The 70,578-nt window shown below is 36.4% G+C and overlaps 6 protein-coding genes across 14 annotated transcripts; 3 read left to right on the top strand and 3 right to left on the bottom strand.

Annotated features, from left to right (window-relative positions):
• The first annotated feature begins 11,370 nt into the window (after positions 1-11,370).
• LOC137030284 (acetylcholinesterase-like) lies at positions 11,371-15,792 on the top strand. Of its 3 annotated transcripts, none has more exons than XM_067400501.1 (4): positions 11,371-12,567; positions 13,143-13,335; positions 13,482-13,666; positions 14,522-15,792. In XM_067400501.1, exons 1-4 carry the CDS (start codon positions 11,529-11,531, stop codon positions 14,641-14,643), a joined length of 1,539 nt encoding a protein of 512 aa, XP_067256602.1. In that variant the 5' UTR covers positions 11,371-11,528; the 3' UTR covers positions 14,644-15,792. The 3 variants fall into 3 exon arrangements, with proteins under 3 accessions (XP_067256602.1, XP_067256601.1, XP_067256600.1); XM_067400500.1 differs by having other exon boundaries at positions 11,371-12,844; positions 13,141-13,335; XM_067400499.1 differs by having other exon boundaries at positions 11,371-12,939.
• An 8,846-nt stretch (positions 15,793-24,638) lies between these two features.
• Positions 24,639-28,759, top strand: zgc:92664 (uncharacterized protein LOC436695 homolog). The gene is made up of 5 exons (XM_067400493.1): positions 24,639-24,869; positions 25,060-25,154; positions 27,037-27,257; positions 28,006-28,110; positions 28,270-28,759. The coding sequence occupies exons 1-5, from the start codon at positions 24,849-24,851 to the stop codon at positions 28,332-28,334; spliced, it is 507 nt and encodes a 168-aa protein (XP_067256594.1). The 5' UTR covers positions 24,639-24,848; the 3' UTR covers positions 28,335-28,759.
• A 9,719-nt stretch (positions 28,760-38,478) lies between these two features.
• si:dkey-6n21.13 (P2Y purinoceptor 3) lies at positions 38,479-42,188 on the bottom strand. 3 transcript variants are annotated; one of them, XM_067401664.1, is made up of 3 exons: positions 42,068-42,188; positions 41,548-41,655; positions 38,479-40,491 (listed from the first exon to the last, which is right to left on the bottom strand). In XM_067401664.1, the coding sequence occupies exon 3, from the start codon at positions 40,362-40,364 to the stop codon at positions 39,126-39,128; it is 1,239 nt and encodes a 412-aa protein (XP_067257765.1). In that variant the 5' UTR covers positions 40,365-40,491; positions 41,548-41,655; positions 42,068-42,188; the 3' UTR covers positions 38,479-39,125. The 3 variants fall into 3 exon arrangements, with proteins under 3 accessions (XP_067257765.1, XP_067257766.1, XP_067257764.1); XM_067401665.1 differs by having other exon boundaries at positions 41,548-41,659; positions 42,068-42,163; XM_067401663.1 differs by lacking the exons at positions 41,548-41,655; positions 42,068-42,188 and adding an exon at positions 41,323-41,529.
• si:dkey-6n21.12 (schwannomin-interacting protein 1) lies at positions 41,729-48,052 on the bottom strand. Of its 3 annotated transcripts, XM_067401667.1 has the most exons (8): positions 46,853-48,052; positions 44,744-44,961; positions 44,468-44,583; positions 44,304-44,391; positions 43,956-44,117; positions 43,167-43,284; positions 42,233-42,309; positions 41,729-42,149 (listed from the first exon to the last, which is right to left on the bottom strand). In XM_067401667.1, the coding sequence occupies exons 1-8, from the start codon at positions 46,908-46,910 to the stop codon at positions 42,138-42,140; spliced, it is 849 nt and encodes a 282-aa protein (XP_067257768.1). In that variant the 5' UTR covers positions 46,911-48,052; the 3' UTR covers positions 41,729-42,137. The 3 variants fall into 3 exon arrangements, with proteins under 3 accessions (XP_067257768.1, XP_067257769.1, XP_067257767.1); XM_067401668.1 differs by having other exon boundaries at positions 41,729-42,309; positions 44,744-44,989; XM_067401666.1 differs by having other exon boundaries at positions 41,729-42,309; positions 46,853-48,051.
• A 636-nt stretch (positions 48,053-48,688) lies between these two features.
• rnaseka (ribonuclease, RNase K a) lies at positions 48,689-51,782 on the top strand. Its single transcript, XM_067401669.1, has 3 exons — positions 48,689-48,959; positions 51,169-51,251; positions 51,437-51,782. The coding sequence occupies exons 1-3, from the start codon at positions 48,882-48,884 to the stop codon at positions 51,579-51,581; spliced, it is 306 nt and encodes a 101-aa protein (XP_067257770.1). The 5' UTR covers positions 48,689-48,881; the 3' UTR covers positions 51,582-51,782.
• alox12 (arachidonate 12-lipoxygenase) lies at positions 51,599-69,910 on the bottom strand. Of its 3 annotated transcripts, none has more exons than XM_067401659.1 (15): positions 69,651-69,910; positions 66,975-67,120; positions 64,123-64,327; positions 63,936-64,017; positions 63,718-63,840; positions 63,479-63,585; positions 61,495-61,667; positions 59,329-59,472; positions 58,752-58,955; positions 58,481-58,567; positions 55,587-55,756; positions 55,314-55,435; positions 54,375-54,475; positions 53,825-53,995; positions 51,599-52,819 (listed from the first exon to the last, which is right to left on the bottom strand). In XM_067401659.1, the coding sequence occupies exons 2-15, from the start codon at positions 67,116-67,118 to the stop codon at positions 52,640-52,642; spliced, it is 2,013 nt and encodes a 670-aa protein (XP_067257760.1). In that variant the 5' UTR covers positions 67,119-67,120; positions 69,651-69,910; the 3' UTR covers positions 51,599-52,639. The 3 variants fall into 3 exon arrangements, with proteins under 3 accessions (XP_067257760.1, XP_067257763.1, XP_067257762.1); XM_067401662.1 differs by lacking the exon at positions 69,651-69,910 and adding an exon at positions 68,157-68,281; XM_067401661.1 differs by lacking the exon at positions 69,651-69,910 and adding an exon at positions 68,125-68,270.
• Between the last annotated feature and the right edge of the window lie 668 nt (positions 69,911-70,578).

Here is a 70,578-nt window from a genome sequence, read left to right as displayed (position 1 = left end):
CAGAAGAGAATTTGGTTTATTCAGTATTAGTAGAAGGAATACTTATCCTGTACAATTTTGTTTAAGGTTCTAACAGATCTGAATCAGCCCAATGCAGTGTGTTGGTAGAGTTGTATTGGAATTGTTGTTTCTAAAGTAACTGAAACCAAGTGCTTAAGTTTAAAGTTTCTAAAGTAAGTGAAACTTGGTGTTGGTCTCTTATAATTCTGTTAAGTTTCTAAAGTAATTGAATCAACCCAACGCAGTGTGGTGGCAGAGTTGTATTACAATTGTTGTTTCTAAAGTAGTTTAAACTAAGTGGTAAGTTTCTAACAAACTGAAACTGAGTGTAGAGTTGTTATGATTCTGATGAAATTCTAAAGTAAATGAATTGACCCAATGCAGTGTGGTCACAGAATTATTTATAACCATTATTTGAAAGAATAACTGAAGTGCAGTGTAGGGAGTCTGAAACACAGTGATTCTGTGAAATTTAAAACAATAACCCGAAGCAGTGTGGTTTTGCCCAATGTACTGAGGCATTGTTTCAAATTTGATAAACTGTTAAGCCGAACTACTGTGGCTAGGTATGTGGTTTTGTCCAACTTACTGTGACAGTATTACATGTTTAACTATGTAGAATAGTGAGATTTAAGGCCCGATGGAGTTCATTATCAGTTATCTTAAAGCAACTAGATAACGTATAGTCATTGAAACAAGACATTGTGAATAGTTGTTGAATTATTACAGTTCAGTAAGGTTTTGAAAATGGAAGAAATTATCATTAAATACATAGCTAAGCACAGTTCACCTGGAATGTTTGACGGGATAGAGAAGGCAGATGATCCATACAATTGGGCTATGGGTCAATTAAAACATTCCCCCAAAATGCCTAAGAACAAAGAAGGAAAAATTGCTAATGCACTTCAAGCAGTTTTTGCTTCATACAAAGTAACTACGAAGAAAGTAGACGAGTTAAAAGCTGAAAATGAACGACTTGCTGTTGGGGTAAAAAAAATTACCTAGCTAGTGAAATGATATGAAAAGAACAAAAGATCAGAATGAGATTGCATTTCTTAGAACTAACAATGACATGCTTAAATCATCTGTGGAAAAATTGGCCAACAATTTGGAGGAAACTAAGGCAGCTTGTGAGTTTATGATCAAGAATGGCATAACTGAGAATATCACCAGTAAGACATTGTTAGGTGTCACATTGTCTCACCCAGTTCCAGAAAAAGCCAGATTTACAGGAAAATAGCTCTGAACATTGGGAAAGAGATTTTTGGTCATTCAGTAGTCAAGACTGTCTGTACAGTTAGATTTCCCATGGCACCAGTTCATACTACTACAACTGTGCGTGCTATTGAAGGAAGGGAAGAGCAAATGACCGCTACCATGGTCAGAGGATTTAATCCGACTGAACTAGAAACTGTGATCAAGAATATTGGGAAATTTGATCCTGCTAAACAAGATCCATTAGATTTTCTGAAAAACTTGGAGGTATATGCAGAGATTTACCAATTTACAGACAGTGATGCATATGTTTTGTTAAGAATGTGCTTGCCTGACACTTTGTCTGGAGCCTTAACTCAGAAAGTAAAGGACAGAACTGCTAATAAGTCAGAGAGGAAACAGGCACTACTTGAAGTTTTAGGTGTGATGTCAGTTAATTGGGATAAAACATCGGAGATGCACATGAGGAAAGGGGAGCACCAGCAGCATTTTCAGAAAGATTATTGGAGGTGTTTAAAACTTTCAGTGGGAATTCTGATATCTAAGAATGATGTCAGTTTTAAGTCTGCCTTGATTAACAAATGTGACCCACTCACTCATTCTGCTGTGTCAATGTTTGTGACACCTCTCTCTGAATATAATGACATTATTGCTAAAATGACACAGTTTTACAACAATAATGCTAATGCAAATAGTCAAATGAAAGATGCCAAATCTAGACATCCAGTTGCTGCCTATGGCAGAAGAGAATGTTCTAGATTTTCTGATGATTTCCATCATAGAACAATGAGATTTGCAAGAGTAAATTCAGAAGGTGTTATTCTTTGCTATGCATGTGGAAAAGCTGGTCACATTGCTAGACATTTTTTGGAGAAAAGAAAGGAAGATCAGGAGGTTGTTTCTTTTGCATGTGGAAAAGCTGGTCACATCGTTAGACATTGTCAAGACAATGAGAGATCTCTTCAAAGATTTCTCTGTCGTGCATGTGGAAGGGATGGTCACATTGCAAGGCATTGTTTGCAGAAAAGAAAAAAAAAATCAGGAAGTTGTTTGTTTTGCATGTGGAATGACAGGACACAAGGCAAGAGAGTGTCACTTTTCACATAAAAGAAAGGTGGGCTATAACGATTTGCTTAAGAAAATAGGCAATTTAGAGACCCAGTTGGCACTGTTGAAAGGAAATAAAGAAGACATTCACACTTTGCCAGACACATCACTGCATGAACGACATGGCTGTAACTCAGTCACAAGCTGATGATGATGTTAATTAGAATTGTTTTATGATAGTAGCACATTTTCAAAAGAATGTTTATTATCAAAAAGGGGGTGATTCTTTATAATTTATAAGAAATGTTTTAAATGGCATTCATTTTAAAAATTAATTTAAGACATTACTGATGTTTGATGTTTTGAGATTAAATGTCTGTGTAAATGTGAAAAGATTCTTGTGGGGGAAAGGGAGGCAACCTTTTCTGATTATTGTTTCAGATATAAGCATCGAGAAGTTTGTCTGAAATGTGTACACTCCTGGAGAAAGATGATCTGGTCGTTTGAAGGATGAGAAGGCCAGTGGAACCAGTAGATACAGGGGATTTTCTCAAGAAAACAGTTTTTGAATGTGAAAAGATTCTTGTGGGGGTAAGGGGGGGGCAACCTCTTCATTTTGATTCTTGTTACAGATATATGCATTGAGATGTTTGTCTGGAATGGGTAACCTCCTGGAGAAAGATGATCTGGTCGTTTGAGGAACGAAAAGGCCAGTTGAACCAGTGGAGCCAGGGCACATTCTCAAGAAAAAGAACAGTGATCCATGATCCAGAAACCCAGAGATTTCCAGACCTGCAAGATCAGTTCTAGAAACCATGAGAACCACCATGGGATGAATGGAACTGATGTAGTGACACAGACTCGAACAACAACAGTGACTGTTTCTTCTAGAAGGACTTATGGTCCAGGTGGAAAAGAATGGACAATGATAAGGGAAACAAGAGGAGATCAAACAGCTTCAGAGACTATAGGGAGACGTCCTTCCACCTAGATGGAAAACAAGTAGGCAAAAGGACATACCCACTCTAAGAAATGCACAAATACACAGATTCACTGAAAATGAAGATAGAGATATATACACACAGTGGGTACAGAAAGTATTCAGACCCCCTTACATTTTTCACTCTTTGTTATATTGCAGCCATTTGCTAAAATCATTTAAGTTCTTTTTTTTCCTCATTAATGTACACACAGCACCCCATATTGACAGAAAAACACAGAATTGTTGACATTTTTGCAGATTTATTAAAAAAGAAAAACTGAAATATCACATGTTCCTAAGTATTGTGACACTCATATATTTAACTCATGTGCTGTCCATTTCTTCTTGAGATGGTTCTACACCTTCATTTGAGTCCAGCTGTGTTTGCTTATACTGATTGGACTTGATTAGGAAAGCCACACACCTGTCTATATAAGACCTTACAGCTCACAGTGCATGTCAGAGCAAATGAGAATCATGAGGTCAAAGGAACTGCCTGAAGAGCTCAGAGACAGAATTGTGGCAAGGCACAGATCTGGCCAAGATTACAAAAACAATTCTGCTGCACTTAAGGTTCCTAAGAGCACAGTGGCCACCATAATCCTTAAATGGAAGACGTTTGGGACGACCAGAACCCTTCCTAGAGCTGGCTGTCCGGCCAAACTGAGCTATCAGGGGAGAAGAGCCTTGGTGAGAGAGGTAAAGAAGAACCCAAAGATCACTGTGGCTGAGCTCCAGAGATGCAGTGGGGAGATGGGAGAAAGTTGTAGAAAGTCAACCATCACTGCAGCCCTCTAGCAGTTGGGACTTTATGGCAGAGTGGCCCGACAGAAGCCTCTCCTCAGTGCAAGACACATGAAAGCCCGCATGGAGTTTGCTAAAAAAACACCTGAAGGACTTGAAGATGGTGAGAAATAAGATTCTCTGGTCTGATGAGACCAAGATAGAACTTTTTGGCCTTAATTCTAAGCGGTATGTGTGGAGAAAACCAGGCACTGCTCATCACCTGTCCAATACAGTCCCAACAGTGAAGCATGGTGGTGGCAGCATCATGCTGTGGGGGTGTTTTTCAGCTGCAGGGACAGGACAACTGGTTGCAATCGAGGGAAAGATGAATGCGGTAAAGTACAGGGATATCCTGGACGAAAACCTTCTCCAGAGTGCTCACTTAAACCCAATTGAGCATCTCTGGAGAGACCTAAAAATGGCTGTCCACCAACGTTTACCATCCAACCTGACAGAACTGGAGAGGATCTGCAAGGAGGAATGGCAGAGGATCCCCAAATCCAGGTGTGGAAAACTTGTTGCATCTTTCCCAAAAAGACTCATGGCTGTATTAGATCAAAAGGGTGCTTCTACTAAATACTGAGCAAAGGGTCCGAATACTTAGGACCATGTGATATTTCAGTTTTTCTTTAGCAAATGGCTGCAACATAACAAAGAGTGAAAAATATAGGGGGTCTGAATACTTTCCGTACCCACTGTATATATGTGTGTGTGTGTGTGTGTATTATATATATATATATATATATATATATATATATATATATATATATATATATATATATATATATATTTGCATTAGATATATTATTGTCTATTGGATGCACACAAGTGGATAAAGGATGTCCACACTGAGAAAATGGACACGATACACATGACAAAATGAAAAAGCATGCGCGCACACATACACATTATATTGTCTATTGACTTTTGATTAGAGTTAATCAAAACTAAACAATTTGTAACCAGTGTGCATGAGGTGATGACCCAATGATGGGTAAGATTCTCCTTTGGCCAGCGGAGGACAACCTAAAGGGGGTCGCACACCGGACGCGAAGCTCAGCGCCGCGCCACGTCTTTAAAATTCGAATGCATTGTTTTCTATGAGAGTACGCACACCGGCGGCGACATTCTGCGCCTGTCTGCGACGCCCAGCAACGACTCAGGAAGTTGTTTAAAATCCTGCCGTGCCACAGAGCGCCATGTACATTGTTTTACATTAAATGTATATTATATTTCTCTCAAATCATCGTTAATGTACATACTGACTTCACCCTGTGCTGCAAGATACATCAGTTTCACATTCTTAGTTTAACAGCTTGAATAAAGTCTAAAAATGTATAATAAACGTAGCATTTTCTTTCCTTTTGCTTTGTTGTGCCATTTTTCCGTGTACACTAACCTCAGTGTGAAATATTAAAGCATAGGCATGTAACGTTTCCCTGTTGATGTAAAAAACTCCCATTGTGCAGCTCTTCTATCAGGAGTCGAGTCAAAATTGAGCTCGCACGTATATAATGTGCATGGCCGGTGTGCGATAACTGTGAGTTGTTAGAGACGCGACGCTGCGCGGCGCCGAGCTTCGCGTCCGGTGTGTGACCCGCTTAAGGCAGGGCTTCACTGCCACTGGGCACCTGCCCAATAGAGAACGGGAGGTGTAATCTGTAAAAACAGAGTGGTTGTGATGCTTCTTTTGGGCCAAGAACATCAAAGGGGGGACTGTAAGAAATTGTAGTCTGCCTTGACCGAGATTCCACTCCAAAGTATATTTTAGAATGAGCTCATCCCCAAAATGGCTTAATTATCATAGAGAAGAAGAAAGTCAAATGGTATATTGTTTATGTACTATTTGGTTGATCAAATGCTGAGCAAATGGTAATCAATTGTAGAATAGGAATGGGTGTGGGACACAGAGAACTATCTCAGACAATGAGGTGTCACAACTTCATTAACATACAGACCACAGCTGCATAAGAAACATGAGAAACTACATTTACATTTAGAGTAGTAAACTGCAAAACAGGATAAAAGGTTTGAGATTTGGATGTTCTGGGTTCATACCGACTCCGATGAACCCAAGGTGCTACGTGTACTTTGTCACTGCTACGCTGCAATAAACTTCTTCATCGAGATTTTCAACGTCCTCATCATTTTTTCTTACAGACTTCAGAAGCTGTGCTCCGCTAGGAAAAGTTATAGTCGTACAACTGCCTCAGAGAAGGTTAAGAATCTATTGTAGCATGCACACTACATCATCAACTGGGGGATTGTTTCAAAGCTTAAAATATTGTGGTTGTAATTGATTAAAAATTGATTAATGGCTCTTTTTTGAGCATTTTAAAGGGTTAATTAACCTCTTCATTAACACAAAAAGTAAGCAACAGTCACAGAGATAGGGAAAAAAATGGTGAAACCAAGTATACAGGCCGACCATACAAATACGTGAGGATGCAGTGAGTAGTATGGGCTCTTAATTTCCAAGGTAACCGAGTTAAACCGATAGATAGATTAAAGTTTGCTGGCAGTGATTGTGACAAATACAAAGAATGAGAAAAGGACAAATAGGCTTATGTGCTTAATGGGTTAGCACATAAAAAATGTTTCCCGTTAAATTGAAAAAGACAGACCATCATTCTTCCTCATAGGAAAGACTTGTGGAAAGTTATATAGAGAAAGAAAGCTGTGTGTTTAATGACATGATGGTGTGCACAACAATGTGTAATCCCAAGCTGAAAACTTCATAGTTCCCGGCAGCCTCTCCCCCTCTGCCTATCCCACCCGATTAGGGCTCTGAACCGTCAATTTAAACCAGTCAACCAGTTAATTTAAATAGTACAGCCTATGCAAATGTGATGCTGACACATCTAACGAGTGAAAATGCCCGCACTCAGTCAGGCTCTAAGTGAAATGCCCGCGCTGACGCGCTCAGCCAGGCTGTCAAGTCATCATCATAGGTTAGGTATGTCACAATGGCAATGCCCTGGCATTAGTTTTTCCGATGATAATTTCACCAACTGTCAAGTATTAGGCCTACATTTAAGTGAAAATGAATGTCAAGTAATATGCAGCTTGTTGTGCGTTTTGAAACCACCGAAAATTGCATCACATCATGCATCTGCAGCGCTTCTGTGAACGGAGAAAACTAGGCCTACCTACATAACACTATACAATAAAAGGGAATATTTAGGCTAAAAAAAAAATGGGTCTACAGTTTAACAAAACGAAAGTGGTTATTTGTGGCGCACTCCAAAGATTAAAAGGAAACAGATATTCTACTTGTTTTCGTTATTTGAGTGTCTTTTGTAAATGTATGAATTATGTCTTGCTTTTACCTGTATCATGTCCATAAATTACGGAGAAGGAAAACAAATCCAACAAATTCCTTATAGAAGGAAAACAAATCCAGTGGTCGCGCCGGCGCCTCACGCGTGCGCACACTAATTCTTGCATTGCTTACTTGATATCGCAGCTTATTAAAATAAAATACAATCAACCAAACGTTACACTGCTCAATTCAATTCTGTAATACAATCTGCCGTTTACCACAAGTGACCACCGCCTGACTGATGTTTTACGTCGATAATGCGAGTGAAGTACAAAGCTCATAATAAATAATAGTTTAGCATTCGTCTTGAAAATGAAAACAGTTTGTTTGTCACAATCGTGCCGAATAAGAAAGGTAGGATAACTTTAAATTAAGTCGTTTGGCCTCAGTCTTATTTAGTTTTATTTCCAATAAATAAACCTGTTTCACGCCTTGAGCAATAGAAGCTGGAATGGCGTTAAAAAGAAAATAGATTTTTTTTTTTATTCGTTTGGCTTGACGTTTATATAGCCTGAATAGACCAACTGTTTAGAGGTTTTGTTGTGGATTATAGGCTAAGTGGATTGGTAAAATAATATAGGACAGTTTTGTTCATAGTTAATGTTTACAAACATTATAAACAAAGCTATGTAGGCTAGGCTATTTGTAAACATTTTACTTTTATATTATATTTACTTTATTTACGATGACTTGATTATCATTATTTTGAATGTAGGCTAGCCTAAGAATAAAATGCGACTTATAGGCCTATGCGAATTATCTTTTTTACTCTCAGGAATAGTATCGGTATTTTTAACCATGCAGCAAACATTAAAATATCTTGAAAAAATACTTTAATTTATAAACCATTGTTTTTCCTTTCGTTTAATAGGTTTACATTTGGACAGAATCTTGTTATTGACCTTATTTCTGACTAGCCTACTGCGTTTCGAATTATGGGTTGCACTTCCGGTTTGGGGAACTTCCATTCAAAAAGACTGAAACACATCGTTTCAAATCATAAGGTTTCTCTACAAATAAAGCTTATCCGTCAGTTTGACTGAATGAGCTGTCAATGTTTCTTTCATGATTTATTTTCAGACATCATGAGAATAACATAGCCCAATGTTTGGTATTTTAACATAACATGATATAATAAGAATCTATGCAAAAGCTCTTTTCAGTCGCTGCTTTCTATCCTCGTGATTATTTTCTTTTGCCCCTTTGCATACCGCTATATGCGTAATAGTATGGAAAAGGACAATATACTGCACATGTGTGGTCTGTTCTTCCGATATAAATGAAGCGACAGCGTTAGTTCAGGCAGGCCTCGTAGTCAAGCTCCGCTATCAGCTGATTCTCAAATTCCAACCCCACCCATATCAGCTGATCAAATTTCTATGGACTCCATTGGCAACTCTAAAATAAAGTGCATTTCTTAAACGCAGCTTCCGTCTCTCTGCCTGCTTGGCTGCTTCCACTGCACGCTGCTTGCAACCCACCTCCTCCCCAGCTCCTCCTTAATCTTGTGTCATTCTGTTGTCATTGATGCATGCTCTGTTCTCAATAGGGGGATTTTCTGCTGCATTCCCAGTTAAAAAATGGGAGGTTGTCCCCAGAAGCTGCTGCTGTTCCCGGTCTTGGCTTTCATTGAGCTCATGAAAGGACGGGGAATTTAGAACAGAGTCATACCGCCAAATTGTAACTTTAGCAAATATGCCAATAAAAAAATTGACTAAATTTTGTCTCTTGTAATTTTTGACTTAAGTGGTCCTGACTGAATTGATATACCGATATAAATGATATATCCCATTAATAATTCACTGGAATGCACAAAGAATCTCTCGTTTTTCTCCTCAAAGCCTCTCTTTCCAGGTTTGTTTTCACAGGTAAATACAACTTATTTTCTATCAAAATGATGGAAATCACTTTGAAGTAGTATCACGCAATGCTGAAGTTTATGAACATTTTTATTAAGGCAACGCATATGACATAATACAGATATATATCACTATAGTTATATTTAACCCGTCCGTTATTGCTGTGGAAAGAATCCCCACTTATAGCTACCCTTGCCACCCCATTTCTGGTATGCAGCGATCTTTTAAGATAATAATAAATCCATTGAGATGCTGTGACTGATAAATTGCATTGCAGTCCCCCATGCCTCTTTTCACTATTGATTCCAATATAATCTTGCTTGTTATTTTAAGATCGGTTTCTCTGAAACAGCCAATATATTATGTAATGAGCAGTCCAGTTTAATGCATTTGGCACCAATTCCTTATTATGATATCTTTTATCCTAATAATCCATGGATGGTGCTTTTGGAAGCCTGTATTTCATTCTTCCTCATAAGACAAAAGACAATATGTGTAGGAATGTTTCAAATGTTTTTCCATAGAATGGAAGTCAAAGATTATTGTATTGGGAAAAAACAGTGTTTTCAAAATATATATTTTGTGTGTTTTACATAGCAGAAAGTAAGTACAACATGAGTGAATGATGAATGATGTTTCTGGAAAACTGTCTTTTATTATGTAAAAGCTGGGTTGCTGAAATCACATTAAGTGATGCTTTGTGTTGCATGCATATAAAAGAGAAAGGGTTGGATAGAAAGAGTCAGAAGGACTGATAGAGAGAAGTAACACCCTCAAAAATAGAACCCCACAAAGACAAAGGAGGCAGGCGGAACAGAAATAGCTTTGTTTAAAGGTGCCATTGAATTAATTTACCTCAGAGTTCAGTACATGGAAATGACATACAGTGAGTCTCAAACACCATTGTTTCCTCCTTCTTATTTAAATCTCATTTGTTTAAAAGACCTCCAAAAAACAGGCGAATCTCAACATAACACCGACTGTTACATAACAGTCGGGATCATTAATATGTACGCCCCCAATATCTGCATACGCCAGCCCATGTTCAAGGCATTACACAAGGGCAAAACGTCTGGATGTGCACAGCTGAATCATCAGACTAGGTAAGCAAGCAAGGACAATAGCGAAAAATGGCAGATAGAGCAATAGTAACTGACTATCATGATATTTTTAGTGATGTTTGTAAATTGTCTTTCTAAATGTTTCGTTAGCATGTTGCTAATGTACTGTTAAATGTGGTTAAAGTTACCATCGTTTCTTACTGTATTCACGGAGACAAGAGCCGTCGCTATTTTCATTATTAAACACTTGCAGACTGTATAATTCATAAACACAACTTCATTCTTTATAAATCTCTCCAACAGTGTGTAATGTTAACTTTAGCCTGTTAACTTTAGCCACAGAGCACAGGCTCAAACTCATTCAGAATCAAATGTAAACATCCAAATAAATAATATACTTACAGGAATCGATGCATGCATGCAGCATGAATGACGAACACTTTGTAAAGATCCATTTTGAGGGTTATATTAGCTGTGTAAACTTTGTTTATGCTGGTTAAGGCAGTCGGGAGCTCGGGACGGGGGAGCGCGAGATTTAAAGGGGCCGCCGACTGAATCGGTGCATATATAATTATGGCTCAAAATAGGCAGTTAAAGAAATTAATTAAAAAAAAATCTATGGGGTATTTTGAGCTGAAACTTCACAGACATGTTCAGGGGACACCATAGACTTATATTACATCTTATTAAAACTGGTTCTGGGGCACCTTTAAACAGACACTCACACAGCTGCAGTCAAATTCATGTGCTCTTATCCCTAACGGTGACCCCAGAACTAATCCATTCAGCATAGCAACTAGGCAACATGTAAAACATAAACATTCACCTCACAGGAAATGAACATGAAAATGAGCATGAAACCTAACTAAAGCACACTCCGAATATCTATACACGTCAGTCCGTTTTTGTTTGTACTGTTGTAGCCCGTTTGGCCTGGAAATCGCTGTCAATGTTCTTCCGGTCACACTAGGCTTAGAGCATGCAAATTTTAAATACACATTGAATTCCATCAATAAATCAGTAATTTTTTTGCTATGCAAAATTCGTAGGTATTGCAATTTATACTTTGGGAACATTTCTTTGAATGAGCTTGTGTTTCTGGTCTTCTACATTCACATGCATAGAATGAAACTGAATCGATCACAAATCTATTTTGTTGCCTCAGTTTTGTAACTTTTGTCTTTCACAGGTCATACTGACCTTGGCTCAAAACAGTGAGATCACAGTAGTTTCCCAGCCAACAAAAGAAAATCACCATGAAGACCTCAGACATTTTCCTTCTGCCTGCTGTGCTCCTCATGTACCTCTTCAACTGCTGTCTTGCACAGAGTGAATCTGACCTCGTAGTAGCAACAAGGTTGGGCCGTGTGCAGGGTGTACGCTTGCCTGTTCCAGACTGGAGTCATGTGATTGCTTTCTTGGGCATCCCATACGCTGAACCTCCGCTGGGGAAGAGGCGTTTCAAGAAAGCAGAGCCCAAAAAGCCCTGGAATGGTGTCTTTGAGGCTAGAGACTACCCAAATGCCTGCTTTCAGTTCGTAGACACCTCTTACCCAGGCTTTCCAGGTATCGAGATGTGGAACCCCAACAGAAAGATGAGTGAGGACTGCCTGTACCTTAATGTGTGGGTACCTCCTACCCCTAGGCCACAGAACCTCACAGTAATGGTCTGGATATACGGTGGAGGCTTCTATAGTGGCTCTTCCTCTCTTGACGTCCATGATGGCCGGTACTTGGCACACTCTGAAAAGGTAGTGGTTGTGTCTATGAACTATCGTGTTGGAGCTTTTGGATTCCTTGCCCTCAATGGCTCATCAGAAGCACCAGGGAATGTGGGTCTCCTTGACCAGAGGATGGCCTTACAATGGGTCCAAGAAAATATCCACTTCTTCGGCGGTAACCCAAAACAGGTCACCATTTTTGGAGACAGTGCTGGGGGAGCATCAGTTGGCATGCATGTTCTGTCACCAGACAGCCGCCCGTTCTTCACACGTGCCATAATGCAGAGCGGTGTTCCTAATACCCCCTGGGCTACTGTTAGCTTTGATGAGGCCCGTCGGAGGGCCACCTCTTTAGGCAAACTCGTTGGCTGCAGTGAGGGTAACGATACTGAGCTGGTTAACTGTCTGAGGAACAAACATCCACAGGAACTAATTGATCAGGAGTGGCAAGTGCTCCCCTACAGCAGCTTGTTCCGCTTTTCCTTTGTCCCTGTCATAGACGGCATTTTCCTTCCCGACACCCCAGATGCCATGCTTAGCTCGGGGAACTTTAAATACACTCAGATCTTGATGGGTGTAAATCAGAATGAGGGATCTTACTTCTTGCTTTACGGTGCACCAGGATTTAGTAAAGACAATGACAGTTTGATATCTCGAGAAGACTTCCTTGAAGGTGTGAAGATGGCCATTCCTCATGCTAATGAGATTGGCTTGGAGGCAGTTATCCTTCAGTACACTGACTGGCTGGATGAGAACAACCCCCAGAAGAATCGAGATGCCATGGACGATATTGTAGGAGATCAAAATGTCATCTGTCCTTTGCAGCACTTTGCGAAGTCTTATGCCCAGCACGCTGCCCTCCATGCCCAGCCAGGAGCTGCAGCTCCAGGGACACCAGGCTGGGGAAACTCAGGATCAGCAGGCTACAATAGTGGCAGCTCACATGGTAAGGTCATAATAGTGGTAAAGAATAAACAGTGTAAAACAGGTGTCAACATTCAAAAAACTTAATCCTTGCCGACAAATGTCAGTTTAAAATCCAAGACAGACGGGATAAAGATAGCAAAATGGACATTAACAGAGTATCTTTAATATGAAATCGTGCAATAACAGTTTTTCTCAGTCTGTACCTCTTCTTTTTGTCCTTAGGTGCTGTGTACCTTTACCTGTTTGACCATCGAGCCTCAAATCTGGTCTGGCCTGAGTGGATGGGCGTAATCCATGGTTATGAAATTGAGTTTGTGTTTGGCCTGCCATTAGAAAAACAACTCAATTACACACCAAATGAAGAGAAACTCAGTCGACGAATAATGAGATACTGGGCCAACTTCGCTCGCACCGGGTAAGAGGTGGCAAAAGATTGCCCATAAAAGATTTGTCATCATGCTTTTTCAGGAAAGGTTTGATTTAAATAATAGTTGTGGAATGCTCTGTATTGTTGCCTGGAAGGTTAACTCCCTATACCTTCTTTTTTCTGTCTCTATGAAGTAATCCCAACATTAACGCAGATGGCACCTTAGACAGTCGAAAGTCGAAGCAGTGGCCTCAATTTACATCTACTGAGCAAAAGCATGTGGGCTTGAACACAGAGCCACTAAAGGTGCACAAAGGTCTAAGAACACAGGTTTGTGCTCTGTGGAACCGCTTCCTGCCTCGCCTACTTAACATCACAGGTAACAAACCCAACCAGTATATTCCTCGGTCATGCGTTTACATCATCTTATATCTATTAACACGCACATAGAGGAACTACAGAGATACTGTAGGTCATTTTCTTAGAGTTTATTTTGAAGATGAGAAACTGCAGGCTTGTGTTTTATGTAATCGGTCAGTGGAATTTATTGTTGTTTAGGAGAGTGAGTCTACATAATAGTAAGATTAAATCATCTTACAAAAGAAAACATATTAGCTTCACTCTGTCTTACTTTTTTTTCATTTGTTTGAACATATTTGAAGTCCGAAATAACAGAACAATGTAATTATGATTTTCATAAATTAAAAGTGAGAATATATGTGTAGTTTTCTTGTTTTCAGGAGTATACATTTTGTTTGTTTTATTTTTATTTGGTTCTGTGGGCAAAAGAGTTTGAAAGAACAAAGTACAGCCATAATATAAACTATCCACTTTATTTCTCAAGGAAATGCCTTGTCTGTGCAAGTGTATCTGTTGTGCTCAGAATATAAACAAATGTCCTGTGCCAACTATTACCAGAGTAAATAGCAATTAAACACTTGCTCTTTTGGGTGGGGGCAGGGAGGATCATGCAGGCCTGTGTATAGTCACTTTAAATCATAAATTATAAATTCTCCTGTGGGGGCTGTTGGCAAATGCTCTGTTAAATGGGTGGAATCTTTATAGTGATGTGGTACTACTGAGTAGTATAATAGATTACTTCATTTTTACAGCTCTCTGTACAGAAATGTTGCCATTCTTAAAATCATTCTTCCTTCAACTTTTTTCTCTTGCCTTTCTATCAAAGCTCATGTTGTTGTTGTTTTCCTCATTTATTTTCATATTTCTTATCCAGACAACATTGATGATGTTGAACGACAGTGGAAAGTGGAGTTCAATCGCTGGAGCTCTTACATGATGCACTGGAAGAGCCAGTTCGACCATTACAGCAAGCAGGAGCGCTGCACAGACCTCTAGATAAATCTGATGTAAATGTAAGAAAGTGCAGATCAAAGATAGGGAAAACTGATGACCATAACCCTTAATAATCTCTTTACGGAACAGCAAAGGTTGCCAAAGCTGTTTCGATGATTACTGTCTGAGAGTAGGCATGAGAATGAATTTGAATGTTGCACTTTAGTGCAGAGTTTTATTCCTCCCTGTATAGAATATTATACTTATCACTCGATTATATTATGTGACATACACATATAATATACACATACACATATATATAAAGGAGAGGAGGAGAATTTAAGATGCTGTTAGAGATTATCAAGTGCTACGGTCATGAAATGTATGTTATTAGAAAAAAATGTTATAGATATATATTACCTCTGAACAGTGGGCGTGCATGTCCGTTCCACTGAAACCTAGAAACCCTCATTTACACTGGTCCTCAGGATCCCACTTTTTTTTATATAATTTACTTGTATTTATCCTGTGTTCTTATCGGCTTAAATTATACTGGCTGATTCACCATACATTTATCTCCATACTGTATCTACCACATCTACTCAGTATTTCATGTGCTGCTTTATCCCTTATCGTGTGAATTTGTCTGCTGTCTCTGCTTTGTGACTGTGGTCCAATTCAATATACTAACACTTCATGCAAGAATCAGGAGCCATTTAATTTCATGTATTTCTAACTGAACGGAAATGTTTCTGTGTGGGTGAGTCTGTGTGTGTTAAAATTTAAAACCTTTTTTTTTATTTCAGTGCATGTGTTCTAGTGCACACAGCATGACTCTTCTTGTGTGTGTGTATGAGAGAGAAAGTCTGTTGTTTACCATATACCAACTACATAGGTCAGTATAAATGTCTGTATGTGGAATACAGCTCATCTATTTCACCTCTTCTTAGTTCAAATTTCATACGGGCATTGTTTGTTTGAGTGTTTTATCTTCGATGGAGGAAGAGGGCTTGGTGAGTAAGACTAATGTTGTCTGTGTGCCAAAGGGTCAATATCATTTTTTCCCCTTGCTGTCTCCCTCTCTCGATGGGAAAGGCTTCTCATTACGATAATGGAGGGAGAGTAATTTACTTAGTGCTCATTTAAAATGACAGCCCGCTGTGTCAGCCATCTTAACTCCAGCCCTTTTGATGCAGTGGGAGGATGATGAAGGAAAACACAGGCAAAGGGAAGCTGTAAGGAAAAGCAAGAATACAGGGTTACAACAGCCACTCTTTTGACATGTTCTATATTTATTGTAATATTTGGTGTATTTTTTTATTTAAGTAAATTATTTGCATGACTGTATCAAGTATCAAAAGAACTAAACGTTTTTAGTTAGCTTAAAAAAAGAGCAGATTTGTGTGTGTGTGTGTGTATTAAGAGTGTGGAATTACATGCATATATTTGCATTTTGCCTGTGAATCTGGATCAAACATTATTTTGTATTTTACTGTGTGAATGCATCATGGTCAATCATAATACACACTGTCATATACATGTGAACATGCAGAATTTGTGAATGCTATTCTATGCCCGTTTAATTGACTTTCTGCCAGTCTATTTTTTATTTTTTCTAAATATAGAGTCCATGTACTTGTCTAGTACTATTCATCTATTGTTTTGTTAACACTGTAGAAAGGACCTGGGTCCGTGTACGTTTTGATAGTTTGTTTTCCAATTTGAAATGAAATACGCAGAAACGAGAAAACGGTCGTTTCCCGTTTTTTCGTTTGTTAAAAAAAACGGAAAAACGAGATTTTGACTCGATTTTCGTTTTTTCGGGTCACGGAGAGAAAACGGAAACACGACTTCAAAACTCGTTTTCCACATGTGGGCGGTCATTACACGCCCCTTTCAGCCGATTGGTCAATCAAATCTGAGCCAGTGACGTCATCTTCAGTTCGTTCAACAAAATAACAGTCCTCTGCCGCTATATCAGTAGATGTCATAAATCGGCTTTCTTCTGTGCAACCTAACGCGTATTTCACAGAAATATGTTTGCACAGATAAAAAAAAGTTTAAAAAACCTACAGTAAATTTAATTAAGTCTGTTTTTAAGCTGGCATTGTGTTTTTAAAATGTAAATGCCTCTACATCTGTTACCAAGCGCATGACATCCTTTGGGCTACTACCACCGATCAATAGGCTATACATAATGATAGACTATTCTCTATTATAGATCAGTGGCTACCGCACTCATTTTTTTTTTTTTTCTTATTTTAATGTTTTGTTTACATTTTATACATTTAAATTCAATCATTTAGCAGACGCATTCCTTGCAGTAGACTATGCAGTCATATTAGAAAATAGGCTATCCACTAGGTGGCAACACCTAATAACGGTATCACCATCGGGGGGCTTTTTAGTTTTCCTTAGCTTATAAATGGCCATACAGATTTTATCTCTTAAATTAAACACTTTTATGAACACAGTGAACATTATTATATGTCACAGTTTACTTGCTATCCTCACTTTTTCTGTCTTTCCTTCGCTTTTGAATGAATTAGCTATAAATGGCCCTGAACATTTTACTTTCAATTTCGATTTAACGGCTATTGGCGATTCTGCGTCAATTGCTTTAGTGGACAACAGCAAAACAAAAACTCTCGTATATTAAACATTTTTTAACTTTTATTATCTATGTAATTATTTTATTATCTTTTATCATCTTTGTAATTATTTTATTTTGTAAATATTCGTGGCTAAAACAGCGGGAAAATTTACTGTATGCAGTTCTGTGGATGTTTTGAAAAACTTAAACTAAACGAAAATTATTGTTGCCTTGTCAATATAATTTCTGTTTTCCCCCCTGACTTTCAACTGGTGCGATCATCGTTTCATTAACCGACAAGATTATATTAAATTGGAATTAAACGAAAGTAGAATTGATAAATGTCTGTGAATCATTAAACAAATCAGTTTAGTTTTAGCCTACATGAACAAATAGCAGAATAAACAACAAAAAATGAGGATTCATCATCATCACGCACCTGCAGCGCTTCTGTGAACGGAGAACAAAGGATTCAATTATATAAAAGGAATAAATAGCCTATGTCTGTGCGCGAAATTTATTTCACTTAAGTAATTAACATATTACCAAAATGAAAGGGGAAAAAATGCGACAATATGAGTGTCGGTTCATTTTTGAGAAGTTCACAGAAAGGAAACAGAGACGGCAGAACATTTCTTTGTTTACGAGCAATGTTTTGTTTTTATTGTGAGCGTACAAAATAATAGGCCTATTTAACCCTTCACAGATTCGAATGGTGTTACATATATTTGACCATAAATGTCTGAGTATTTTAAGTTGTTTCCGCTTTTATAAGAAAATTCAAGTGAACGCGTCGGCGCCTCACGCGCTCACACAACATCAGTTTTAGTAACTTGACATCACAGCCTGTTAACTGTCAAAATAACATACATTCAACCAAATATATAAAAAGTTATACTGCTCATTTTAAGTAGTCTGTGTAGGCTACAATAAAAGCGTTTAAATAATAAATATAGTTTAGCCTCCAAATCGTGAATATTGAAACATTTGGATTTGTGTCAAATTAGAGAGGTAGTTAACGCCGGTTTCTGTTTCAGTTCAGCTTTAAATTAATTCGTTTTGGCTTTACATTTATATATTATTTTTGTCATAGCTAAAATAGCTATGTAGCTGTAATTTTGATCTTTAATGTTTGATCTTTACAGGCTATTCCCTCAATCTTTTAACCAAAGGGTTATTAACATTAGCCTATATTCAGCAGGCAATGTTAGGCTATATAAAATAAATAAAAAAAGAGAGATGAGCTATTGTTCGTTTTTCAAAATTGCTTACACTACTTATTTATTGTGATTTATTCTATTTATTCAAAATAGAATAAAATAAAAACTGTAGTTTTTTTTTTGTTTTGTTTTGTTTGTTTTTTGTTTTTTTAATCTGTGCTTTTCATCCGCTCCTCTGTGTGGGTAGCGCAGTTTCACTATGCATATTAAACTACAAACAGCATTACAACAGTCTGTGTGCTGATTAACATTTCTGAAATAAATATTTCTGTGAAATACGCGTTAGGTTGCACAGAAGAAAGCCGATTTATGACATCTACTGATATAGCGGCAGAGGACTGTTATTTTGTTGAACGAACTGAAGATGACGTCAATGGCTCAGATTTGATTGACCAATCGGCTGAAAGGGGCGTGTAATGACCGCCCACATGTGGAAAACGAGTTTTGAAGTCGTGTTTCCGTTTTCTATCCGTGACCCGAAAAAACGAAAATCGAGTCAAAATCTCGTTTTCCCGGTTTTTTTAACAAACGAAAAAACGGGAAACGACCGTTTTCTCGTTTCTGCCTATTTCATTTCAAATTGGAAAACAAACTATCAAAACGTACACGGACCGATCTGACTGAGTGCCAAGACAGCAGTTCTTCCGCACACAAAACGATAAATTGACGACATTTAAGCATATAACCTCTGAATATGACTGGAATAATGTAGATTAGCTTTAAACAATGCCATTTAAAATGAAAATAATATGTAGTATTAGCTATAAAATGTCACGCGGGTATGGTACGATTATGTGTGTTTGTTCATGGGTCTGAATGACAGCTGCTCTTTCCCACCTATCTCTTCCACTCCATGAAATCTCCCTGTGCATTAGTGATGTGTCGTTCTTGAACGATTTGTTCATTTTGAACGAATCTTTAATGTGACTCGGGAAGAACGAGTCGTCTCGGGGGTGATTCGTTCAGTCGCGCATGCGCAATATTCTATAGGTTTTGTACTGCTAGTAGCAGTTCACCTGGGTCACGTTCAAGCTCAAACCGGTGCGCAACGTTTTGCTACGTTTTCCGGGTTGAACGACATGTTTTCTGGAAACGGTCTGCAACGGTGTGCAACGGGTTTGAGATACGTTTTCTCGTTTGGTGGGTGTGTCAGAAATGTCAGCCCAATCAGTGGCAAGATGTATATAAACCGCGCGGTATTAAAGAGACAGCTCACACAATGGGTATTAATGTAACATAAAAATACTATACTTATATATTTTGCTATTGTATTGTGATGTGACACTTTAGTAAACTTTTCTATAATCAGAGGAGAATAGTTGGTAAATATTACAATATCATATAGCACAACAACAGTGATCAGCAATATTGATAAGCCTAATACAAGCAATAAAAATAATAAAGATCAACACAGTCACGGAGGTAAGAAGTGGATTATCCTTCACCTGAAATGTTTGTCTTTTCATCATGAAATGCAAGTCAAATGTTGTATAACAATAATAGAAGTTTCCACAAATCCCTTCACTCGATTGGGATGTTCTCTTTTATTCTGGACGGCAAGGGCAGTGACTGTAACATCGAGTGTATTTTGTAGTATTAAGCACGTATTTATACCGACTTCATCAAGCTTCGAAAATTATTCAAAAAGAACACAAAGAATGGCCTTCTCAGCTGCCATAGTCGCAACTCCTGCGTCATCAGAACAGGGTGTTTTGCAACTCTTTGTCGGGGCTGAACGCAGCCCTGTTGATTCAAATGATTAGTTAATTTCATGAGTCTTTCAGGTTTTGAGTCGTTCCTTAATCATGTGACAGACCCATACGCTAAACCAATGCATTCTGATTAATCAATATTTTATTCATAACAGGGCTTTATTTATTTATAAAATAATAACACACCACAGATCCTCAAGAAACAGTAACAAAAACATAGTGATAGAAATGTCAGAAATAGCGTATGGGTCGGTTAAGGAATGACTCAAAACCGGCTGTGCCTCATACGTCCTGAAAAGTGAAGCTGTGGGCTCTTTGATCGCCTCCTGGAGGCTGGATGCAGTACAGGTCATAAATCCCGCCCGCTCAATGTAGACGAATGAGACTTAGGTTAAAACATAAAAATAAATTATTCTTCAAATAAAATTTTCCGAAAGATGGTTTTGGTCATTTAATGTAATTGTTATCACGCTGATATATATTCAATTGTTCGTTTTTGTGATAAGTTTGATTTTAGCTAGCAATTTGGTGCTATAGAAAACGGGGCGTGTCGTCGTGGTTCACAGTTGATTGACAGCTTCTCTGAGGACTGTCTAAGCTTCGAGGGGAGATTGAAGATAAATAAATAATTATTAATTTTCAATTCCTGTGTTATTTCCAAGCGGCAACCTCCCCCTTTCTCTCGTGAAGCCAATACGGAAGTAACTTAAACTGCGATTCATCGACTGCCCGCTAGGGACAGGCTCCAAAAGAGAGCAGAATCTCATAGAGTCCCATGTTAAATTGGCCAAGTTTATAGCAAAAAAAAACATGTTTACAAGTTGGTTCAAATTGTGGTTTTGGGTATATATTGCTATTTTTGCCCTTCATGACAACTGAGGGGGGTGAATTTTTTTATAACTTACCCGTTTAAATTATACTAAGCCTTAAAGTTCTGCATAATTAAGGACGTGGTCACTTGAGTGACAGGTAGATTGCTGCTGTCTGTGAGCCGTCATGTTACCTCAGCTGCCGCTGAATTTGGCATCTCAGCCGTTTTTGTGCTTTTTTTCTCGATTATTTTATACAATTATAAAATATGGCTTGCTGCATAATATTCGATACTGATGTGTCTGTGTGCATGCATGGGGAAGAGACACAGAACACACATTGCTGGATCATGGCATTGGCTGAAAGTTTTGATTGCGAGATTTACTACAATGACAATACCAGGAGGATATACAACTCTGACAGCACTGCTTGGATATTATAACTAAAACTGCTGCACTATTTTGAAAAAAATATACTTTGGACACAGGCTCATTTGTTTGTTAGATACGATCGCTGTTCAGATTGCATCCTTTCTTGAAGAACGATGACAGAGAGCAGATCATTCAGAAGAAATGTGAAATGTTTTTTTTTGTTTTGCAATGGACATTTATATTTTACCCAAGTGCCACCGATTGGTTTCATCTCGCGATCTCTATTATAAAGGTATGAAGTCCCATTTTATGTTCCATGTTGTTATTTGCACACCCAACACTGGTGTTGGAGCATCTATATCTTAAAAAAACACCGTAAATTGACAGTAAACCTTTAGAACCTTCTGATGATAAAACTTATCTTCATTAATAATTTAGATAGTATCTAGATAGATAGCTCCTTTGCTTGCTAACATGGTCACGTCGAGCTAGGCGGGCGTGGTTTCAGCAACCAATCACATCAGCTCGAACCACCTCCCCGCCTCTTTGCCCATTTTCAGTTATTCGGGAGTGACGTGCGGTGACGGGCAGCTAAGATGGCCGCGGCCTCATTTTCGCTTCAAAACTGCTGTTCAGAACTCTATGGGTGACGTCATGGACGCTACGTCCATATTTTTTACAGTCTATGGTTATTTCACACCAACAAAATGAGTTGTTCAGCAGTAAACTGTACTGACCTACAGGATATGATGGATATCTGAGCTTTTCTTAGTAACGTTAAATGTGGACTTCATAAGCTAATTTATAAACGTTATTAGTGAAGATAACACAGCTAACGTTAGCCATGACGGTGATCGTTATCTGGCAGTTATAATTATTTTTATGGGTATAAAATAATAATTAGCAGGATAAAACTAATGATAGTCTACTCTAATTAATTATAGAGCACTGTCTACAGCAATCGATCTCCTGTAACGTTAGTTTAAACATTTTATTTAATATGGCAGGACTGTTTCTGACATTTTTGAGTTTCTAGAGGCATATTATATTGAGTTCATCACTGAATTTGCTGTTTCAAAAATATTATTGCTCTAAAAAATAGAATAGCCTATTATTTATAATTATAATATAATAATATATAATTTATAATATAGTAGAATTTTAAATTATGTATAATTTATATAACCTATCTAAAAATACATCAATGATGACGCAGTCGTCTGGGTGGAAGTTTGATACCGCGACTCCGCCTCTGGGCTCCACTGACGAGTCTTTCTGCGCATGCCCTAGTTGCAAACTTTTTTTCTTTTTTTTTGACGTTTTTGCGTAACGTGTCAGCGCCCATCGGCGTCCATTTTGGCTTCAGTTCAATACAATGGAAGGAAGCGGCGTCACGGCGTCCATATTTTTTACAGTCTATGCTAAAAACCCGACTCATGAAGAGAACTAATCAATTCTCTTTCCGGCTCAGAATGCATTGGTGTATGGGTCTGTCAATGAAATGATTAAGGAACGACTTAAAACCCGAAAGACTCATGAAATTTACTAATCAATTCTCTTTCCGGCTCAGAATGCACTGGTTTAGCGTATGGGTCAGTCACGTGATTAAGGAACGACTCAAAAACCCAAAAGATTCATGAAATTAACTAATCAATTCTCTTTGCGGCTCAGACTGCATTGGTTTAGCATATGGGGCTGCCTGTCATGTCATTAAGGAATGACTTGAACCAAAAGACTAGAGGTAAGGTGAGCTTAATCAGCTTATCATAAACTGAAGACCCAGGTAAAGAATGAATTAGATAATCATTTCTGAATCTTATATCATTGTAGTTTTGTATTGTTTGTAGTGTGATCAACATTTGCATAAGTAGTAGATGTATTGGGGAAGTAACACGTAACATTAGTTACATTTTGCTAAAATGAACGAAATGACTCGAAAAAAGATTCGTTCATTTTGCTGAACGAGACTCAAAAGTCCGAGTCGGTAAAATGATCCGAACTACTGTGCATGCCTTAGACCCCTCCTCCTCTGTATTATGTGCTTTAAAATTTGACTGTTATCCTCTCTGACAATATTAGTGCTGATGTCTGTTAATAATTACACATTTATAGCTATAAAAACATTATAATAGCCCAGAGATAGATCTTGATGTTAGCAATAACAAAATACACTTAAAATGGAATATATTTATTTGAATGCTTTGATACTCATGTAATGCCACAGACTTGACTGATAAAAAAAAAAAAAACAGTGGTCATGAATTGACAGCAATGATCACAAGTATTGTAACCGTCTATTCTTCAAAGTAATATAGAGTGCCATATGCTATCTTGCAAATATTTTCCTTCAGTTTTTAATGTTAACGTTTGTCTAATTTGCATGGCAAAGGTTTCCTAATGTCCTATTATGGCAATTCTCAAGTAAATTGGTTGCCACAGAGGATACCTGCCTCTTAATTTCATCATAAAGAAAAAAAAAAATTATTTATAAATATTATATTGTAAATCCATAATATTCTACCCCAAATATATGCAGAATATTGCACATAGCTGAGAAAGCATATGTTCTGCATTTGTTGCACTTTGACAACATAATAGCAATCTATGTTGTTGTTCTTTTTATTGTATTTTTATTATTATTAAATTGGTCCAGATATTGCCTGTCCTGTCAAATTAGTGCCAAACATGTATAGTGACAGCATCGTGCAAATCCTCCGCATGATGTTATTTGTCATATCCGCCCTTCTTGGGCACCATATCAGAAACTTTCTAGCGCAACCACAATAAACAGTTATTGACTTAAAGGAAAGCTTCTTGTTTGTGTGCTGTTTCTCTCATAAAAAACTACATCTGAACATGAAGTCCAGTAGGTGGCTGTTTTTGTGCACCAGAGGGCAGCATATGCAAGATTATACTTTGCACAGGACGACAAAACTTACTTTTAATAAACTTAGTAATTGTATTTTTAACATAAACAAACTATATAAAATATAGTGTATATTTTTAGTGTTTGGTGTAATTTTTTGAGTCCGGACCAAATGTCCCATGTGTTTTAGGCCTTTGTAGCACAACATAAAATAATAATTGTTGTCTCTGCGATCACAATGATGAACAAGTTTTTTTTGTTTTTTTTTTTAAAGCAGCAACTTAAAAAATAATGTCAACGACATAATACGTTGACATGATTTTGGACCAATAAATATAATAAGCTAGGTCTAGATCAGCTGTATGTATAAACAAACTGCGAATTCCAACTGAAGAAAACAAAAATTAGCGAACTGCGCAGTTTGAACGCAGCCTTGCATGTCTTGAGTGCCTCTCTGGTGTAGACCAATAACAACCGACGGCTGTAATTTAGACCAATAAGCACCATTGAATCACAGTGTCATCTTTATGGCGCACTTATGCTACCCGTTTAGTTAAAAATGGTTTTATTATTGTTTCATAATGTAAGTAGGTGAAAAATAAGTATCGTAGTCGTTTAAGCCAGTCATTGGTAACAAAGTAAGCTAGCTTTCCCCTAACATTTCTAAACCGCAGTCCTCAGTTTTAAATCAAAACAATGACTTCAGCCTCTACCAAGGTAAATGTGTTTTTATGGTACCTAAAGAAAGATTAAACGTTTGTCTCGATAGTGTGTGTCCATGCTAACTGACTGTATTTGATGCTTTGCTTGTTTTGTTAATGAAGCTATTATTGGCTAGCATGCTAACTATCAACCTAATGTCAGTTTTCAAAACACACAGTGTTTATTTCTTGCTTCACGTATTTAGGTTGGTGAGATCTTTTCTGCAGCTGGAGCTGCTTTCACAAAACTGGGAGAGCTGACCATGCAGCTGCATCCAGTGGCCGATATTAGTCCAGCAGGGTGAGACACTCTCCGTTTACTTTAATATACACACTGCAATATGATTTTGGTATATTCAATTTTTTCAAAAGAAAGTGTACTTTGTGTAATGGATATGGTCCGTACATGGGAAATATTCACATTAATAATTTGACATCATTTGGCTTTTTTATTTTTGAATTTCCCATGGATCCCTCAAAATTGGACAAAGCTCTTTATCTGCTTTCTAATATTATCCCACCTAGTTTGTACTTGGCAAATGCTCAAAGATTTAATGAACAAGATAAAGTATTGTTTTCTACTGGTACAGCTAGGTGAATACACAGAACCTGCTCAAACACTTGTCCATACAAAAACACACCATGTAAAGATACCCCTCTCATTGTTTTGGCTTATATCTCTTTTTATGTTTTACTATGGGTTAGAGTCTATAAAATATGTCTTCCTCAAGTGCAGGTAAAATTTGCACTTTTTAATTTGCTGTTAACATTTTTTTAAATCTAGAGAGGATTGCTAGTTTCTAGATTGCCATTCCTTGTGGAAATTCAAAAAACAAAACAAAACAAAAAAAAGCCAAAGAAGATTGCTAAAAAGTTTAAGGCCTGGTTTCACAGACAGGGTTTAGATTAAGCCAGGATTAGGCCTTAGCTCAATTAGGACATTTAAGTAGCTTTTATATACGTAGGCTCGAAAAACATTACTGATGTGCATCTTGAGACAAAATAATGGCTCTGACATATTTTAAGATAGGTCAGTGCAAGTTGCTTTAAAGGTGCCCTTGATTCAAAAATTGAATTTACCTTGGCATAGTTGAATAACAAGACGTCAGTACATGGAAAAGACATACAGTGAGTCTCAAACACCATTGTTTCCTCCTTCTTATATAAATCTCATTTGTTTAAACAACCTCCGAAGAACAGGCGAATCTCAACATAACACCGACTGTTATGTGACAGTCGGGGTGTACGCCCCCAATATTTGCATAATGCCAGCCCATGATGTTCCCAACATTATAAAAGGCATTAGACAAGGGCAGCCAGTTAACGTCTGGAGCTGCACACAGCCGAATCATCAGACTAGGTAAGCAAGGACAATAGCGAAAAATGGCAGATGGAGCAATAATAACTGACATGATCCATGATATCATGATATTTTTAGTGATATTTGTAAATTGTCTTTCTAAATGTTTCGTTAGCATGTTGCTAATGTACTGTTAAATGTGGTTAAAGTTACCATCGTTTCTTACTATATTCACGGAGACAAGAGCCGTCGCTATTTTCATTATTAAACACTTGCAGTCTGTATAATTCATAAACACAACTTCATTCTTTATAAATCTCTCCAACAGTGTAGCATTAGCCGTTAGCCACGGAGGACAGCCTCAAATTCACTCAGAATAAAACTTTAACATCCAAATAAATACTTTACTCACATAATTCGAAGCATACATGCAGCATGCATGACGAACATCTTGTAAAGATCCATTTGAGGGTTATATTAGCTGTGTGAACTTTGTAAATGCGCTGTAATATAGTCGACAGCTGGTGTGGCAGGGAGCACGTGATTTAAGGGGGCGGCGCAGAGTGTAAATCAGTGCATTATTAATGATGCCCCAAAACAGGCAGTTAAAAAAATTTATAAAAAAAAAAAATCTATGGGGTATTTTGAGCTGAAACTTCACAGACACATTCAGGAGACACCTTAGACTTATATTACATCTTGTGAAAGAACGTTCTTGGGCACCTTTAAGTTAAAACGGCTCAAACATGCATTTTAGTCTTGGACTTAAGCCTAGTCTGTGAAACCAGAGGTGAATGTTTTACATTTGTATGTTTGTAGGCCATTAAAGTCATATTCATTATGTAGCCTGTCAGTAATTAATAAAACATTTCCTAAACATAAGGGCACAAATGAAAACAACTGTCAAGAGGAAGCTTTATGAAGATGGTGGAGTTCCTTTATCCACCGATTCACCAAAGAAGAGTACCAAAAAGGTGCCAGTTTCTATGGCTCCCCCAGCTCCACCTAAAGTCATCGCTGTGCCAACATCTCAGGTTGTGGTGACTACAGGTTTACAGCGCCCAACCACAGGTGCATCTAGCATTAAGTCATCAAAAACGGCAGGTGAGCATTCCTTAAAGGGTTAGTTCACCCAAAAATGAAAATAATGTCACTTATTACTCTCCCTCATGCCGTTCCACACCCGTAAGACCTTCATTAATCTTTGGAACACAAATTAAGATATATTTGTTGAAATCTGATGGTTCAGTGAGGCCTGCATTCACAGCAATGACATTTCCTCTCTCAAGATTCATTAATGAACTAAAAACATATTTAAATCAGTTCATGTGAGTACAGTGGTTCAATATTAATATTATAAAGTGAAGAGAATATTTTTGGTGCTCCCAAAAAAAAACAAACAAAAAAAAAAAACAACAAAAAAAAAACCTAAATAACGACTTGTATAGTGATGGCCAATTTCAAAATACTGCTTCATGAAGCTTCGGAGCATAATGAATCATTGTGAATCGTCACTTTATAATATTAATATTGAACCACTGTACTCACATGAACTGATTTAAATGTTTTTAGTACATTTATGGATCTCGAGAGAGGAAATGACATTGCTGGCTATGCAGGCCTCACTGAGCCATTGAATTTCAACAAAAATATCTTAATTTGTGTTCCGAAGATGAACGAGTAATAAATTACATTATTTTCATTTTTGGGTGAACTAACACTTTAATGCACTTAATTGCATTTCATTTTTACACTTGCAAAAAAAAAAAAAAAAATAAATAATTCTTCAACTGATTTAAGCATTTTGAATATAGTAAAATATAAGTAATGCATTCATATAATTGTTCCTCAGATGTCACTCTGAGTGCACTGAATGACTCTGATGCCAACAGTGATCTGGTAGATATCGAGGGGCTGGGTGATAGTTCCACATCTAAAAAGCTCAATTTTGATCAAGGTAAGAGACCGTTTCTCAATGTTTATTTCTCAATTTTGAACAAAATTAATTTAAAATTATTAAATTATGTATTTAAATTACTTATTTAGATTTAGGATTTCCCTTGTTCCCAGTTCTTAAGAGAAAAATAATATCTGTATTTATTTGTTTTCCCTGTAGAAAGTTTAAATCTTGACTCCAGTCTCATCATGAATTCCAGTGACTTGCCGTTGTTATCCCGTTGAAATCTTCTGCAACTTACTATCAGGAAAAGGAACGAATCATTTCACTTCATTGAGGCATCAAGAAACTTTTTTTTTTTTTTTTTTAATCTGGTGAAAGGTTTCTTTATTTTCCATTAAAAGACTAATTTCTAAGTTAATAGTAAAGGTAGACATATTTTATCAATGTACAACACAGTTTTGAAAGATGCTAGCAAATATTGCTTGATACATATTACTGTTCTGGGTCCATTTTAAAATATGTTACTGTAAAGGCATTGTGTATATATATTTTTTAACCATTTTCAATAAAGCATTATGACCAGTACTTTGTTTTGTTGAGAAAGTGTGGCCACAAGGCTTGAAATGCATTGCATTGCTGATTGTCAAAAAATAAGTGTTTTTCATGTTTTGCTAGGTAAATACTTTTTTTTGCAATACCTTTAGTCTATTTCCCGCATATTACTTAACATTTTCCCAAAAAGATAAAAAATAATAATAATAATAAAAAGTGTCATCTCCTATAGCTAAAACACTTCTTTCAGCCTGGGGTTTAACTCAATATGATCTTCAGGTTTTTCTGGTTGAATCATTTAGAGAAGTGTGGCAGTAGCATCTTCTACTACATAAATGCAGCTTTAGCAAGTTGTTTTTCATTGACTTTTATGAAATTCTATCCTAGTGAGTTTTTTGGTCTGAGCTGAGACCGTCTATGGGCATACTCCAATATTTTTGCATAACTGGGCTGTTAACAAATTGGTCATTTAGTCAAGTCACCTTTATTTATATAGCACACTTACAATGCAGATTGTTTCAAAGCAGCTTTACAGTGATAACAGGAACATAATTTTGGCTGTACAGCAGCTCTAGAAGAAAATAGTCTTAGCCCTACCAATGTTTCTGTATTAAGAACATCCAAATCTGTTAAATCACTGATGGGATATTGAAAAGAGTTGGTGTAAAATGCAGCCCCTCCTCATAAATAATTTCACAGCACAATGACTGTTTATATCTCTGTTCTTCCTCATTTTTTATTTTATTTTTAGAAGTAACCTTAATAATTGTGGCCAAGTGTGTGACTGTTAGGCTAATGAAATCAACAAGCCATGGTGTGAAATGAGATGTGTACCTGGATGGCATTTCTTTAAGCAGAATGCTGAAGATGGCACACTTCACCTTTTACCAGTAACAAACTGAAACCACAGATAACTGGCATTTTGTGAACTGCAACTTAAAGTAATTTCACTCAAATAAGGTTTTGTTTTTGTTGTTTTAATGATGTTTTTATGCAAGAATGGCTTTCATTTTAATTATGAGATTGTCAGTGTAAAATACATACAGTAATTCATTTCTGGACAGGTGGTTTCCATACTGCTCCAAATACTGGAGAGTCGCTGAGTGTGTCTGTCTGACGGGAGCAGCACAAACCATACTGGCAACCCAGGGAGAGGGCAGCTGCCAATATTGATGTGCTGCTACTGTCAGGCACACTGAGGCATCAAGTGGTCCAAGGGAGGAAAGAGGACGAAGGGAACATACAAAATATATGCAGATTAATTCATAGCTTTAATGGTTATACTATCAGAGAAAAAAAAGCAATGCTGATCTCCTAAAATACAGCCTAGCAAACAAAGGATGTGAATTCTCAGCTGTCAGAATAACTCCCTGAAGAGGCCACCCAAGCCACACCTGGTGATTCAGTCATGAATCATTTATTGTTTGTCTGGTCATTTGTAAAAATATCATTTGAGTTGGGAAAAAAACTCTGCTTTGTCACATTTTAACTCATAAATCTGGAAGACAGTTTTAATAGCCCAATTCTAAATACAGTACAAAACAATACAGACAGCATTTCACACTACTTGTTTTCAAAAAAGCTTACCTCTGATGCATTTATTTATGATATAAGCAGATCACTAGGTGTTTAATGCTGTCATGTTAATGGAGAAACTCCCAGGCTCCCAGTGACAGCACATCATAATTTGGAATTTGCCCTAAGAACTTACAAACCATGATGTGCTGCTACAGGGCACTCTGGGCTAAATAAAAAGATGACGACAGACTTCGATGGTCCTCGCTAGGATAAGATTAGGGACAAAATTAATTGTTGAATGTCCTATGCATATTAAGCACCATGACTAAATTATTCAAAAATCATGACAGAACAAAATTCGATGAGAAACCAATGTGAACAGTTCACTTCTTTTGTTTCTGAAAAATGTAATAAAAAGTTGTGTGACAGCAAAGAGTGACAGCATTACTGCAATTTCTCTGGCACAGACAATCATGAGGAAGCTTGTGGTCACCCACATCTTTTTAATGCCAGTCTAATAATGCCCTTTGAGACTTAATAAGTGAGTTACTGTGCACACACTGTCCTAAAATGGATGTTGAGGATGAAGACAAAATGGAGGATAACAAAGGAGGGGAGATGAGGAGAAAAAACTAGCGCCTGTCAAAAAGGTTTTATTACCAGGGGAATAATCTATTGTGGGTAAAATTAAGCAAGTAAAAATTGTAATTTATTATTATTATTTCTTTTCTTCCAAAAAAATGCATCTCTAATGTTTAAACTTCTTGGGCCTGATACTGTGAAACAAGATTAAGTATCACTGTAATAAATCAAAGTATATCTAATAGCATTACACAAACAGTAATATAACATTGAATATTTTAATTATCCGATCGTAATTGTTACATTAACTTAAAGAATTCCAGGGATTAAAAGTAAAATTTGTCCAAATGTAAAAAAACAAATAAGAGGACAGAAAGAAAAGAATGCTTGTACACTCCACAAGAATCATTTTCACAAAGACAAATATTTGGCAAAATGGGGCAAGAATAGATTAACAAAAATTACAAAGTAAAAATATATATAAAAAAGAAGAAAAAAAATACTAATTACAACTTTTGTAACTTTAAGTTCTGCAATATATTGAATAACATAGTAGGTTTTAATCATGGAGAGCTAAAGAGAATGAGTAAGGTGAGAAAAAAGGGAGGAACATCTGATTTTTTAAAAAAGTGTGACTTTGACACCACCTGATTAGTTTAAAGATGAATTATTGTATTATTCATCTGTAAAAAGCCAGTGATGGTCAAAGCGGTGAGGGTATATGACAGATCATTCGTTGTAGTGTGTAAAAGGTAAATGGCAGAAAGATCTTGGCCCATCACTACATTACATTTTTTATCATTATTTTTTGTTGTTTTTACTTGGCTTGTAAATTTTTTTTAAAAACATTTTTAGGAAAAAGCTTGCACCTACAACACTGGAACAACATAAATGTGGCATCAATTAAGTAGGAAAACCACAATAACAATCACTGTTTTACTGAAAAACTAATTTTATTTTTATTTTGCTCAAAACCAACCGACTGACAAAAGTTGAAAGGACTAAAAAAGTATTTGATATTTATAATCTCAACTGTTGTGGCAGAGAAAAAGAAACACCATGTATTTTTGAAGGGCTTCAATTTTTTCTTTTAAGTACACCACACCCTATGTTGTGTGATGAAGTTCTAATGTGAGCAGAAAATCAAGGCCTAAATACAAAATAATTAATTCTGACTGTTGTAATATGCCAAAACATGATGTTTAATTTTTGCTTAAAGATATGAGACATCATCACAAAGTTAAAGTGCAGAAAAAAGAGGAAGTTTATCTATAGCAAAATGCAGGCTAAATTTGTGTTACACAAAAGCCAAACGTTCTTCAAAAACGTATGCTATTTAATGTTTTATATTATTATACTTTTAGTTCAATCAACCCTGACAAACACAGTTACATCTCATAAAGGGCAGCCTATTTAAGGTCTGAGTCAAATGATCACGTCAGCACAGTTGCAGAAGGCATTTGCTTCTGTCTACTTCTGCCCGTCGTTCATCGAGAGAGGGAGAGAAAGGGGGGTGGGGGGTGTTAGCAAAAGAGAGGGAGAGAGAGAAAATGAGAAAAGGATAGACAGCAATGGGTGGGAGAGGGAGACCTAAAAGAGAAGCTCACACATAGACACATACACACCCTGGCCTAACTTTGCTCACCCATTCAAACCAGGGGCCGTTTGGTTAAGCTATGAAACGGACACAGGAAAGATTTCACTTACCCTCGATCCCCGTTCTCCAGCATGTTAGGCAACAGGGGAGAGGAAAAGGTGCCTGGTATTCCCAAAGTAACCCGCCGGACTCCCCTCTTCAAGTGTAGTCTGTCTCCTGCACCTGGATAGGGAAAAAAAAAAAGAAAAAAAAAAAAAAGTAATTCCCCAACTTAATTCTATGAAGTTGTTTTTGTATTCAAAAAAGCTAAGCAAAGTACTTAAAAAAGACTTTTTCATTCTTTCAGAAAACTCGATTAAACTCACAAAGTAGTTTGCCCACTGCAAATATTTTAATTATTCGCAAATCTACAGCTAAATCCACACTTAAAACAGTTTGTCTAGTTTCAAAAAAATTGTAGAAACAGAATTAAAAAGGAAAACAAACCCACACATGCACTTATCAATGGGAATCCCAAGTCTTAATTTCAGGTCAAAAATACACCCATTCGTCTGAGCTTGGGGCTCCCATTCCAGATTGGGGGGTGGGGTTCCAAGAGTCAAATAAGTGCCTAAACCTTTTGTCCACCAGCACCTATTTTCAGCCCTTAAACCCCTTTCTCTCCCTATTCACCTTCAGACCAGCAGTCCAGTGCAGTGTGCAGCCTCTGCTTAGCTGTAGCTAGTGAGGCTGCCTGAGGAACTTGGTAGGCATAAAAAGCAGGGGTTGTAGCCTTTTTCCCGGGGCATCAGTTTCTACAATTAAAATTAACATTTTCGGGGTACAGGAAAAATCTCCAAAAAAATCAGGGCACCGCCCTGGGGTCCCCTTAGAAGAGTGTGAAGTTTGAGGACAGTCGGCGCTACCGTTTCGGAGGAAAAAATTAATTTCTAGGGCTTAGTGTCTGGGGCGCGTCAGTGCTAGCAGCTCTCGCTTGCTTGATTTCTTGTAGCCTTGCCAAAGCATTCACACAGCCAACGGAGAGAAAGAGAAGGGAGGGGGGGGAACAAAAGAAGGAGAAGGCTCGGCTGCAAAGACGCACAGAAAGGGGGATATGAAACTAGGAAAAGTGTTATGCGTTCATGGTGTTTTTTGCGTTACAATGCGGAAAAGCTTTCACCACAAACTCCAAACACGAGCGACCGCACAGGGGGTGTTTCGAGTCCAAACGCATTGTTCAAAAAGAAAAAAACAACAACGTGATTTTATATTCTCGCCATTAGTTCATTATCCATCGAAAAAAAAAAAAAACCCACAAAAAAAAAAAAAAAAAAAAAAAAAACAACACAAAAACAAAAAATGAACAGCAAAAGCAGATGTCAAGGGTTTTGAGTGCTCAAACTAAGCAAAGTTTTCATACTTTGATACTCTTTATACGACCGGATTTTAAGCAGGGTCTCTGTGGGTTTTCTGTGTAGTACAAGGCTAGCTACAAAGATTGGAGAATATGTTGATCTGGTTCTACAGATAGTTTTACTGAGTAGCACAACCATGGTCCAACGGTACACACAAACCACACACAAACCACACACACATAAATAGAGCCAGACAAGACAAAGGCCTCTGTGATTAAGTCAAAAAAGCAGAATTAAAAGGGAAATCAATATCCAGCCATCAATACATTTTCAGATGAATATATTGTTATGGAAAGTTCAATTAAAAATATAACCTTACATTTCACAAGTTGTCTGAAAACAATATTAGCTTCATAATAATTTGATAACACACAGCTAAAGCAAAATAACACATTTCAATAAAATCATTATTATACAATTCATTCAAATTAAACTGAAACAGCACATTTATATTGTACTCTTGTGAAGATCATTTTCTGTTCCAAAAGTATACAGTCCCTTGTCTTTTACCTTTTAATCCTACCAGTACCATCTCGTACAAACCTAAAACAAAAGCACTAAGCTTCAGGAACCACACACCAAAACAGGAAGACTAAAAATACCCCAACTAAAAACGTAAAAGGCAAGCACTAAAGATTTTTTTTTTTTGACATCTGCAAGTAAAGAGACTTTTTTGAATTAAACAATAAGAACAAAATCCTCACAATGCAACAAATAACTATTACAGCCTTTATAAAAATTATGACAATAGTCTAAATAATATGACAATATGCAGTTAATGAGCATGTTTTTACCGAAAAATTAAAAACTACTTATTTGAAACCCTTTTTCTTTTTTCAAAACCAAACTGCCCATGCCATGCCCTGCCTCTCCCTTATATTACTTTCAGCAGATGTGTAGCAAATTCAAGAAATATTGTTAAATATGACATCCAGGAACAGGTGCAGAGCTTTCATGGCATACCCAAGACCACAACTTCACTCTATGCCATTTATTCATTTGCTCAGTAAATGGCAATGTAGTACATGCACACTACATACTTTTAGATATTCTAGAAAAAAATATTCAATATGACTAGAATCATTGGTCAGATCTTTTACTGCAAAATTCCAAATGTTAAAATTGTTCTTGAAGAAATTCTTGCAAGCCCAGAAAAAAAGGCAACAAGGAAACCTCTGCAATTAATACATTAACTATAAAGCTAAACCCATGCCAAAACTAAGAAAAAGCAGCGTGTACTTTTATCACAAGGTTACAGGGTCATTGCAAAGACCACAACATTCCTTTTAACAATAACTTTAACACTTTATGGCAACTTTTAAAACAGCACAGCAGTCACACATCATTCTATGATATTACCACACATCTGTAATTTTAATTGCAAACTAATTGGTCTGACACTGACTGTAATTGGACTTTTTTTTAAAAAACAAAAACGTAGACACATAAATAAGTAAAGCACGACAAAAGGTTGCGATATTACGATCTGGAATATTAATTTGCCTGGCATAACTACGAGAAACGCGATGAAATGATCAGAGAACGTAAGCGACATGATGATTTCACGTTTCAAAACAGCCGATTAGTCGGATATCGAGAAATTATTTATATTGTGGGGCAAGTAATGAATTGTTTTGAAACTTGCATACTTGGAAAATTTTGATTCATCGCCAAGCAATTCTGTCGTGTCACCTCAAAGCGCTTCTTCAACTAGCCTACGTTCGAAATACGTCGATATTATTTTGCCGCTGTCCGCAGAGTTCTTAGTTCGGTCACGCTGTGTCACCTTAAGATGTCATTTGACGAACCAACGTTCTGATGTTCGAAATTCGAATCACAAAGACCGAACAACTTCATTTAGCTGTCATTTTGATGTTAGACAATACGTTTTCATTCCTGTCTACACTGTTTCGATTGACGCTGTGAATGGGTCTAATGACCTAATCTCTTATTAGATGGAGCGAATTAAAAAAGGGGAAAGTAGTGCTTGAAGCTTGCTTGTGGGTGAGGGGACAGCTACAGAGGGGAGTGGTTCAGAACATTAGACGCACCGAGAAATCATTGTCTTTAAAAGCTAACATATGACAAAGACTTGAAGACTACTTTATTCGGTCTGCTTTATGGTGTTAATATAGTCAAAACATCGTTTAGGTTGTAATGTGTTGTTTGGACGTTATCCCGAGGGTTCCAACACGTTTTGGAGGTAGTCTGTTTAATTATACTAAGAAAGTATGTTTGTTTTGTTCAAAACACAAAGAAATGAGTGCCGAAACAGCTTACACTAAACAACAAATATAAAGTTAGCAACGTCTTTCTATAAAGCATACGCAATTTTCTGAAAGTACCATTACTTTGTATTCATTCTTTACTTTTCATTCATTTTTTTTTTAAAGAAAACTCGTAGTCAGTTAATAATACATGTTAAAAGGGACATATTTGCAAAAATATGTCGCTTACAAAAAAATATATAATTATATAATTAAATAAAGGAGTAATAATTACATACCTTTTATGAAAATCCTCTTCCAGTTCCAAATATTTGTCAAAAAAAATTTGTTAATGTAATAAAGAATCTTGAGAAAAGAATTCGAAAAAAAATCATAATGTAGCTGTTAGAAGTGTTCCAGTCACTGAGGCTCTGAAGTTTGAAAATGGCGCCAATGTTCCACTGCAGCAGCTCTACCACTGTGATGACACGGGACAGATAAAAAAATAAATATAAATTTTCCTCAGTGAAAAATATTTTTTTTCACAAACGGGTTTATTGCACTTTGGTTAAAATAAGCGATTCTAGTTATCTCTTGTTGAATTGTTTGCTTCTATAATTTATAATTATTTTTTGATAATTTTTGATAACCGTCAGATCATGCCTTAGCCGCGGTGCAGGTCGGGAAGTGCCAGAGCTGGTTTTCTTTTAAATTTCCAAACTACAGTCCTGAGTGGCCGCCATGTCGCCCCCTGTTGTATTATCTGTGTATTTTCTGAGTTTGCACCCAAGAGCTTTGTTTTTTTTTTTGCCCCGTGACTCGAACACAAATTAACTTTACAAAGTATTTACTTGATATTTTTATACTAGCTTCCCCAGTTTTTTTTTTTTTTTAGTTTTTTTTATTTCTACCTCCCTCTGGCACCTCTTATTTATTCATTTATTTTGTATTTTTTTTCCCCTCTCTGTTTTCTTGATTTATATATTATACAAACTTCATAATAATAAACTCCAACACAAATTAAAAGACGAACTCCAGAGTTAACTGTTGAAGTTTTACTAAATTTTACAAATGTATCAACATATTCTTAAAAGAGTAGTACACAGAATCTGATACATAGGCCTAATGTCCAGGGCAGAGACAGAAACTTGTGGCAAAAACTTGTGGGGCCCAAAATAAATACATTTAAATAAATGATATATATATTGATTTCTATTCTTTATCTATGGCTAGTTATGAGTTTAGTATGCATTTGATTTGACATCATGCTGTCTTTTATATGGTAAGAAAATAAAAATAAAGGTATGAAATACCTTAATTAAAATCAAATCCAGACAGCACATACTGCAACCGTCTGCTCTTATTGCAATAATAAATATCAGAGTTATGAATTATGACTACATCAAAAATCTCAAAATGTTAAAAAAAAAAAAAATTACAAAAATCTAAAACATCTATCCTCCGGTTCCACGGACAAGGCTTAAAGGGATAGTTCACCCAAAAATGAAATTTCTGTCATCATTTACTCACCCGTAGATTGTTCCAAACCGGTATAAATTTTCTTTGTTCTGTTGAAAAACAAAGGAAGATATTTTGAAGAAAGTTTGTAACCCGGCCGCTTTGGGCCACCATTGACTACCATAGTATGTTTTTTCCTACTATGGAAGTCAATGGTGGCCCAAAGCGGCCTGGTTACAAACTTTCTTCAAAATATCGTCTTTTGCATTTAGCAGTACAAAGAAACAGGTTTGGAATAATCTGAGGCTGAGTAAATGATTAGAGAATTTTCATTTTTGGGTGAACTATCCCTTTAAGCCTACACACCTTAGAGGTACATTTTGGTACCAAAAGTGTACATATTAATACCTAAATGGTACATAATAGAAACTTCTGAAATGGTACCATTTTTTTCTGAGAGTGTAGTCCCAAACTAAAATGCATGTTTGAGCTGTTTTAACTGAAAACAACTTGCACTGACATATCTTAAAATATTTCAGTGCCGTTTTATGTCTCAAGATGAACACCAGTATTGTTCTTCTAAGGCATGTTAAAAAAGCTATGTCCTAATTGAACTAAGACCTAATCCTGGCTTAATCTAAGCCCTGTTTGTGAAACCGGGCCTTAGATACTCAACATACATGATCTGTGCATCAGCACTATCACAAGTCATGACTGTATCATTGCATTATCATTTACTGCAAAAGCAAATTATAATCTGTGCTGAGATCTGAACAGAAAGAGGTACATTTATTGCTGCAATGTTGACAAGGTATTTTATCCATAACAAGCATTCTTCCTCTATATAAATGTTTACATTTAGAAAGGCTATCCTTTGGTTCAGAAAATCTTGCAACAGGACAGTTGATCATTAACCAATGTAATACCAAGCAGTAATAACAGTCTATGAGGGCTGAGGTCTTCCGTGGATCATCTGTTTTTAACTTATTTTAGTAAGACGGAAGGACAAAGGGTAGTTTACTTGTGCCTTATACTGATGTACTCATGTTCAGTGTACTTAGAAAGTACACAAAGCGAGGTTCCTGGTACAATACAATATGAAAAGGTGAGTAAAAATTAATAAAAAAGCTGGACTGATATTTTTTGACAACTATGGCAAAACTGAAGGTCTGAATGTAAATATAACTTGTGAACAAGATGCCTAAACAAGAAGTTTATTCTACAACAAATTTAGATTCTTTACTCACACGAGAACAAACAAATCTGAAATAGGGCTTAAATGATGTAGGCCTATAGCATCTTCAAAAGATCTCAAATTAAGACATAACAAGATCTCTAATTTGATTTTCTTTTTAAACAGGGCTCAAAAAATGTTTATTAGAACAGTTTAATTATTCACAGCATGATATATTAATCCACAACAGCACTAAACATAGTTCCTGCACAAAATATTTCTACTCTTGAGGTATGCCGACAACTGCAAAAATAAGATAAACTACAAATGAGTGTATTACTCTATATATGTTTTGCAATTTATATACACTAAATCAACATTTTTTCAATAACAAATTAACAAGTAAAACAATCTGTTAGGGGTCTCGAAAAGACAAAACAACTACAAGATCCTCCACGTTTTATGTGAATGCACATGATTATAACAAATACAATGAATATAACCAAACATTACAGTTCATTTCAAATGAATCCCATATGAAGGCTCACTTGTTGGTGTCCTACACCGTCACATGTTTAGATTGTCATTCCTTAAGGTAGACCTCTGTATGCATTGTTTTCAGCTGTTGGCCCATTTTCCTTATGGTTCCGTGTCTCCTCAGCTTCATTCTCCTCTTCCTCTCCTTTTCCCAGCATTCTGAGTGGCCATAGCAGACCGTGCTGGGCATGTTCAGGTTTTTGACAGCAGGGCCCATTTTTCTCTTTGGTAAGGAAGTAAAGCAGTGCATTCAGCCAGGCGTTGAATGAGGCCAGAGGCCGAGTGATTTTATAACAGATGGAAACCATGCGCATGGTGTGGCACTGTACCCTACTTGTCACTTTCAGGAGCAGGAAAATGGTGCGAGTGACATGGAAGGGAAAGAAGCAAAGGGCAAAGAGTAGAGTGATAGTAATTATGGTCTTGATGGACTTGCGACGCCTGTTCACGTAAGGCGAATGAGCCCCCAAGATGATTGACATGCCCTCTCCGCCTATCCCTGCGACGCTTTCACAGCCCGTCCCACTCCTGACTCTTTGAGGAGGAGGTTTAGAGTGCAGCGAGCGAAATATAGTTAACACTACACGTGAGTAGCACCAGGCAATGATGCTAAATGGTGCAAAAAAACCCAAGAAGTGAAGAGTGACACCGTAAGGGATGTAATCGTGGAACTCTCTATCAATGGCATCATCCCAGCAATTATTGAACACCTCCTCCCTCGTGCCCTTACCTTCACGTGGAAGATACTGCGTCTGTGCAAAACGAAAAATTGGGCATGTTAGTGCAAAAACAGCAATCCACACCAAAACGCAAGTCCCCTTCACGGCTCGCTTGGTCTCCAAGGTGATGGTCTTCATGGGGTGACAGATTCCCAGGTAGCGGTGCACTGAGATACAAGTGAGAAAGAAGATGCTGCAGTAGAGGTTGAAGTAAAAGAGGAAGCGCACTAGGCGGCACATGAAGTCTCCGAACACCCAGTCGTCCCGCATGACGTAACTAGCCACCAGGAAAGGCAGGGATAAACCATACATGAAGTCTGTCGTGGCCAGGTTCACCATGTAAATCAGCGATGCATTCCAGCGTCTGGTGCGTCGAAAGGAACGGTAAAGAACCACGAAGTTAAGGGTTATGCTGAAGACAAAGGTAAAGGAGTAGCAAATTGGCAGGAAGATGTACTTGTAGGACTCGTCAATATTGCAGGAGCCAGTAACTGAAGAATTAATTGAGGAAGAAAGCTGGGCGTCTGCCCCCTTCTCTGTTTCAAACAAAACAGTAGGCACTCTTGTCGTCATTGTTGGCTAGTTCTTATGAAGCGTCCTTGTTTCATCCTCACATTCTTTGCTTCTGAAACCACCTCTATTCCAATAAGCAACTTTTTTGAGTTTCCTGCGATCTCCTTCTCCTTGTTTAGTTTAACATCTATGAGAGATACATTACTGTTAGGATACGCAATAAATGAAACAAATTGTCAAAACTGTCATCCCACAAAAGCCTCCCACTTATTCTTTCTAGCCCTCCCCGCATCCCCCTTACTCTTTCACAACCCCTGGTACTGTTTGCGCATAGGTATATATGCTGCTGATTCAGACCCTTTTCACTTCATTAACCCATCAAACAGTAACCACACTTCCCCTCAATGTCCTATTCTCTATCTTACCCACCCCTCACCCTGTCCCTCACATTAGGACTCTCTACCCCCATTCCTCTTCCTCAAAACAAATAGAAATGGATACATAATTGTTAGCTTTATAAACTTTTAGCATTTATCAAACTGCGCTTAGACTCCCTCTGGATCCATTTTCACATTAAAAACATCTTTGGGAAGATATGTCATGGCTATCCCTACCTCCTGGTAAAGTTAGCACACAGCTGACTGAGCCCACGGTGAATTGCGTATTGCCTACCACTTCTCAGACATATACGACGCTATGTCAATAAATGAGTGAGTACCTGAAGGTCACTAAATGACATTAAGGTAGTCTGCTTCGGCTAAATAAATAACAAGGTATTTACTTGGGGAATAAGACAACATCATAAATAGAGTAAACAACCCTTATTATATATCACATTACCTACATATTGCAAGAGTTCACTGCCCGCATATCTGTAATTAATACGTTTTATATATATATATATATATATATATATATATATATATATATATATATATATATATATATATAGACATGCAAGGACAACAATAAACACCTGTTACATCTGGTTATGAGGTGTTAAAATATGTTCACTTACCTATTTAACAGAGCAATAAAGTCCTTTGTTTTTTGATTTTTGGAAAAATAAAGAATCTCAGGATGAATAAAATGCGAGGAGTACCTGACACTGAAAACAGTAAACAACTAATTTGACTATCAAGACAAATACAGAAGAGCAAATCGAAGAAGCATCATTGGCTCCGTCTAGTCATTCACCCCTGAAGTCTTTCCCTTTCACATCAGTTTCTCGAACTATTTTTACCATTCTCTCAATCCAACCCTCCTTGGTCATCTCTTGCTCCATGATATGTCCCTCCCTCTTTCTTCTTTCCTCTATTAGTGCTGAGCTGGCCTTTTGAGAATACAAACTCTGGCTAGGCAAAATACACACAGACACACACAACAGAAGAGCAATGATGTAACAAAACAATACACATATCCAATTTGAAAGAAATCCCTTTTATTCAACAAAATAATATTTAAGTATTTCACAAACAGTGACAACAACAATCCAGTTATGAGTTGCTTGGCAATGTATGTACGCACGCATACTTAATAGCATTTAATGAGCCATGTGTTAACATGTGAGGTTTGGCATAATTGGCTTTGCCACTAAACAAATTAGAGTAATATCGAGCATGTCATGGTATATATTGTCTTTTGTTAAATATGTTGCTTTATCTGTTCGACCTAACAATTGTAAGAATGTAAACTGCAGTTTTAAATCCTCATCGGTGCCTTAAAAGTGTCATAAAAAAGCTGGAATGAAAAACTATAAAAACCTTAAAAGTCTTTTGCAGTGATGATGGAGTGCTGTAGCTTTTCACAGTAAAGTCAATTAGTTCAGGCAGCTTATGGACAGTCCTGTAAACGAATGTCCCGTCATTATGCTCCTTAGAAGAAATACTTTTTTGGATTGTGCATCAGAGTGATGTCATATCTTGTACCTCCAGCAGCATCGCGTCCTGCTCTGTTCTCAGCTGGTCCCTTGTGAGAAGTCGACCCACCAGCTCTGAACTGAGGTCTAAATACACACAAAAACACACACTTATTCATTTATTCACAACAGATGATAATATCATCACTGTAACATAATAGTTAAAGGGTTAGTTCACCCAAAAATTTAACTTCTGTCATTAATTACTCCCCCTCATGTCGGTACACAACCGTAAGACCATTGCAACAAAAATTAAGATATTTTTGATGAAATCCACGAGGTATAGGACTCACTTATAGACAGCAATATAATCAGCACTTTCAAGAAAGGTTCTAAAGACATCTTTAAAAAAGTCGACGTGACTGCAGTGGTTTAACCTTAACGTTATGAAGTGACGAGAAATAATAACTTTATTCAACAATATCTTCTCTTCTGTGTCATTCTCATATGTTGTTTACGTCCAGCGCTTCCAGGTTCTATGTCAGAACGCTGACTCGTTATTGGCCGGCTCCTGCGTCAGCATCACACTCTTGAGTCGTGCTGCTCATGTGGTCAGCTTTGACCAATACCGAGCCGGTGTTCGTACATAAACACGGAAGCCTTCACTGTGCTTACTGCATCACCTGCATAAGGATAATGACAGGGAATTGTTGAATAAAGTCATTATTTTTGTTTTGTTTTTGCGCACAAAAAGTATTCTCGTCGCTTCATAATATTAAGGTTGAACCACTGCAGTCACATTGACTGTTTTAACGATGTCTTTAGTACCTTTCTGGACTTTGAAAGTGTTGATTATATTGCGAGTCATATACCTCTCGGATTTCATCAAAAATATCTTAATTTGTGTTCCGAAGATGAATTAAGGTATTACGGGTGTGGAACGACATGAGGGTGAGTAATTAATGACAGAAATAACATTTTAACCATTTAATGCTTTGGCTTACCATGAATGTCTTTGCTTAGTGAGGTCCTCAATGCTTTTAACTCCTTCAAGCTGAAATTCTTCAATTCATTTCGCTCATAGCGCTTCCTTTCTCTGACAGCCTCACTGGGAGGTATAGTCTGTGATGGGGGTCAGTGGAGTGCAATTATGTCTTTGCATATCTACACAAAAGTTTAGGGTCGGTAAGATTTTTTAAAATGTTTTTGAAAGAAGACTCTTATGTTCACCGAAGCTGCATTAATTTGATCCAAAAATACAGTAAAACAGCAATATTGTATATATGATTTCAATTTAAAATTACTGTTTTCTATTATAATACATTTTAAAATCTTATTTACTCCTATGGCGTCTGGATTTTCAGCATTATCACACCAGTCTTTAGTGTCACATGATTCTACAGAAATCATTCTATTATGCTGATTTGCTGCTCAAGAAGCATTTATTATTATCATCAATGTTGAAAACAGTTGTGCTGCTTAAAATTTTTGGGGAAACCTTGATACAATTTTTAGGATTTTTGATGAATAGAAAGTTCAAAAGAACAGCATTTATTTTAAATAGATTTTTTCTGTTCAATTTAATGCATCCATGCGGAATAAAAATATTAATTTCCTTAAAGCAATATCTTACTGACCCCAAACTTTTGAATGCTAGTATACAGAACATTCCATTTATACATTATTAAATACTACATAACTATTTAAATAAATGTGCTGTCAATTCAAATACATAATATGATATGCAAAACACACATAAGACACTACACCACAAGTATGTGCTCTGTTCTAACCTGTTTTTGCTCCAATCTCAATTTGTGTCTGAGTAAACTCAGCGCAGCTCTAACATCATTCTTGAAACCTCTTGATTTGGTTTTCTTAGTCGATGCAGAGCTTGAACCACGCTCCTTCTCTAACCTCTGAATGCTGCCACCCTTACTGGACTGTTTTGCCACCTGAATAGGTAAAGAACATAACAAGTAATTATTTTTCTCTTCATTAAACAGACATGAACAAAATTGCACAGTATGTCTCCATCTCTATCCATTTGAGTGCTACACCCACTGTTCACATTATGTTGCCACCCACACCCAGCAACAGTGAAAAAATACACAGTGTGGCAAACTGGCAATTTATTTCACCTCTTTCTTTGCCTCTATTTCCTCTTCTTCCTCCTCACTTTCACTGTTATTGATGAAGCACAGCTGTAGATTCATCTGGCTCTGGAGCCTAGAATAATGAAGCATAGTTGCTAAAGATTTTACTCAAATTCAGAAGTGGCTGAGATTCATGAAATCTGTGTGACCTTGATGTCAGAGAAGTCAGACGACTGTTGCAATCGTCCTCCATGTCCTCATAGGTTTCTCTGTGACTGCTCAGCCCTCTGATTTCTGGCCAATCTACTGTCAGCCTGTCCAAGTCCTGCAGAAAAACATTTTAGTATAAATTCATAGTGGCTGTTACTGTAGATAAGTAGTCAAAGAATTAGATTGTAGCTCTTGTCAATCCAAAACAAAATGTATCATCTGTTTTTCATCTTTTACAATTTAATGCAGATGACTCTTGTTACTTTCAGTCAGACCTTTTCCCTCTGTCTCCGCTCTTCTTGTTGCTTCTCAAGTTCAGCAATACGAAGGCTCAGATCTTCCCAGTGCATGATGGGTAAGCCCAGGTCATCTTCAGGATATCCCTCTTGCCATAATAAAGCTGCCCCTTCTGCATCCTCCTCTGTCTCATCGCTCTCTTTTTCATTTCCCCTCTCGCGCTCTTTTTCTTTTTCTCCATCCATTCCCAAGACCCCTAACAGAATGAGAGGATCACAAGGCCTCTGAAGATCAAGTAGTCAATATATTTTAGGTTAAAAATGTTGTTATTTCTATAACACCACATGTTTATGGAGAAGCTTCCCCTCATAGTTCTGTCAGAAAAACTGGCATCATCAGATCAAGACATTTATTTAACATTTACTCATTGAAATTAACAGGTATATATGTTTATAGTCCTTTTTTAATTAGTGGAATATAATACAAAAGCAGCTAGTATCTTTTTTCACTAATATTTATTCAATGAGACACTAGTATTTGCTTCTAGTCCCAATAGTGACAAGAAATGGTAACACTTTATTTCACAGTGTCATTGTTACAAATGTTACATGCAGTTACTATAGTAATAACTATAAATTATGTATAGTTACATGCAACTGACCCTAAACCAAACCCTAATCCTAACCCTATGGTAAGTACATAGTTACTTAAAGGGTTAGTTCACCCAAAAATGAAAATAATGTAATTTATTAATCACCCTCATGTCGTTCCACACCCGTAAGACCTTTGTTCATCTTCGGAACACAAATTAAGATATTTTTGTTGAAATCCGATGGCTCAGTGAGGCCTCCATTGCCAGCAATGACATTTCCTCTCTCAAGATCCATTAATGTATTAAAAACATATTTAAATCACTTTATGTGAGTACAGTGGTTCAATATTAATATTATAAAGCGTAAGAATATTTTTGGTGCGCCAAAAAAACTAAATAACGACTTATTTAGTGATGGCCGATTTCCAAACACTGCTTCAGGAAGCTTTGGAGCATAATGCATCTTTTGTGTCAAATCAGCAGTTCGGAGCGCCAAAGTCATGTGATTTCAGCAGTTTGCCGGTTTGACACGCGATCTGAATCATGATTCAATACGCTGATTCATTATTCTCAGAAGCTTCCTGAAGCAGTGTTTTAAAATCGGCCATCACTAAATAAGTCGTTATTTTGTTTTCTTGGTGCACCAAAAATATTCTCGTCGCTTTATAATATTAATATTGAACCACTGTACTCACATGAACTGATTTAGATATGTTTTTAGTACCTTTATGGATCTTGAGAGAGGAAATGTCATTGCTGGCTATGGAGGCCTCACCGAGCCATCAGATTTCAACAAAAATATCTTAATTTGTGTTCTGAAGATGATGGAAGGTCTTACGGGTGTGGAACGGCATGAGGGTGAGTAATAAATAACATTATTTTCATTTTTGGGTCAACTAACCCTTTAATATTACTCAGTACTTAAATGTATATTTACAGTGTAACAAAGACACCTTAAACTAAAGTGTAACCCAAGTAATTACTGTTAATTACCAGTTCTATAGGGTTCTGTCACCCAAGACTAGTATGTATTCAGATTATTTCTGGTACCTATCCCATTTTTTGTTTAGTATTTATTTATGAAGTACTAGTATTTATTCTAGAAACTTGATGAAATATTCAAAATAGTTACTATACACAGTTTTCTTAGTTGTAATTAAACATACAATAAATATTAGACACTAGTATCTAGTAACTAGTAATATTTTACTTGCTAAAACGGCTTGTCAAGCAACATCTGTGTTTTGTTTGTCTTTTACAGATTATAAACGGAACATTTTATCATTTTTTCCCTTGAAAAGTTACAGAACATGAGGAGCCATCTGACGTATTTCCTCAGAAACTGCAATATCCCAGAACATTCACTCTGAAAAATACTGACTAATATGGAAATTAGGTCATGAACACTAAAACATTTCCATATTCTATATACATTCAGAATCATTTAAAAGTCTTGTAATCTTGTAGCCTGGTGCTATCACGTTTGGCCACGTATTAAGCTGACATGATGTATCCTAAAATTGTGTATCTCTTAGATTTTTAGAGGTATACTTACTTTTTTGGTGGAATGTGTTTGCAAATTCTGTACTGCCGTCCAACAAGTCAAAACTCATACATTTCCCTACTTTTCTTAGACTTTATAACTTGTTTTCCTCCGTGCTGACCCGTTACGCGCCCTCCTCGTCTTCGTTTATCCTTTTCACTCTTTTTCATCCATGGAGATGAATTTTTCCTCTTTTCCGATCCTTCGTATTTAGAAGGTTATATTATGTAGAGTTTTTTCGTTTTTTCATTAGTTCGATCAATCCAACATTTTGTTCCTTAAAAATCCTCAACGCAGACATCAAAAACTAAAGGAATTTGGCGAGGTTTTGTTATGGGGAGAGAACGTGAAGGGAGGAGAATGAGCGAAGAGTAATAAAGTAAGCACTTCAGGTGTCTAGTTTCAGTCATTTGCAATCATGACGATTTGTCCATAATCTTTCAAATCATAGCATGCAATCTTCCTTATAAACAAATGTTTGTTTCCCATGTCTGTTTTTTAAGACGAAAAGAAAACTGTTTGGGGTTGGGTGTCAAATGTCAGCAAGTCTAAGCATGCTTAATTTGTGACAGCAGACATCGGTGAACTGCTGGGTTTTGATTGTGTTTACACAACATTTCGATAAGTTGACGACAAAACATTCTTTAAAAAACTTCATATTTCACGGAAGAAAAACATTTAAAACCTCAAAATAATGAAAAGTTGCTGTTTGCCGTTTAACTGTATGAACCAAGTAAAGAATGACTGCAATGGAGGTGGATTGTTGCGAACAGAGTTGAGGTGCTCAGAATATTTTTAACGAAGTGCTAAAAGTTTGTTTCAAACTCTTTAAATGACGTTGCACCAAAGAGTTTAGAACCCAAGAGGCGACACTTTGATACTTTTTGGGCAACAGTCACTAGGTGGCGCTCCGGTAGCGCGGCCGCCATTATGGGGTGAAAATACTAACTGGACCATAGAATCCTTATCGTACACACCCAAAATCTTACGAATTTCACTGCCAAATCAGAAGCGCAATAGAACAGTTTTCAAATGAAATCATCAGTAAATTTTATGGCTCCTGCAGTAAATGTTGTATTGTCTTATATATGTTTTATTTTACCAGTTGTGGACCATTCAACCATCTGAGGTAGCCTACTTTATTAAGTATTTCCATTTTATGCAACTTTACAAATTTATTAATAGCAAATTAATAATTAATAAATTTAAGATCATCATGTCTGCAGCGAACAATATTTCAGACCTAGTGGAGTAGTAGTAATAATACTCCACTAGGTCTGAATTGAAATTGTACGTTTTAATGGATCACGCTACAAACATAATGATCTTATAATACATTATGCATTGCTGTGTCCGTTATCGCATAATTCACACTTTTGGACACTTTTGCTTCAGTGAACATAAAACAACACTGCAAAATCAAGCTGTTGTAGTCATGTATTGTCCAACATTCCCGATTTTTCTGATGCATGTCCTTAATTTAATTTCATATGTTAATTCAGTGTTTAAGCCTTTTAAAGAATTTTAACCCAAACTGACTGGGATTCTGGAGAGCAAAGGTTTTGTGAAAAAAGTGGAAGTCTTAAACACAAAGTCTGTAAAATAAACTGTAAAAAGGATTTGATGACCACTAGTGATAGTATTTTCTGTGTTTTCATCATTCAGGTTGGATTTCAGCTTTAATTAACGTTTTATTTTTTAACAAAGCAGCTGATATTGCCATAGAAACTAGTCGCTTTCACCCCAAAATGGCGGACACGCAGGGCTGCTGCTGGGCGCCGGTGTTGCAATGGAATTTTCTACTGAGTTTCGCTTCTTGTTAGTGTATATTCTTTGTTTGCATTCTGCCGTCACTCGACTTCCGCTTCCTCTAAAGTCAGCTGACTTATCGGGTGACTGTTGATATCGACTTTACCGAGACCAGAAAAACTTAGAGCAACTTATAAAAGTTCAAATGACGGTCGTATAAAGTTTATTTTATTTTGAAACTGTCCTTCGGCATCTCTAGGTAAACGAAACCTGACAAGCATTTATTATAAAAATGGCTTCTTTGCTTTTCTGCGGTCCTAAACTGGCAGCATGTGGACTGGTTCTGAGTATGTGGGGTGTCATTATGCTGGTAAGTTTAATATTCTCTAGTGTGTCACTGTTCTTGTGTTTTCTATGCATTGTTTACATGCTGAAAGGCCATTAAAATACACGAATTGAGCCCTTTTAACTATAGTAATGAGTAAATTTCATTCACACGTAATTTCAACAACATGCAGGGTTCCTCTTGAAAGGGAATTTTTTTTTTAAATGTCTGATTTCCAGAAATTTCTTAGCTAAAGTATTTATTCAGTTAGAAATTGTTCTCTGTGTGTCCCGTCATGTAAATTTATTTGCAAAAATCCTTATCCAAGTCACTATTGGGGGAAAAATAATTTCCTGAATATGAAAACTAGCAGACAGTGCCAGTGGTAGGATAAATACAGCCAGCCCTAAAGCATAATTAAAGGTTTAGTTCACTTTCAAATAAAATTTTCCTGATAATTTACTCAGCCACATGTCCAAGATGTTCATGTCTTTCTTTCTTCAGTTGAAAATAAATTAAGGTTTTTGATGAAAAAATTCCAGGATTATTCTCCATATAGTGGACTTCAATGGTAGGGATGTCCAGATCCGATCACATGATCGGAAATCGGGCCCGATCATGTGGTTTCAGACTCGATCGGAATCGGACATTACCTCCCGATCAGGACTCGGATATATATGTATAAGGGGTGCAACGGTTCTCCACTTACAGACCGCACTTGCACTGCGGTCCATCTCGACGACGCATCTATTGGTTAATATGGTTTGTTTAAAATAGCAACGTGGAAAACAGACAGAGTTCAGATAATGTATGATTCAGTCGATGGATGCACAAAACGTTACAACAACGATAAACAGAAAACGTGGACAAAACAGTCACTCTTTGTAAACTGTTAACTGCGAGTGCCGTCTGCTCTCATGTCCAGTCATTTACGCCGTCATCACCCGGGTGTTGACACACGTTGCTGTCTGTATTTAAACTAACTCTTTTAAGCCTTGCTGATTTAAACCTTAAAGAACAAGACGCGAAAGAGAACTCGCGCGCGCTGTGAGAAGATTTGTGTGCGCTCATCCGAAGCGCGCACACGCTTATTCTAGTCAGCGCGCAAATACTGAGTTCTCTTTCAAGTCTTGCGCTTCAGCAGACAAATTCATACAAACATTATGTCAACATGCCCGTCCTAGCGAGTATCCTAGCAAACATAGTCGGTTATGTCTTAAGTGAGCGTATATTAGTCGAGAAAGACAGCGCATGTGGAACAGTATATGTACTGGATCGTGCATGTCTTAAAGGGACATCAACTATTCCTGCTGCCTGTATTTAATGTTAAATCAAACAACAAACAACAAAGAAATCACTCACTGCTCTTGACTGAATAGTTTTTGTAACTTCAATAATGATTAATCTTTATTTATTTTATACAGTAAAGATAATATGCAGTGATATTTTATATTTGATTACTATTTGAAAACTGAATACCTGAAAAACCTGAAAAGCACTGTTCCTGGATCTGTTTTTTCGCTCTTCTTTATTCTTTTTTATGTAGGCTATTAAGTATCGGATCGGGACTCGGTATCGGCAGATACTCAAAATCAAATGACTCGGACTCGAGGGCAAAAAAACGTGATCGGGACATCCCTATTCAATGGTCTCTAAATGGTTGAAGGTCAAAATTAAAGTTTCAGTGCAGCTTCAAAGCGTTCTACACGATCCCAGACGAAGAATAAGGGTCTTATCTAGAGAAACCATCACTCATTTTCTAAATTTTTTTTTTTTTTTATACATTTTAACCATAAATGCTCATCTTGAACTATTCTCTATTTGAATTCCAGCAGTGTAGACACTGCTAAGTGTATTAATGCCCTCCACAGGTCAAAGTTTGAACTAATTGTTATATATTTGCACTAGCATATTGTATATGACAATTTAGTTCAAACGTTGACCTGAGGAGGGCAGTAATACACTTAGTAGTGTCTACACTGCTGGAATTCAAATAGAAGAAGAAGAAGAGAGCTAGTTCAAGATGAGCATTTATGGTTAAAATGTATAAAATTGATTTTTTTTAGAAAATGAGTGATGGTTTCTCTAGATAAGACTCTTATTTCTTGTCTAGGATCGTGTAGATTTGAAGCTGCAGTGAAACTGTAATTTTGACCTTCAACCATCTGGAGTCCATTGAAGTCCACTATATGGAGACAACATTTTATTTGAAAGTGAAGTAATCCTTTAACATTTTCTGTCTGATTTCTCTTAGGCAATGCTGGGGATTTTTTTTTCCACACATTCAGCTGTGCTCATAGAGGATGTGCCTTTCACAGATGAAGACATAAGCAACGAGTGAGTTCCTTTTGCCATTTACTCATTTAGTCACCCTGGAAAATAAGCCTGTCTAGCATAGGGAATGTCACATGTACTCACAAGACTTCATGATAGTGGCTACGACTGTGGCGCCCTGTGTAGTCCAGTCTAGTCAAAGATGTTTTAGGCTAATTTGAAACCACTGTTCTTTTCTCTGATTTCAGTCAAACGGCACTGCAAAACATCCACAAACTGTACAACCAAGTTGGATACAACTGCTTCATTGCAGCAGTAATCTACGTTGGCATAGGATGTCTATCATTTTGTCAGGTTCGCCTGAACAAGCGCAAGGAATATCTGGTGCATTAGTACCACCTCGTGATTGGAGTTTAACTCTACCTCTAAATTCCCTTGTTTGTATGCAATAACTCAGCATTTGCCTTAAAATGATGCTTAAATGAGTGTGGATATTTAAGATTATGTATTTTACTGTGCTTTTCTTTCTTGCCTTTCTATCTTGAAGCCTGTCATTAAATAGAAGATGAGTGAGATTGACCATTATGATTAGTACATCACTGTTTGCCTTTTATAGTGCTATTTTGATCTGTGGACCTACCAAATCCTTCAAAGATATTGGTTGTCCTCAAACGCTGTTGATAAATTATTTGATTCTTATTTATACTTGCACACCTGCCAAATACACAATCTTATTAAGTAAATGTTGAATGGAAATTTACGTGGTTACATTGGTTCTGTTTTCACAATAAATGATTCAAGATTTTGATTACGAAGTTTGACACAAGAAATTTATAAGTGTAGACCTTGTCTCTGAGTATACATGGTTCTGAAATCACAAACCATCTTTTAGATGAGAACTTCATCTCCAGTTTTACATGTGTAATTTCTAAATGTTTGATGCAGTAATTAAATGGTAATAAAACAATTCTATATGAAATAAGGAATCTGACTTTATTTGCAAAGGAAAGTATCTGTACAAGGCATGTTTTTTCATATAGCTGTTTGGAAAGTGGTATAGTAATAATAATGCATTTTCAATGTCTTCATCTTTAAAGAGAATGTACTATAAATATATATAAAGTGCAATTTATGAAGCTGATGGCAATTATTAAGAATACCATTATTAAGAAATTCCAGTCCAGTACAGTGCCTTTAAATATAAAGTTTAAAAAAAGAAAAAAAAAATTAATGTATTGATGCTTTAAAAAATGTTACAAACTAAATAAATGTCATAATAATGCCATAGTAGTAGTTTGTTACAATAGATGACTCTCCTGAGAAAGGCATTGGTCTCAGCTATATCTAGGAAAGGCACTTTGGGTGTTAATTGAATGTGTGTTAATGTTAAGTTTTAGCTGACCTACTAATTTTCACAGATGCATATACCGATATTTCAAATGCGAGTTTCTCTAAATGGTGATGCTATTTTCCATGTGGCTTGGACACAGGTAGAGATACTGCAGTTCTAGTCCCTCGTTCTGAGCTATTATCTGCTCCTCCAGTTCTTTCAGCTCCTTTCTGAATTTGTCAATCACTTTCAAAGCAGCAGGCTCAGTAAAGTACTGTTCCACATACTGACCCATCGGGATCTGAAGGAAAGAGAAGAAACAGAAGGTTGTTACTGTCACTATTGCTACTGTAAATCTAATTCATATTAATGCTTCATGGGAAGAAATGTCTTTCGGATGTTTCAAGTTACTTACACTACCAGTCAAAAGTTTGGAAACATTACCATTTTTAATGTTTCTGAACAAAGTCTCTTATGCTCATTGAGGCTGCATTTATTTCATAATAAATACAGAAAAAACTATAATATTGTGAAATATTATGGTTTTCTATTTTAATATACTTTAAAATATAATTTATTTCTGTGATGCAAAGCTGTATTTTCAGCATCATTACTCCAGTCTTCAGTGTCACATGATCCTTCAGCAATCACTCTAATATGCTGATTTGATACTCAGTTATTATCAATGTTGGAAACAGTTGTGTTGCTTAATATTTATTTTGGAACCTGTGATACTTTTTTCAGGATTCATTGATGAATAAAATTTTAAAAAGAACAGCATTTATTCAAAATAGAAATATTTTCTAACAATATCTTTACTATCACTTTTTATCAATTTAACACATCCATGCTGAATAAAAATATTAATTTCTTTCAAAAAAAAAGAAAGAAAAAAAAAATTACCCCAAATTTTTGAACAGTAGTGTATATTGTTACAAAATATTTCTATTTTAAATCAATGCTGATTTTTTTTTTTTTTTTTTTACTTTTTATTCATCAAAGAATCCTGAAAAAGTATCACAAGTTATAAAATAATATTAAGCAGCACAACTGTTTCCAACACTGATAATTAATCAGCATATTACAATGATTTCTGAAGGATCATGTGACACTGAAGACTGGAGTAATGATGCTGACAATTCAGCTTTGCATCACAGAAATTAATTATATTTTAAAGTATATTAAAATAGAAAACCATAATTTTAAATTGTACTAATATTTCACAATATTATTTATATTGTACTTTATACCATAAACCATAAATGATGTGAAAAGACATTTGTGACAACAAGCGCTGTTGACCCACCGCATCTGGCTGTGGCCGGCCCAAATGCCATGTGATGGCCATCTGCACACAGGACTGGCTGATATCAGGGAGTGTGTCCATGATCAGGCCCATGGTGACAGCATCCTTATCTGTTGGTGGAGGGTGCCGCATGGTGCAGGGTGTATTGGGTACCCATGCACACCAATCAAACTACAGTGCAGAGAGAAAGATCAACAGTGATCACAGTGAAATTTATTTCTGCCACCTAAAACAAGATTTTATCATCTTTACTGTGTGGTTAGGGGCAATTTTAACACTAGAAATTGTATAACCAAACTGAAAATCTTGAAAAACTATAATGGCAAATATTTCATTGTATCATTTACATTTAGACTGTTCGTAACTCATGGGATGATCAATACATTTGAGTAAAAATAAACATAAATGAATACACTCCCTGTAAATGATTGTATTTCTGCTAAACTGTATTCAATATAGTGTAAAAAAAAAAAAAAAAAAAGCATGTCTGATGTCTTAAAAGTATGTTTTCAGATTTGATATGATAAAATATTAGATATGTGTTTGTTACCTGTCCATTGTTTGTGGCAGCATGTTGTGCTGTGCTGGTAAAGATCACCACAGTTAACAGTGTGATCACTTCTTCTTTTGTCTTCAGCTCACCGGCTAGGCCTGACATGCAAGAAACGACAGTTTTTACTCCTAATAGTCAATTTCAAGAGCCATTTATTTAGCTCATGTTGTTCATTTTGATGGGACACATACTATGAAACAGTTACAGTTTATTTTAAATAGGTCCTTTTGTGGTTCAGTACATCTTGAGCATCACGGACATGTTTTTCGGCTAGTGTCCACTTGGGGGCACTGTAACTTTATCCTCTGTTCTTCATTACTTCCTTTTCTTGTTTTATGGTTTATACCTTGGTAAGATTTATTTTTTTATTTTTTTAAATTAAATGCCCACATAGGCTGCATTTATTTGATAGAAAATACAGTAAAAACAGCAGTAGTTCCAACTTAAAATAACAGTTTTCCATTTTAAATATTTTTTTTTAAATGTAATTTATTCCTGTGATGGCAAAGCTGAATTTTCAGCCATTACTCCAGTCTTCAGTGTCACATGATCCTTCAGAAATCATTCTAATATGTTGATTTGGTGCTCAAGAAATGTGTCTTATTATTATCAATGTTGAAAAAAAAAAAATATAATAATAATTAATTATATATATATATATATATATATATATATATATATATATATATATATATATATATATATATATATATATATATATATATATTCTTTGATGCATTTATTTGAAACAGAAATGTCTTAATCAATTTAATGCATCCTTATAACAGTATTAATTATACTGACCTCAAACATTTCAATGATAGTGTGCACTGTCAAGCCTAAATATATATTCTTCTCAAAGTTATAAACCAATATCATTTATCTCAAACATGACATTTGTGAGTTCAATGATGCAGTCATGCATTCATATCTTACCAAAACCAGGCACATCCACAAAGCCCTCCACAGCCACATCGTTGATCCAGGCCTGAAGTTCTGAGTCCTGTTGCACTTCGCTATCACTCTTGTAGTACAAGGAAATGATTCCTGAAACAAAACTGAGAGAAAAAGAGCATTTAAGGAAATAGGTCTGCAATTTTTTTTTGTATATACAATGCTTCATTCATGTATAAAATGTATGAAAGAATGATGTCTACAAGTCTATAAGAATTAAAAGCACTGAATGAAGAATTCATTAGATTAAATTACTTTTGAATCACATCCCACAGCATCAGAGAATGGTCCCTGTAGAAATAGTCTCTTAGTTTAGTGACCCCTCTGTCCAAGAAGTCAAATTTGGGCTGGAGGGAGCGATAGGTCAGTACTTTATACTCCCTCTGGGCCAAAATCAAGAGTCCTTCTCCACCTGTTGATACCACCTGGAAAACACAATTTTTGAATTTATTACTAAAACTGAGGGTCAGACATTTTTTATTTAGAAAATAATACTTTTATTCAGCAAGGATGCTTTAAATTGATCAAAAGTGACAGTAAAGACATATATTATTTACAGTACACCTTCCACAACTGTTTTCGACAGTAATAACAATAAGAAATGTTTTTTGAGCACTGTTGGAAACCAGGAGACTGGGTTGTATTTCAGCAGGATTCTTCATTGAGAACATGCTGTTGGTAGCTGCAGGTTTAAGTCTCACTAAGGAAAGTTGAAGTTCGTTGAAGTTTTTTACTTATTTTGGGAGGCAGTCTTTACAAGTGAAGACAGCACTCTGGTCACAACCTTATGCAAAGAATGTAAACAGGACTTTGGAGTTTTACAACCCCCAATCAAAACAGCATAATAGTACAATACAAAAGAGAAGTCCACACCTTAGGTCATTATGATCATAAACACTAGCTACAGCTTCAGAGACAGGGGCCATTAAATTCAAAAGATGAGAGTCTCCGTAATCTGGCTCATTTGACTTACAATAAAGAGAACTGGACTGGAAGAAACCTCTTGCTAAAAACTTTGCTTAACAGAATCATTAATCTTTTATCATCATCTTAACCTTGAATGCTAAATACAATGTACTTCACCTTAGTTTTTCATGTGAGGTTATGTCAGAGCGTGGGATCAGCAGGTCTTAAACAGATTCTTACATTTGAAATCCCACAGCACCAAATCAGCATATTATAATGTTTTCTGAAGGATCATTTGATAATAAAGATATTATTTTAAATTGTAATAATATTTTATAATATAACTGTTTATACTATAACTGTAAAATAAATGCAATGTACATTTAGCAAAAAATATACTATATTTAATATAAACAGTACTAACTGAGGGTTTAGTTCACCCAAAAATGAAAATTCTGTCATTTATTTTATCATCTTCAGAACACAAATTATGATATTTTTTTGCTCAGTAAGGCCTGCATCGCCAGCAAGATCATTTCCTTTTTCAATGCCAGGAAAGCTACTAAAAACATTAAATCAGTTCATGTGACTACAGTGGTTCAACCTTAATATTATGAAGGGACGAGAATACTTCTTGTGGACCAAAAAGAAAAAAAATAATGACTTTACTCAACAATAGTGATGGGCGATATCAAAACACTGCTTCATGAAGCTTTGAAGCTTTACAAATCTTTTTTTTCCGAATCAGTGGTTCAAGTATCAAACTGCCAAAGTCACGTGAACTATTGAAATTTTGAAAAACACTTATGATGTAACAAAGCCTTGTTTACTGAAATCATGTGATTTTGGCACTTCGACCACTGATTCGAAACATAAGATTTGTAAAGCTTCGAAGTTTCGTGAAGCAGTGTTTTGAAATCTCCCATTACTAGATATTGTTGAATAAAGTCGTTATTTTGTTTTTTTGCTGCACAAAAACTATTCTAGTCGCTTTAAAGGATTAGTTCCTTTAATGGATTAGTAAGGATTAGTAAGTAAAAATTTCCTGATAATTTCCTCACCCCCATGTCATCCAAGATGTTCATGTCTTTCTTTCTTCAGTCAAAAAGAAATTACGTATTTTGATGAAAACATTCCAGGATTTTTCTCCATATAGTGGACTTCAATGGAGCCCAAACGGTTGATGGTCAAAATTACAGTTTCAGTGCAGCTTCAAAGCGTTCTACATGATCCCAGATGAAAAAAAAGAGTCTTATCTAGAGAAACAATTGCTCATTTTCTAAAAAAAAAAAAAAAATAATATACGTTTTAACCATAAATGCTCATCTTGAACTAGCTCTCTTCTTCTTCTCTATTAGAATTCCAGCAGTGTAGAATTCCTCCACAGGTCAAAGTTTGAACTAATTGTTATATACTTGCGCTAGCATATTGTATATGACAATTTAGTTCAAACTTTGACCTGTGGAGGGCAGTACACTTAGCAGTGCCTACACTACTCCGGAATTCTAATTGAGAGGAAGAAGAGAGCTAGTTCAAGATAAGCATTTATGGTTAAAATGTGTAAAATTGTATTTATTTATTTTTTTGAAAATTAGTGATTGTTTCTCTAGATAAGACTCTTATTTCTCATCTGGGATCATGTAGAACGCTTTGAAGCTGCACAGAAACTGTAATTTTGACCTTCAACTGTTTGGGCTCCATTGAAGCTTTACAAATCTTTTTTTTCCGAATCAGTGGTTCAAGTATCAAACTGCCAAAGTCACGTGAACTATTAAAAACACTTATGATGTAACAAATGTCAGATTTTTTCTATATGGAAAAAAATCCTGGAATGTTTTCATTAAAAAACTTAATTTCTTTTCGACTGAAGAAAGAAAGACATGAACATCTTGGATGACATGGGGGTGAGGAAATTATCAGGAAATTTTCATTTGAAAATGAACTAATCCTTTAAGGTTGAACCACTGTAGTCACATGAACTGTTTTAAATATGTCTTTAGTAGCTTTCTGGGTATTGAAAAAGGAAATGATCTTGCTGGCAAAAGAGGCCTCGCTGAGCCATCGGATTTCATCAAAAATATCTTAATTTGTGTTCTGAAGATGAAAGAAGGTCTTACGGGTGTAGAACAACATGAGGGTGAGTAATTAATGACTGAATTTTGGTTGGTTGGTTTGAGGGGGTGATAAAAAGGAGAGAATTAAAAAGTGTATTTTTGTGGGCTTTATTGTTTGAGGACGCTCACCCTTTTGAAGATGCCATCTGCAGAGATGAGCTGTGTTCTGCCACGACAGTTAATCTCAAGCGTATACCTCAGGTGTGGAGCCAAGAGCTGCAATGAGAGAAAAAAACAACAGAAAAAGAGAGTGAAGAACACCCTAAATATAAAATACAACTGGACAGTTTAATAAATGGCCAGTGATTTTAATGTATCAGTGATTAGCCAACTTTAAACCTGCTTTGAAACATGCAAATGTATCTTTCCTAAAAGGCACATTCTGTTGACTTCCTCTAACCTTATATATAGGGTGAACAGCAGGCAGCTGACGCAGGGTGGCCATACAGATCACTTCAACCACCAAATGTGTGCGTAGCAGATGTGACAACACCTGAAAGACCTGGAATTCAGCATGACGAACCCACATCTTAGCCAATAACCAGGCCAGAGGTGGATCGCTAGGTAGGAATATGGGTGTGTCCTTATCAGGTTTCTGTTCAAGCTGAAAGAAAGGGAGTATAACAATCAGTCATTCCAGTCACTTCAGTGTTTGTCACTGTCAGTCCATTCCTGGATGCACCCCGCATAATGTTACACAAACAGAAAAAAGGTACAAAGATGTCAATGGGGTGGTACCCTTTCATAAGGTACTAATATGTTTCTTTAAGGTACCTAATATGCATCATTTAGGGGTAAACAAAGTACTTTTGAGAAACTACTGCCCCAGTGAAAGCACCTTTTTTGAGAGTATACTATGAACATATCAGCAAAACTCATGTTTACAGCTGTTGCACATAAACTTTTATGGCATAGAAATCTGTGTCTGCCCTAGATTCATCTCATATTATTATTAAAAGCATATCAAAAGGTTTTACCTGTATGGCAATGGGAATGAGACCTTTCTCAGGGTGTTCATACAGCAAGCAAAGTGGGGCAGCTATGTGCTGTGTCTTGTCTCTTATTACATTGGCAGGAATCCCATCCATTATTGCATGATCAACCAGGAAAATATTTCCTTTCTTCATTAGGAGAGACAAAGAAACATTGATAATAATAATAATAATAATGTTTTTTTTATATATATATATATATATATATATATATATATATATATATATATATATATATATATATATATATAGCGCCATTCAGCAAATTCAAGGTCACTTTACAATATTACAACAAGTAAACAGGACAGCAGGCAAAGAGACAATACAGATACACTAAGTGTAGATAAAATAACATGAATAACACGAACAGATCATAAAGTTAGGGATCAGAGAAACAGGAATTGAAAAGATAGGTGTGTTTTGAAATCATTTTCTGTTGGGTAAGCCATAAAAAAGAGAATTACAGTAATGAAGTAATGAAAGCGTGAACTAGGGTCTCAACATCGTTGATATTTAAAAACATACAAAAGCAATATTATGGAAATGAGTGATGGCAAACTTATTGAGTGAGGAAATGTGAGGAAGGAAGGACAGAGAAGATCAAAGATTCATAAGCAAAGATTATACTCAGGTTTTTAACAGTGGTGAAAGGTCGAGCCAGGACTCCAGCGATATTAACATTGTCAATGCAGAAATGGGATATAATTTGAGGAGAACCAACAAGAAGTAGATCTGTTTTATCTGTGTCGAGTTTGAGAAAATTACTGGTCATCCATGCATTTATGTCATCAATACAAGCCGATATGAAGTTGGTGGGGAAAAGAGCAGTGTGTTGAAAATGAATGTAAAGTTGGTTGACATCTGTGTAGCAATGTAAGTTAAAACCATGAGGACGGATAATATTACCTAATGGAAGCATGTAGATTATAAAGAGTAAAGGCCCAAGAACAGAACCCTGGGAAACACTGTGTGAGACAGGGGCAGTAGTGGACTTAGAGATCTAATGCTAACGGTCAGAAAGGTAGGAAGTGAACTAAGATAGGGCACTTCCTGAGATAGAAAGAGCAGAGAGTCATGAAAAAAAAATACTGTTAGAAATTGTGTAAAATGCCAAAGAAAGGTCTAATACAATTAAAATGCAGATGGAGCCAATGGCCATCTGTCATGCTGTCTCAGTGCTGCGGAGAATGCGAAAGCCAGATTAGAAACATTCATAGAGGTTGTAAGATGAAAAATAGGTTTGAGCATCGAACACTTTCTCAAGCAGCCTAGAAATAAATTGAAAAAATATTTGAGATTGGTGTATTAGATTCATTTTTCCAATTTGTATTTAAAGGATTAGTTCACTTTCAAAATAAATTTTCCTGATAATTTACTCACCCCCATGTCATCCAAGATGTTCATGTCCTTCTTTCTTCAGTCGAAAAGAAATGAAGGTTTTTGATGAAAACATTCCAGGATTATTCTCTTTATTGTGGACTTCAATGGCCTCCAGACGGTTGAAGGTCAAAATTACAGTTTCAGTTAGTTAGTTTCAGTGCAGCTTCAAGGGGCTTTAAACGATACCAGACGAGGAATAAGGGTCTTATCTAGTGAAATGATGGGTCATTTAAAAAAACAAAAATACAACCGTTTATGCTTTATAAACACAAATGATCGCTTTCTAAGTGCTTCCGCCAAAACTGCATTTCTGTATTCTTCAAAAAGCTTTCCCTATTCAACTTATGGAATGAACGCTGCGCCAGTTTCGTTTTTTTCCGTAAGTAGAATAGGGAAGGCGTAGGACATACCGAAGAATGCGGAAAACGGAAGCCCATGCGCGGCGATCATTTGTGTTTATAAAGCATATACAGTTGTATTTTTTTCGAAAATGACCCATCGTTTCATAAGACCCTTATTCCTCGTCTGGTATCGTTTAAAGCCCTTTGAAGCTGCACTGAAACTGTAATTTTGACCTTCAACCATCTGGAGGCCATTGAAGTCCACTGTAAGGAGAATAATCCTGGAATGTTTTCATCAAAAGCCTTAATTTCTTTTCAACTGAAGAAAGAAAGACATGAACATCTCTGATGACATGGGGGTGAGGAAATTATCAGGAAATTTTATTTGAAAGTGAACTAATCCTTTAAGAAAATAAACACTAACTCTCACCTTGAGTTCCTCCTTCAAAGTGGTTGTAGGTATCAGAGAGGACTGCACCATGTCTCCAGTGACAGGGAAGTTCGAGGGCAGCTCCTTGCACTTGGTAATCATCCGTGGGTTTGAGCCGTTCATGAATTGGTAACCAAAAAACCAATCTTCTTTCCAGTGCTTCATGGTGTATTCTGAACAGAATATGCATCACAGATTCATGTTATTCATTTAATAACATTTCTAACTTAGTGTATAAATGTCCTAAAAAAGATTACATAAAGCTATATAAGAAGTTTAGGTCTATTACATTGTTATGCTTTATCTTATTTAAAGCATATATGATATTATAACATGTTGGTTCATTCAGCATTGATCATTTCAAAGCAGTCAAACTCAATTAATAAACAGCTGAAACAGGTTTCAGGATTTCACACTACATTTGTAAACCCTGGCCTGAATTAACATTTAAACATAAACATACAGTACAGTCCAAAAGTTTGGAACCACTAAGATTTTTAATGTTTTTAAAAGAAGTTTCGTCTGCTCACCAAGGCTACATTTATTTAATTAAAAATACAGTAAAAAACAGTAATATTGTGAAATATTATTACAATTTAAAATAACTGTGTACTATTTGAATATATTTGACAAAGTAATTTATTCCTGTGATGCAAAGCTGGATTTTCAGCATCGTTACTCCAGTCTTCAGTGTCACATGATCCTTCAGAAATCATTCTAATATGCTGATTTGCTGCTCAAGAAACATTTATGATTATTTTCAATGTTTTTTTTCAGGATTCCTTGATGAATAGAAAGTTCAAAAGAACAGCATTTATCTGAAACACAAAGCTTCTGTAGCATTATACACTACTGTTCAAAAGTTTGGGGTCAGTAAGAATTTTTATTTTTTTGAAAAGAAATGAAAGAAATGAATACTTTTATTCAGCAAGGATGCATTAAATCAATCAAAAGTGGCAGTAAAGACATTTATAATGTTACAAAAGATTAGATTTCAGATAAACACTGTTCTTTTGAACTTTCTATTCATCAAATAATCCTGAAAAAAAATATTGTACACAAATATTTTGTACAATTGTACACATTAAATGTTTCTTGAGCAGCAGATCAGCATATTAGAATGATTTCTGAAGGATCATGTGACACTGAAGACTGGAGTAATGATGCTGAAAATTCAGCTTTGCATCACAGGAATAAATTACTTTGTCAAATATATTCAAATAGAAAACAGTTATTTTAAATTGTAATAATATTTCACAATATTACTGTTTTTACTGTTTTTTTTAATTAAATAAATGTAGCCTTGGTGAGCAGACGAAACTTCTTTTAAAAACATTAAAAATCTTAGTGGTTCCAAACTTTTGGACTGTACTGTATTTATGAGGTAAATAATGTTGTGCCGATACAGCTCTCGACAGACTTGATAATGGCTGCTCTGGTTGTTTTAAATATGCTGTATTGTAAAAAATCAATAATTAACAGGGTCTTGTCTTTACTCCAGATAACGTGTTGACATTCTCATTTTTATCTCAGACACTGAAACAGTGAGTGAAATTATGCAAATGTACAAAAACTCAAGAGTATTTTATGAGGTAAGTGCTGTTTAGTTTATTATTGGTTTTCTTTTGATAAACCTAATAGAATATTTATTTTGTAGAACATAATTATTTCACAGTTTATACCTTCAGCACCGAAATTCATCATTAGAGGCTTCCAAGGTTTAAATAGGGTTAATTACAGTTTGAACATGTATTATTGAAGAATGTTTGTAAATGTGGAATATTCACATGACATTGTGAAATGCCATTATTTTGTGATTGGTCGAATGGAATCTGACAGGTTACATAAACACGTTACAGAATGACATTTTCTGGGAAGATAGCTTTCAGGGAATGAAGTAAAATGCAAATTTTAAGGTGAATAAAGTATTTGGCAAAAAAAAAAAAAAAAAAAACATTTTTGTTTGGACAGATTAATTGGTTACCAGCTATAGGGCTTCTTAGCTTCCAGAAGATCCTTTTGAAATCGTCCAGGTCATTCCAAGACTTTCCAAATTTGATTGCCAGTTTTTTCAGAGAGAGCTCCAAAAGCCTGACAGGCAGATGGGAGGGACAAATGAATGATGTGCAGACACACATGATTATGCAGCTTAAAATATCAGGTCACTTTAATATAGCCTTTAGTGCATTTTTTGAGAAAAACCCATAGTGCATTTTAACTCACGCATAGTGAAGGGATCCCACAAAGTCACTGCGCTTCTCGTTGTCGAAGCGAACATCCTGGGGAAGATCGGCCTCTGACTTGGCATCAATACATTTTGGAATGCCGGGGGCCCATGCAATCCATCTGACAGGTGAGACATGGAGTTTAACAGTGATTTGTGAAGAGTACATTCTTTACAAAACAGTTATACGTTCAGTGTATGCAATTTCCAAGGAGACCTGTATGTATTCTGCCTCTCCTGAAGCTCTGCCTTTCTGTGAGCTATCTCAAGTGGCAAGGTGTCGTCGCTTTGCTTTTTGGCTACAAAAGGAGGAGGAATCAGATTTGAGCATTTAATTATAGGGTTTCAGCTTATTCTCAGATTTATCTTAGTGGTTGATGCATGAGCGGCTCACTATAACTGACCTGTGCCTTCTCTGAGCTCTATTACCACTCCATCTCCCACCAGCCAGCGGTAACAGGGAAAAGTATAGCTGCATCTTTGTCCAGGTACACTGACTTTCACATAACGGCAGAACCAGTTATCCTCCACCCAGTACTTCTGCTTCTCCAGGCGCACCATTATCAGGGGACCCAAATCAGTAGCGCTGCTAACTGTGTAATCATCCACCTACAAAATGATGGAAATAGAGATGTTTTCATTTCTTATTATTTAGCCTCACTTTATTAACCAGTGTCTTTGCTGCTGACCTTTGATGATCCAAATCAACCATACTGATAAGCAAAAATTACTTTAGATAAACATTACATGCAATACTTGTTTATTTTTTATTATTGTTTTTATTGCTGAAGTAAGAGTGTTGAACTTTCTTTGCCTATATCTTATTCTTCTTTAATCCAGAATGGCGGCACAGCTGAAAGGTTTGTTTGAGCTGCGCCCTCTACTGTACAGGTGAGAATTTCCTTCAGACTGAAACTCATTCATTTCACTTTTGGTGTGAAAGAGCCTTAACATTTGGCAATAATACTGTATTGCATTACTTTTTAAAAAAAAGTAATTTTCTTCAACACTGGCTATCATTTATTGATCACTTGAAGTTAATTTTTAAAAACACTAATAATTCAATAACACTGTTAAATGTAATCTTTAGCAAATCTCAGAATGATTATCTATTTTTCATACTGTGCATTATAATGTTGTGATGTCTACATACACTTGTTGCTTTTAAAAATGACTGATTTTAGCTTTGTGTTTTATTTTTAGTATATTTAGATAAAATAGTATATAATTTTATTTATCAGTTATCAGCCATTACCTGAAAAAAACTACTGGCTTAACATTATCGGTCAGAATTTTAAAGTCCCCCTAAAATAAAATTTAATTTTAGCTTTTAGTATGAATATGTTAGCCTTAACCCTTAAATGCATGACTGTTTCGTCAATCATTCTTACATATTCGGGTCTTTATCGACCCGGATCAATATCTAACATGGAAGGATTTCTACCTGTCGTGATAATATAAAACTCCTCTGATATTAGAGTAACAATTACAGAAGAATAAAATAAATCATATTTTGTTACCTTTTGGAGCTTGAAAGGGCTCCGTTTGAGCAGATGTTTTATGCCATCATCACATCATCGTCAGAGCTCATTTCACAGTAAATTCAGCAAATAATGGGCTAGTTTTATGTTTGAGGTTACGAATATGAGTCCAATCGCGATCTCAAACGTATTCTCAAAACTATATAATTTTCAACAGCTTCACCAGATCCATCCAGTAAGAGTTACAGTCATATTTGATTGCGTTCAGTACTTGCTCTGCAATAAATCTCTGAGCCATTTCATGTTTTTCTTATTATTTCGTTTTCTGTCTGAATGAGTTGTCACTTCACCATTGTGTATCAGACATTGCCACCTTGTGTCATCTAAGATTCAATTACTGTTGTGCAGAAAAAATATACGTACACTCATACACACTTCAGGTTGTTCGCGACCCTATAAAATTTTTACACAAAATGAATGCAAAAATAGGCATTCTTTTATAATTTTAGGATTTTTTTTCTTGTTATATTCTTTATAATAAATTGATTGATGAATACCAAGAAGGTTGATGTCTAATTTTAAAAAATGAAGGAGGAGGAGGGAAGTGAATGATGTCCCGGGTCACTAAAGACCCAAGGTATGCATTTAAGGGTTAAGGTTATGAATAAGCTTTAATAATGACAAAATTCGCATTTAGGAGATATAAGCATTCAAAACGTACAGTCTCTCACTTCTGCTAAAATGGATCACAGATTTTTTATGACATCACATCGCACTTCAGCTTCTCATCAACTCTTCGGTCGAATCCCAATGTGAAAAAATTTTTTGGAATAGTTTATATCTTCATATAGGTAATACCATATTGGTAAGCATCTTGATTCTTCCAAATCCTTTCAATTAAAATATATAATTTGTTACTAAAAAGAGGTACAACTAATACTCCAATAAATTATATTGTTAATTTTTTTATTTTGTTTGGATTTTTTTTTTATTCATAAGTGAAAAATCTCTAACTCGCAGCCTACTTTTTCACATTTCTTAATTGAAACTGATGCATTTCTCAAATCTCTTAGATTGATAATGTTTCCTCTATATGTGTTTATGATGTTATTTTTATTTATTTATTTATTTTTTCCTTTCTCTTATTTTGTTTGTGGAACTTTACATGAAGATTTTATGTATTTTCATTCCTGTAGAGGTTCTGTCTGTTTTGTCTTTGTATCTGTTAATTGTTTGATACATTATAATAATAATTATACGCGCAAGTCGGCACAGACCACAAAACGTTCGGACATATTTGAATTCTACAAACAATGCTATATTTTAAAGCAATATGTAGTAGAAACGGTTAGAGATTGAGGAAAAAATGAGGTTTTACGAGCTCAACGGCTCTGGCCTAGCTGAGATCTAGGTGAATTGCTTTTTTGAAAAAAGGGGAGGGGCTTCTAGATATATCCCGCCCTGTCTCCCCGTTTCATTGGAAATTACGTCAACACAGTGAATAAAGCTGCGCATTCCAAGGCACTTCAGTGGGCCTTTAACATTGGTGTGTCCCTATTTTTCAGAGACTGAGAGATAAGCTATACATTTTTGGGAAATGTGTTAACTTATTTATCATTTTTTATTGCCGTTGTTCTAAAACAGGACATCAAATGATAAAATACCTTTTAAAATAACAAAAGATCTCTAATACACAGAGGAAAAAGGAAGAAATATTATATTTAATACAATAAAGTGCTTCTCATAAGCACACAAACATATTCACAGTCATTTACCGCTCCTCTACAGAAGTCCAGGCCTGGATTGTCCAGCACGGTTCTCTCACTCTCTCCTCTCTCTCCAACCAGAGTTATGTACACATAATTATTGGTTCCTGAGTATTCGGAGGTCCCGGTGGCCACGGTAACTTTGTACTCCATCTCTGCACACATAAACATACAATAATGTTGAACAAACTGTAAGATATTTTCATAGTTACAGCTAGACACACAGCAGTCTCAGAAGCCTAATTCATTTTGCAGTTACACAAACTATTCAACAGAGAGCTATAGCAGATGTCAGTCTGTTCCGTCAAAGGATTGAGCAATGCATTTATGTCTGCACCGGATGATTACAAAAGGGAAGGAGGTATTGTGGAAGTGAAAATCTTCCTCTGATACATTCTTCTGAAGAATGTCTTGCAGCAGAATGATCTCCCATGGGCTGTTTCACCTGGTGAGAGTGGTTTCACAGGATAATAGATTCATTTTCATTTAAACACAAAATCAGATTAGGGCTTTTAAAAAGATTCAAGCGCAGGCAGACACTTTAGTGAAATTTGATCTAGTGAGCTTCCCCTGTTGTAACAATACAAATACAACACAATTCAAACTATGAAAATAAAGGAGTGCATTGTCTCTGTGGTATTTACAATGGAGGAATTGTAATAATGACTGTAACAAAGAAACTGAGGGGAACACTTTATAAGGTTCAACATGTTACCATTAGTTAATGTATTACATATCATGAACTAACTATGGAAAAAAAAAATGTTTTACAGCATATTAATCTAGGTTAATGTTGATTTAAAATGCTATTGTTCATTGTTAATTCATGTTTGTTCATAATGCATTAACTAATGTTAAAGGTGCTACAGAGGATCTTTTCGCCGACTGAGAAACCAAAGTGTCACGAATACGGTTTCTGTGGCTCCCTCCGATCGCCACCTGAGGGCACCCTCGCCCGAATACTAACCTGCCTGGACTACATTTCCCATCCACGTACCTGGACTGATTACACACACACCTGTTCCATATCTGCCCCGGACTATTTAAGACTGCCATTCCCCATCATGCTTGGCGAAGTCTTGTTCTGTCTAGTCTGACATTTCTGAGCGTTTATCCTGTTGTTTGATTAGCCGTGTATTACCTTGGACTGTTTACTGACCTCTGCCTCTGGATCGCTGCCTGCCTGATTACCTCTGCCTGTTTTACTGGATTCTCCTGTCTTGTCTGCCGTCTGTCCTGATCCTTTGCCTGGTACTGTTTCTGATTACGTCTTGCCTCTGACACTGTCTCTGCTGTTCTTTGACCCCTGCCTGTACGACAACGATTATTGTTAATAAAAGTCTCCCGCCTCGTTACACAGACTGTTAGTGAGTTTTTGAAATGAGCGCATGCGTGAGAACACCCCCCTCCTTCACAGCTCATTTCGAGGGAACGCCTCCCAAAACTCGTGCCACGAGTATTGGAACACGAGTGTTTACCACCGGCATTCGCTGTGTCGTGTTAGTGGATTCATTATGTCGGACTCACCGCAGGTAACTCATAATCTGCAGTTGTTACTCCTGTCTCCTGACAAAAACATCGCATGCGACGCCTGTGGAGTGTGGAAAGTTACTGGAGCGCGCAGCCGCGCTCGTCTCTCAGAAGGAACGCCACGTCAGTGATTGACAAGCCAGAGGGCCAATCGTTTACGCGATGATCACGTAAACGATTGGCTGATGTTTTTAAGGCCCTCCCTCGTGCACAGATGATGTATATTAATATTATTCCCTTCAGTGCACCTAATAAATAGTCTTTTATCAGTTAGTAAAGACAGTTTCAAGTAATATAGCAAAAATGTATAAAACAAAACATCCTCTTTAGCACCTTTAATCAATACAACCTGAACTTTATATGTAGTAATGAACCTTAACCTAACTGAACAATAATTTTAGTGTTTATTATTTCATGTTAGGTATTGCATTTACTAATGTTAACATATAAAACCTTATTATAAAGTGTTTAATTGATCAATTGTTGCTGTTGTATTGCTTTAGCAGGGTGAGAAAATGTCAAATCAATCATGATAAGCTTTAACCTTCAGCCAGCCTGCTAAAAACATTAGATCAATATCACTTTGGTTTCAAGATAATTGAGAGCAAGCTCATTTCCAGTCTGTCCATCTGTTGCGCCTGCAAATAAAACTCTGATGTGTCATTGTACTCTATTTGTACAGGTGCACAAAAATATGTTTCGCATATACTGTTTAGTCTGAAAGCTGAGACAAAGACAGACGTGTCATGTATTATGGCCATCAGAGATGGTGTCTTGAAAGATATACTAGTAGGGTCTAAACTAGTTATTTCAATTCACAGTGGTTCATAGAGTTCAGAGGACATTAGAAGCCCAAAGATGTATTTGCTTAACCCCTCTGGTGCTCTTTGGTCACTTTTGACTGAAAAATTGCACCTGGATTACATGACACATGGTGACTTTTGTGGCACTTGCCATAAAAATTAGTACCATAAAACTCTTTTAAAATAAAAAATATTATTGAACAATATATATATATATTACATTGATTTTACTGGTTAAATTTGAGGTGTTTGGCCACTTTTGACCGGGAGAAGTGTGAGTGCAACCCCTATAAGGTTAAATACGTTTTAAAATTGACAAAGAAATCTGAATAATAGGAATGCGAAAAATTACCTTTTCTCTGTAAAAATGGTGTTGCTCCTTCTCTACTGCAGTTTCTCTTGCCTCTTGTCTTCAGTGTCTTTTTTTCAAACCCAACCCTAGTTTCCTTTCATGTCACGTCCCTTTGCAAAGCCTGTTGTACACAGTAATGCCTGCTCACTGACCCCGAAGTTGCACTGACTGCATCAGGCAGATATTAGCTGAGAAATAACTTGTCTCCTCCCTCATACCTACTTTCCCTCCCATCCCCCTCTTCCACTACTTGCTTTCTGTCACAGTCCTCTGTGGGCTGATATTTAACCTCCTCATTTGTTTATTCATTTTTTCTTTGCATTCAATTTCAAGGAAATGGGTAGTAGTTGCACACAGAAAAACCACAAGGCTCAAAATAAGAATATTTTTGAACTCAACTTGTGAAACCTCACTGAAGCCAGTATGAGACACTTTCACACCAACATGAACCGTATACGTCTCAGACAGCACAATCGCATTTCAACCAAAAACGCAAGAGGTCATTGTTACAGTGTCTCCTGTTCACTTGCAATTCCACACTTTCTGTGTGGAAATACGAGCAATACCTTCCCTTTTTAACAGGGCACTGGCAAATACCAAATGACCAAGAAGTTTCACTTGTTTTTTTAGTGGTATGTTTCAGTGGTCTGTTTCACGTTACAGGTTTTAAATGTTTAGAGTTTTTATCTTTTATAAACATGACTTATTAGATGAAAGGTTTACAAATGCTATCTGTGTAACTTATACCCAAGCTCATCAATAGCTATATATAGTGCAAAATATGTTACAAAAGTATGCAAAACATATTTAGTTTTAAGGAAGCACATAACAGACATGGTGCTGCTCAATGTAAACACATTCCTGTGCCTACTAGTTGTCCTCTCGCAGGTGACGTACACTACCGTTCAAAAAGTTTGTTTGTTTTTCG

This window comes from Chanodichthys erythropterus, chromosome 11, assembly GCF_024489055.1.
Source record: "Chanodichthys erythropterus isolate Z2021 chromosome 11, ASM2448905v1, whole genome shotgun sequence".
In the NCBI taxonomy this organism is placed as follows: Eukaryota; Metazoa; Chordata; class Actinopteri; order Cypriniformes; family Xenocyprididae; genus Chanodichthys; species Chanodichthys erythropterus.
The sequence above is the reverse complement of the archived record's forward strand: the minus strand, read 5'-3'. Positions and strand labels throughout refer to the sequence as shown.

What these genes read in the sequence shown, in the direction of transcription:
- si:dkey-6n21.13 (XM_067401664.1), bottom strand. Translation starts at nt 40,364, where the DNA reads ATGACGACAAGAGTGCCTACTGTTTTGTTTGAAACAGAGAAGGGGGCA.
- alox12 (XM_067401659.1), bottom strand. Translation starts at nt 67,118, where the DNA reads ATGGAGTACAAAGTTACCGTGGCCACCGGGACCTCCGAATACTCAGGA. An exon ending in GAGAGGCAGAATACATACAG is followed by an intron (nt 63,841 to 63,935) that starts GTCTCCTTGGAA and finishes CTCACCTGTCAG; the next exon opens with ATGGATTGCATGGGCCCCCG. An exon ending in TCATTCCCATTGCCATACAG is followed by an intron (nt 58,956 to 59,328) that starts GTAAAACCTTTT and finishes CCTTTCTTTCAG; the next exon opens with CTTGAACAGAAACCTGATAA.
- rnaseka (XM_067401669.1), top strand. Translation starts at nt 48,882, where the DNA reads ATGGCTTCTTTGCTTTTCTGCGGTCCTAAACTGGCAGCATGTGGACTG. An exon ending in TGTGGGGTGTCATTATGCTG is followed by an intron (nt 48,960 to 51,168) that starts GTAAGTTTAATA and finishes GATTTCTCTTAG; the next exon opens with GCAATGCTGGGGATTTTTTT. An exon ending in GATGAAGACATAAGCAACGA is followed by an intron (nt 51,252 to 51,436) that starts GTGAGTTCCTTT and finishes CTCTGATTTCAG; the next exon opens with TCAAACGGCACTGCAAAACA.
- si:dkey-6n21.12 (XM_067401666.1), bottom strand. Translation starts at nt 46,910, where the DNA reads ATGAGTTTTGACTTGTTGGACGGCAGTACAGAATTTGCAAACACATTC. An exon ending in AGCGGAGACAGAGGGAAAAG is followed by an intron (nt 44,584 to 44,743) that starts GTCTGACTGAAA and finishes GTTTTTCTGCAG; the next exon opens with GACTTGGACAGGCTGACAGT. An exon ending in AAATAGAGGCAAAGAAAGAG is followed by an intron (nt 44,118 to 44,303) that starts GTGAAATAAATT and finishes TTACCTATTCAG; the next exon opens with GTGGCAAAACAGTCCAGTAA.
- LOC137030284 (XM_067400499.1), top strand. Translation starts at nt 11,529, where the DNA reads ATGAAGACCTCAGACATTTTCCTTCTGCCTGCTGTGCTCCTCATGTAC. An exon ending in CAATAGTGGCAGCTCACATG is followed by an intron (nt 12,940 to 13,142) that starts GTAAGGTCATAA and finishes TTTTGTCCTTAG; the next exon opens with GTGCTGTGTACCTTTACCTG. An exon ending in TCGCCTACTTAACATCACAG is followed by an intron (nt 13,667 to 14,521) that starts GTAACAAACCCA and finishes TTTCTTATCCAG; the next exon opens with ACAACATTGATGATGTTGAA.
- zgc:92664 (XM_067400493.1), top strand. Translation starts at nt 24,849, where the DNA reads ATGACTTCAGCCTCTACCAAG. An exon ending in TAAGTCATCAAAAACGGCAG is followed by an intron (nt 27,258 to 28,005) that starts GTGAGCATTCCT and finishes ATTGTTCCTCAG; the next exon opens with ATGTCACTCTGAGTGCACTG. An exon ending in AAAGCTCAATTTTGATCAAG is followed by an intron (nt 28,111 to 28,269) that starts GTAAGAGACCGT and finishes TTTTCCCTGTAG; the next exon opens with AAAGTTTAAATCTTGACTCC.